This window comes from Artibeus jamaicensis, unplaced genomic scaffold, assembly GCF_021234435.1.
Source record: "Artibeus jamaicensis isolate MK-2021 breed Jamaican fruit bat unplaced genomic scaffold, CSHL_Jam_final scaffold_537, whole genome shotgun sequence".
Taxonomy (NCBI): domain Eukaryota; kingdom Metazoa; phylum Chordata; class Mammalia; order Chiroptera; family Phyllostomidae; genus Artibeus; species Artibeus jamaicensis.
Window position 1 is genome coordinate 40,918,435 of NW_026522047.1, and position 60,329 is coordinate 40,978,763.

The following is a 60,329-nucleotide window of genomic DNA, read 5'->3' on the forward strand; positions in this document are numbered from 1 at the left end:
TCTTCCCTTTTTGTTTGCATTTAACGGACACAGCCTTGGGAGCATTACAAAATAAAAGCCCAGGCATCTTCAGTACTTTGGTGATAGATGCACATCAGCAAATCTGTATCTTGTCCTGATTCACTGCTGTAGAGATGAGCAGAGCCTGGGGGTGTCATCTGGATTGTTGCAAATGTTTAAAAGCTGTGGCCCTCTCTGCTTTGTTCATTTCCCCTGTCGTGGTTTAAGTATAAAGCACTGTGGATGAAGGGCTTGTCAGGGTTAGCTGCAGGGGTGTGAGTGTTTTTCTTTACCATTTTTTGAGGGGGGTAGTTTAATTTTGGGGGGCTCCTTTCCCCCTCTTTATGGTGATCTAATTGCATTGGTTAAAAGCAGCTAACCAGTTCCTTAGAATGCGCTCACTGGCTATAGCTTTATTTAGACACTGTAGGTGGACAAGCTTGATTGCTCAAACCGAAATGGGAACTTCAGATGGACATCACGGCCTCCCCGATAACGCTGCGACTTGGCTGCCAAACATGGAACCCCCTTCAAGGAAAAGCTCGTGACCATTTTGTGTGGCCTGTCTGGAAACCTCTGTAAACCTTGTGTTAGTAATGTATTTTCTGTTATACTACTTTGCCCTTGTAGAGTTTCTTTTGCTGTGTTTATTTCATTTTCCCAAGGTGACGATCATATTTAAAAATGAAAACTGATGAAACCTTCTGTTTTGGTCTTGACAGTCTGACAAGTTGAATGGCAAGAGGCAGATTATGCCAGTTTTCCACTGATGCAAATTTTTGTTAAGACCGAATGAAGTGTTTTTTTTTTAATTTATTGATTTTAGAGAGAGAGAGAGGAAGGGGGAAGGAGGGGGAGAGAAGGAGGGGGAGAGAGAGAGAGATTTGTTGTCCCACTTGGCGCATTGGCTGGTTGCTGCTGTTTGTGCCCCGGCTGGGGACGGCACCTGCTCCCTCAGAGGGATCCGGATGACACTATGACCAACTGACCTACTCGGCCAGGGCTGAGTGGAGTGTTTTAAGTCTGGCCCTGAGCAGCATAAAGCATCCCCACATTTTTTTACTTCCGAGAAATTTGAAATAAATGTGTTTGTGCTGCCCGATTAGCTAGATGATCACTGGTGTCTTGCCCCAATGTCTGAAAATGACCATATGTGAAAATCCCAGCAAAGCAGCAGTTGTGACTTTGTCTGTAGGACTTTCACGTTATACCACGTTTGTGAAAGGTATTGGATTATGACCCTTTCCTTAGTTGTTGTCTGAAGACTTCATGTGTGACCACTGGTGGTGCTATTAGGAAACGCCTGCCTGATAATCACCAGGGTTTGCTGAGGCAGGTTTGAGTCTTCCTTACAGACCCGATGAGAAAATCTCAAGCTACCACCCTAAATATCATCAGAAAGACTTCTTCATTTGAGAGCCGCACATCCTCAATTACTGAGTCTTATTTTCATTCGTCTAGTATTTGCTATGGGAGCTCCTTTTATTCTTTAATTTGATATTCATTAATTTTCCTCCGCATTGGCAGAGTTCTCCTCCACCCCCACACAAAACTGCTCTTTCCCACCCCTCTCCATACCAAAGTCCTGATTGGTGTTGTTTTTAAGTCATCAATGTAGCCCATCCCAAGTGTGTAAATGTGGACACACGGGTCGGAACCCCATCTCTCGCAGCTTCAAGGCGACAGATATTGGAGCCCATGTGAATGCCCCTGCTCTCGATCTTGGAACGTTTAGAGTTTCTGCAGAATGTGGTGTATTTTATTGTACTCCTAGGTAAGATGAAGGGCTATCTATTAAAATTATATTTTTAACACACAAAATAATGCTAAACTCTCCTATGTTATATTGTATGGAATTTCTAAAAATCTGATATGTCCCGGTATGTTATCAGTCAAAATGTAAAAGTGTATGTCACCGAAGTAACCAAATTTCCTTGTCAGCCACATTCTAACAGCCGCATCTTGGCCATCCCTGAGTCTTTTTTATCTGCAGTTACTCTTTCACTCCGGCGTGAGGCGAAGGCGCTCCTGCAGCAGTGCTTCATCTTCAGGGAGGGTCAGGGAGACCGTGACAGGGACCGTGACAGGACCGGGTTCTGACAACTAAGGTCAACTTGCCTGCACGTGGGCGGGACAATCATGCGCCTTTCAGGTGATTCCAAGGCTCCTGGTACAGCCCCACAGTGTGGCCTGGGGTGGTAGCCCCGGCCCGCCCTGATCTTGCCCACATCACTACACTGGGCCGGGAATATGGAAGAGCTCATATTAATACTGAAGACAGGCCTCTGCCGCAGGATGCTACTCACTCTGCTAAAACACCTGGGAGGAAGAAGGGCCATGAACCTACAGGCAATTCGAGGCCCAGGCACCGCCCTGAGGTTTGGGAGTCCTTGGGCAGGTGAGATGCATGTGGCCCCAGATGTGCTTGATAAAGTGGGAGCCTATGAAGTCCCTGAGAACGTGAGAGGTGCAAGCCTTTAGAGATCCGGAGCTTGGGAGGGCTTTTGTTCCCCACCAGGCACAGTGCCTCTGTCCCTTATGCCGCCCTGTAAAAAAAGAGCACACGTGGAACCAGGGATCAAAGCAGCAAGCCGCCCTTGAGAAGGAAAGCAACGCTGGCGAGGCTGACGAGCGCTCTGGGCGTCTGGCAGGCAGGGCTGCCGCTCCACTTGTCTATGGCAGAGACCACAGGAGACAGCAGCCCTAGGACAGGTCCAAGCCCTGGAGGGGACAGAACTCTGACACATGCCCACAAAGGGAGAACTCCTAGTAGTGTCCCCCGTGCTCCTCCAGGTGGAGCCTCTCACCAAGGGACAAGCCCCAGCATTCGATGGGCAGAGAGCAGGCTGTCTGACTGGTGATTCACAGGCTCTGGAAACTCACCCTTTGCTTTAGGGATCAATCCAGTGGTTTGCACAGCAGGAAGCTGAGGGGTGGGTGGTCATGAGTGTGACTCGTGGGACCAGGATGTTTGGGGACACTCTGGGTTCCCCTGCAAGAGCCTGAGGCCGTCATCTCTCTTCCACGTCCAGACTCATACATAAGACGCTGGTGCTCCACAGCTGTCAGGAAGCAGATGCCCTGGCCCAGGCGCGAGCCGTACCAGCTGACCCTTCAGTAGCTACAGCAGATTGGGTCATAGAAAAGGTGGCCATGGAGGTGCCCAGGTGGGACAGTGTATTGCCGTGGATGCTGACCACCTTTGAACTACAGTGACTTGCCTGACGTAGTAACACCATTTACTGTGTGTCCGTGACACCACCTATACCAGTAATTTTTAACCAGTGTACCACAAAAGCCTCACTGGTGTGCCACAGGAATTTTTAAAACATGTAATACCTGACTATTTAGTCAGGAGCACTTGCCTCTTTTCCCCTAGATTGTCAAATAAACAAATGACAACAACCAACACGACAGCCATCTGGTGTGAGTGAAGCAAAATCATTCCTACTTTTGGTCTGATCAGCAAAAATATATATTTTTGGTGTGCCATAGACGTTTAGGAATCGGTTTGTGTGTGCCATGAGATGAAAAAGGTTGAAACCGCTGCTCTAGGCAACTGCCAAGCAATTTTGGTACATGACCCAGAGTTCCCAGCTGGTGAGGGGTGGGCAAACGGCATATCAGGCCCCACCCTGCAAGTGGGGGTTCCTAATATGCCTGGGCTTGTGTGGGTACTGTGTCTGGTCCAAGCCACACAAACCAGGATGCCTCCAGTAGGGGCTGGAGAAGCTGGACACCATGTACAAATATCCTTGTTAATAGACAGTCACTAGGGGTCACATTTCAAAGGTGATGACACACAAGACCAGGAAAAGAACATGACACTGAACGGAGGTTCCACCCTCTAGTTCCCGAGCAGTCCGGGCCGACTAAAGTACTGCCCTACGCTTAATGCACCTGACTGATCAAGCAGTAGGGCCTCCAACTGCGGCGCCCTGATGGGCACCAAACAGCAATGGTGTGGACCTGAGAATCGAAGAGGGCCCATGACGGGGGACCCTGGGAACAGTCTATGGAATCTTCTGCCTAAGAGGAAACCAATGTCAAAGGTGTTCGCTTGGGGTGGGGCTGTTCCAGACAGGGCAGAGCAAGATGTCAGAAGAATGCGCTGTATCTCAGGCCCACTAGGTTCCCACACGTCTGTCTGCTGATGGTACAGAAGATCTGAGGGTCACGGCTTCTTCACGTCTGCCTTCCAAACCCCATACATCTTCCTCTGCTCATGACCTTTAGCTCAGAACCATAAAGAGGATGATGGAATATGGTTCCCACCTCAGCCAAGATGACCACACCATTCAGTGGCACCACCTGGACACCAGCTTTTATCTTCCTGCCACAAGGTCTCTTTTAACTCAATGCATTGACTCCAACTCCCAACCAAGACCAAAGACAACGAGCAGAGGTCAAATTGTGAACATAAGCAGATGGGACTGTGCTCTTCCAAGATCTTCCCACAATCACTAACTGCTGTGAAGAACACGGGTGTGGTATCCACTAGGAACAAATGTGAAAGAGGCATCTTTTAGAATCGTAATAAAGACTGAGGGGAGCACAGACCTGGAGTCAGCTGCAGCGCCAGGACCCACGGCAGGGCGCACCAGAGAGGGAATTTCAACACCACAGACCGCATATCCTGATCGCACACTAGGAACACAGTGGAAAGTGAGCATCAAAAAAATTTTCATCTAAGATATATCAAGTCACACACGAAAAAGGAAGAAAAACCACTATCACTCCTGAGTCAAAAGACATTATAATGGAAGTGAGACAAGTTTTATATAACTTACAATTCATTAACGTCGAAGATAGCAAAATGTATGTAGTACAGATGAGGCAGACATAGAGGAGTATTGTCTTAAGTGCTCATATAGTAATGTAAACTAGAAATTAACACACAGGGACCCCTCTTCAGGGTGAGGCACTTATAAGGAAAACCGTATTTCAACAAAAGGTTTCTGTATAGCCCTGAGTTTTCACGCACGACATGAGTGAAGATCTAAAAATTTCCCACCTACTTTCCACTCATCCGGTCTCTCTCCAGTGTTTCCTCATAGAGCTTTAAGGAAAAATAAATACAGTCCCTATATTCAGAGTTTCTACCCAGTGTGAGTCCCTCTGTGTCTTCGCAGGGACGCGTGATGCCGGAAGGCTTCGCCACACTTCTGACACTCGTAGGGTTTCTCCCCGGTGTGCATCCGCGCGTGCCTCTGCAGGGATGAGGAACACCGGAACGCCTTCCCACACTCCACACACTCGTAGGGCTTCTCTTCACTGTGCGTTCTCACATGCTCCCGAAGGGACGAGGAGTAATCGAAGGCTTTCCCACACTCCGCACACTCATGGCGTTTCCTCCCACTGTGCGTTTTCACGTGCTTTCTAAAGTACTTGGGACAACGGAAACTCCTCCCACATTCGTTACACTCATAGGGTTTCTCCCCAGTGTGCGTCCTCACGTGCGACTGCAGTGAGGACAGGTGCCGGAAGGCTTTGCCACACTGCTGACATTCATAAGGTCTGTCTCCGGTGTGTGTCCTCCCATGTTCTCGAAGGTAGGAGTAAAATCGAAAGGCTTTCCCGCAGTGCTCACATGCATAGGGTTTCTCCCCCGTATGCGTCCTCATGTGTTCTCGTAGGTAGGAGTTACAGCTGAAGCCTTTCCCACATTCCTTACACTCATAGGGCTTCTCGCCAGTGTGCGTTCTTACATGCCGTCTAAGGTGGCACTTGAACATAAAGGCTTTCCCACACACTTTGCATGAGTGGATTTTCTGTCTATAGTGACCTCTCACGTGTCCCCGAAAGGAGGAGAGGCGAGTGAAGGCTTTTCCACATTTCTGACACTTGATGGAGTTTGTACTACTGAGGCTCTTCACGTGTCTCTCAGACGCTCTCCCAGTGTCCTGACAGTGACAGGGTTTGTCCGCACACTCTGGTTCCACGTGAGGGCCTGCACACGAGACACATGTGCAGGCTCGTCCACATTCCTCACAGGGATGAGGTTCATGTCCAGTGGGAGACCTTGGCTGACTCGAGCGGGCTTTTCCACACTTAGCAAACTCATGAGGCTTAACTCCAGGCAGGTGTCCCTCCTCCACAGGAAGATCTGTGACGGGGTGCAGGGTGTCTCCGCATGGATGAGCTTCACCCCTCTCACAGGGAGCCTCCAGCACGTGACTACTGTTCGAAAGAAATAGCACATTACCAGGAATATAATTGTAAGGATTTCTCTATTCATAATTTACAGATGGTTGTTAATAATTACTGCGAATATATTTTGAACAAATGGGTTTGCTCTCTGTACTGCCTGCACTGTTGCAATGTGGAGCAAGCTTGATGTCTGGCTGAGCTCGAAAGCAGCAGTAACATTAGTTCAGTGCTTCTGACAAGTGCAGTTTCCTGATCATTGTTTGCAACCAAATTCTGCACAGACACCCAGCATCTCCAACATGTTTATGAAAATGTTGTCAGGTGGTCATTATCTGAGTGCATGATTGTTCAGCTACAGCTATGCTCCTTCTTTAACTTCAAGTTAGTCTAACGCTCTGCGGAGCCCCCTCCTCCCGTGGAAGTGCTGCTCACCTCAAACGCCTCCCCTGGGTTTGGGGCTGGTCTCCAATGTTGTGAAATGTCCAGTGTTCTCCAGAAAGAGAGCAGGAATCGTTTCCTGTGAATCTGACTATGTTGTCTCCACTAGATATTTCACTCTCCAGGGTTTCCCACTCAGGGCTTGATCCACTGGTTATGGCTTGAGTGCAAGAAGCTGCAACACAGGGTGGCACACAGGTATGTCACAAGGTGCTGCACTTTATTTGATTGTGCTGTGCAGATACCACCTTTTCTACAAACTGAAGGGAAGCCCCTCCACCAGCAAAAAGACTGTGACTTGCTGAAGGCTCAGATAAGAGTTAGCGTTTAGTAGCAATAAAGTATTTCTGGCTGAGGCATGCAGGTTTTTATAAGATATAATGCCATTGCACACTTAACAGATTACAGTATAGTACAAATTTACCTTTTCTAGATATTGTGAAACCAAAATATTTGTAGGATACTGGATTTCTTGCAGGGGTCTGGAACCAAACCTGCAATCTCTCTGAAGTATGTAATTTAATTTACTTAGGAGATAAGAAAATAGACCCTATGTAAATGTATTTCCATGTGCTGATCCCACAATGTGTAAACAAGTTCTATAAGGAAGAATGGGTATGTAAATAAAGAAATAACCTGAGACCTCAGCTATTTGAGACTTTGGCAATATTAGGGAAAATGGGTCAAAATGGCAACTTGTTCACTAAGTACTTCAAGAGAAATGGAAACTGATTTTTTTAATCCTCACCTGAGAATATGTTTTTACTAATTTTAAAGAGAGAGAAGGTAGGGGGAGAGAGAAAGAAACACTGAAGTGAGAGACAAGCATTAACTGGTTGACTCGGTGTGCACCCCAACCGGGGATTCAACCCGCAACCTACGTATCAAACAGCCTTTTGGTGTATGGGACAACACTCCAACCAACTGAGCCACTTGGCCAGGGCCATGAAGACTGAATTTGAGGTAAGTATCACTGAAGCAACACTGGAAGGAAATGGGCAAAATGCATGTGCCCAAATGCTCCCCTTACAAGAGGAGATACAAAAAGTCTTACCAAGTAAGTAAGGATGAATGAAAAGTCCAAGAGGAAGGACAGGTAAGTGATAAATGTCACCCTTTTCAAACACAGATTGAGTCGTGTTTCTAATGGATATGTCCCAGTATCAGTCCCTTGTCTGGAACCTGTTCCCCCTGGGGGTTGGTGCTCTCCAGGTGCTCACGGGCCCCGAGGCCCCGGAGGGAGCAGTCCTCAGTCCCGGTGCTGCCGGGAGAGCAGAGAGCCTGTGGTGCTGCCCTGCTCCTGGAGAAAAGCTCATCATGGGCGAGGATGGAGGGCAACAAACATTCCATGAGATGGGCTAATACTATGATTTTCAAGGCTCTTAATGAGGGGTAAGTATGGGTTTATTTTGCAGCAAGATTCCCATGTTAAACGTGTACTAACCGCAGCATAATGTTCTCCAGGTGAAAACCGTAAGGCTGCTCCTACTGCCCCACAACAAACTGGAGAAACTATGGCCACACCTATAAAATTAACAAACCTCAAACTTTTATTCAAGAGAACTTTTATTTATGTTTAATACATGAAACTTTATCATGGAAAAGCCATTTGACTCTAGGTAGCGTCCACAAATCCTTGAATTGTGTCTGTCCTTTTTTTCAACATATTGCATTCCTTGGCTCCAATGAGAAACAAAAATTGTAAGAAATACATCTTCCCTAAAATCTAACGGAAGGGATGAATGATCCTTACCCACTGAGGCCAGGTTCCTGAAGGTGTCCAGCATCACATCTCTGTAGAGCTTCCTCTGAGCACCATCCAGCAAAGCCCACTCCTCCTGAGTGAAGTTCACAGCCACATCCGCAAAGACCACTGAGTTCTGAAACATCCCACATATTGTTTCAACAAGGCACCACTTCACCAGCACGTGGGGGAGGATGGGGCAGGCTGACAGTCAGGGACCTGGACTCAATTCCTAGGACACCTGAGCTCACGTTCCCATGGGAAATGACAATAAGCAAGCGGACCAAATGCAGCACACTCAGTGATGGCAAGGGCTTGGAACCTGGAAGCAAAGTGCGACAACAAGCGATACACATTTGCATACACACAATTAAAAAGAATGAGTTCTAATGAGCTAGAGCAGATTCTGCGGTAAGCTAAAGACTGAAAAATAAAACTATGGTTTGGATACCGTGGAAATGGATACCGGTTTGCTCAGAGGTTATTTCAAGACCTGAAACCAGGACGTCAGCCCGTCGTGAACACTGTGAGTTCTAGTGCTGTTTGCCCTCACAGATCTCACCTCCAGTGCCAACAGAGTCTGGGAGCCTGGTCTAGTCCTCTTCTATCTGACAAAGATCGACATGTGACCCCTTCCAAGATGAGGTGAACGCTGTGGTCACTGACATAAGCCAGGGCCCAGAGCTTGGCACACCTGTTGGGTAAGAGGAGGGCCAAGTTCCTGAAGATTTGGACAAGCCAGCAGAGCCTCTCTGGCGAACAATGGAGGGCCTGCATTTAAGGACAATGGCCACTCAAAAAAGAATCACTGGGGGGTCCCAAGGTAAGTGAGCCAACTGCCACTTTAAAGGAGAGAAAATAACGAGTAACCTAATTGCTACCTCTGATGCAGTGTCAAATGACAATAAATTCATGAAATAAACAGCCAGCAATTATAAAAAAAATCAGAGATGGTTGAAGATAAAATATATTCTAAAAATTTAAAGGGAAAAAAACCCAAAACATCAATTACAGCAAAAACGATGCCACCTCAACTGAGGCTGCAACTCGGCTTTGCTAACCACACACCTGGTATGAGCTTTCTATTCTAAATATATTCACAAAAACTCATATAAGAGCAATAAAAAATAAAAATAAAAAATAAAGACAAATAATACAACTGAAAAATGGACAAAGAATGTGAGCAGGTATCTTTCCAAAGAAGAAATACAAATGGCCAATCAGCACATGGAAGATGCTAGACTTTAGTCACCAGGAAAACGAAAATCACTGCAGCAGATAGCCCTGGCTGGTGGTGTGGCTCAGTGGACTGAGTGCTGGCCTGCGAACCAAAGGGTAGCCGGTTTGATTCCCAGTTAGGGCACATGCCTGGGTTGCAGGCCAGTTCCCAGCAGGGGACCCTCGAGAGGCAACCGTACACTGATGTTTCCCTCTCTCCTTCCCTTCCCCTGTAAAGATAAATTAAAAAAAAAAAAAAATTTAAATCCTACAGGGGATAGCCACTCACCCCACTAGGGGCGCTGTGGAGCCAGACAAGTGCTGGCCTGGATATGCGGAACCCTCGTGCATGGCTTACGGGAAGTAAAGTGTTAAAGCCACTTCAGAAGACAGCCTGGCAGGTTCTTAAAATGCGGAGCATGGTTCTCACCTAACACAGTACCTCTACTTTTAGGTGTCTACGTGCTCAGGACATCAACACAAAAACTAACACACGTGATTCGCAATAGCCAAAAACTGGAAAGAATGCCACAGTCTGTCAGGTGACTAGGATAAGCGAAATGTGGGACTATTCATGCAATGGAATATGTTTGGCAATAAGAGGAATGAAGTTCTGATTCATGGCACAAAATCAAGGACCCCTAAATACATTATTACCAGACAGACGTCACAAAGACCACAGATAGTGTAGTATCACGTACAGGAGCCAACCTACAGAGACAGAAAATAGATGGAGCATCGCTGGGCGGGGGACAGACTGGATGCCGAGTGACGACCAGTAGACACATGGTTTCTTTTTAGGGCAATAAAAATGTTTCAAATGAGAATATGGGGATAGCGGTACCATTCTGTAAATGAACGAGAAACACTTATGTCAAACAGGTAAACTTTATGGTATTTAAATTCTATCTCAACCAATGCTGTTGAAAAAATAGGTTTGACAAGCTAAAAATATATTCTTCCTAAATTAATGGCGATTTTCTTCAAAAACAATAGAACTTGAGACTATAAAAGAAAGTCTGAAAAGAAGAAATTCAATTCTAGTAACATTAAGAGTTCGTTCACCAGCCCTGACCGGAGTGGCTCGGTTGGTTGGGCGTTGTCCCCCAAAGGGAAATGTCTCCGATTGATGCCGGGTCAGGGCTCATGCCTGGGTTGTAGGTTCGGTCACCAGCTGAGGCATATGAGAGGCAACCAACTGATGTTTCTCACATCATTGTTTCTTTCCCTCTCTTTCTCCCTCCTTCCCTCCCTCTCCCCCTCTCTAAAAAAGATAAAGAAATATTTTTTAAAAAAGAGTTCATTCACCAGGACAGAATAAAGACAGTTGAAAGATAAACCACGCTTTTCAAAATGTGTACAGTATCCGCACACGACAGGGGATTCCTGCCCAGAGTGTCTAGAAAACATCAGACATAGAAAATAATAAAATGTGACCAAATGACTGAAAACAGTTTCACAGAAGGTGAAACACTACATGCTCAGCCTCAATGGTGATCGGTAAGAAACACATGTCACCAGGAGATGCTGGGTCATACATTTTTGATAAACAAAAATGAACTTAGGTAACATAAGTTGTGGACACAAGAACAAAAGGTATGGCGGGGATGGGGGGTTGTCAATTCATACGCTCCGCCATCACTTCCTGGGAAATTTAAACTTATCCATAAGTATGACCCCACGATTTGTCTCCGAAACGTAGAAACTGCAGTTGCAATGTCCATTTGGAGATGACACCCAGAATGCCTGCGGTAAATTTGCTGACTAGCCAAAAATGCCCTTAGAAAAACTCCGACTGCAGTGGAATGGATGAGAAAACTGGGGACCAAGCCTGACACAAGGGCATGTTAAACAGACGAGGGCTAGGCATCACAGAGAAGCCTCTGTGTGACAGTGACAGTGAACTAATTTTAACATTCACTAATTGGAAATCTAAGGGGCAAAAATCAAACAACACACTACTTGGCGATGAATAAGAACTGGTAAAGGTATAAAGAATGACACTGACTCAGGAGGGCAGTCACCCTGGCAGCCGGAGCAAGATGAGACACAGCAGCAGCACGCAGAGGCTGGGGGTGCCAGCAGCTGCCCAGGGCCTGGCTCCTCACCTAAGCAGTGAGTGCACGGCTGTTTGCCTCATTGTTCATCTCATCGCGAGATTCAAGCCAACATTTTACATATAGCCCCAGGGCATCCACAGTACACCTCAGGGCAAACCGCTCCAGCCCACGTGCAGGGGGGGGTCTCCCCAGGTTCCGTGGCTTCTCTGGGCACCAACTGCTCCTTTCGGGTGGTTCTGGGAGCTGGATGCCACTTCTAGCGGGAGGCACCCAGCAGGGGCCCGCTGCACTTTCCCTCATCTCCTCCACAGGACCAGCTTTGGGAGCAGCTTGTTCCCACCCAGGTGAAACACCCGATTCAAGCTCCGTGGTCATTTGAATGAGAGAAGGACCCCTGTCCCAGAGTGTGAATGAGACCCCACACAATCACTGCCTCCACCTGTGTTCCAGGTTAAACTAGGGAGGGAAACGCTAGGTCACTATTACGGATTCAAGTAACTGGAAACTGAGCATCTCTTTCAGAAAACAAGTGTTGGTTTATTATTATCATCATGTTTCAGAGAACAATCAGAATTGACCACATCTGCTGAAAACTGAGGCTGGAAAAAGGGAAAGCTCCGTGCTGAGCTGGGCACAGAAGGGGCTGGGATGCTCACGGTGTCCGATAACAATCCCGTACCCTCCTTGAGCCCTGTGCTCCTAGAAACATTGCTGCAGGTGAAAGGAACTCTCCATACGTTTGTTCTGGAGAAAGGCACACTACAGGAACCCTCCCCCCTTTTTACTCATGATAAGGCTGGACCCAGACCCCACAAAATCCCGGTTCTGTGTCTCATCATTGACCAGGTGAACTGCTCATTGCCACTGACCAAGCATAGCAAATGATTGTTGGCCAGACTTGGTTCAGCCTCCCCAATCCTGCCAGACAGCTGAACTTTGACCCACCTTCATCCAGCCAGGGGACACCCCTTACCAACCTGGGGACACTAACCTGGGGACCTGCCATCCCCACCTCACATGGTACATCCTAGCTTTGCGGACTCCTCTCTGTAAAAGCAAAACAACTCCTTTTTCGGTACTTGGAGACCCTGTGATGACAGCATCCTCCGTGCTGCACAGCTCCTGTCCTGCGTGCAATGGCCCCTCCTCCCCATCCTTTCAAGGACTCTTTTAAATGAAAGTCTCTCCTTCCAGAGCTTGGATGTTTCCTATTTCACAGCCTTGTCTGAGTAATCACAAATTCCCATTTTTTAAATCCAAGATTTAGCCAGCCTTCTGTCCTCCCCACAGCACCTTGAGTTTGGACCCCTTCCTCCACGTGTTCCAGCTGGCGCCCTCAGAACAAGCATTAAGTTGCAGAACAAGCCCCTGCTGACCCGAGCTGGGAGTTCACTCAGTATGTGGAGGACAGTCCCATCCCACAGTTCCCAGAAAAAAACCGAGCCCAGAGCATGTCTGTCCCAGGCCAGAATATAGTGTGTGGTGTCTTTTTTAATTTTTATTTATTGATTGATTTTAGAGCAATAGGAAGGGAGAGAGAGAAACATCAACCTGTTCCACCCATTTATGCACTCACTGGTTGATTCTTATGTGTGCCCTGACTGGCGATTGAACCTGCAACCTTGATGTATCAGGACTACACTCCAAGCCACTGACCCACCAGGCCAGGGCAGTACGCAGGAAAGATTTCACAACATGAGCCCAGGTGATTTTGAGAGTACATTTTTAAAGGTGGGGACAGTGAAACAAGGACTTAGGATAAAACCAGTGACAGGAGAGACCCTAGGTGGGGCTGCTTTGGCTCTCTAGAAATGTTATAGGCAAGGAATGGGATTCGGGTCTGGATTTCCCAGGGAAGTAATAGGACACCGGGAACCCACTCCCTGCGGAGGAAAGAGATTCGGGTCTGGATTTCCCGGGGTGGGGGAAGACGGAGGAGAGGGATGTGGGATGTCAGACCCACAGTCATTTCCAGTCGGTTCCGGCCAGTGGAACCAGCCCCTCCAGGTCTCAAGGTGGACCCCAAGCATTCACCATCCGGAGGCTCCGGTGTACATTCCTGGGTCCTTCCGGCATCTAATTCTCCAGGGCTGCGGACAGGATGAGCCAGACAAGTGGGGCCACGACCGAACAAGCGCTAGGGGTCCCCAAAACAACGATCACGTGGGCTGCGAAAGCACCGTCTCCGAGCCTGATTGAGTGGCACTCAAAGGTCCCGCGTTCTGACTGGACCATGAACTCTAATTGGCTAGATCTGAGGCACACATAAGACCCTGGTTTGACAGAAGGCGGGATCCTCCAGAGTTCCCTAGCCCCGCCCAGTAACACGATTACATTCCGGCCCCACACCGTCTCCTCTGATTGGACAGTTATGGTCCCTGGGGGCCAAGGACGCGCAGAGACAGAGGTCACGTGGAGAAATCCCGCAGGAATTTCTGATTCCGCAGGAACGCTGATTCAGCGCGTCACCTCTTCCCTGCAACAGCTTTAGAGACCGCACAGGCGGATGTTAGAAAAGTGCAGAAAAAAACCCACTCAGGGTGCTGGTGACTCCGCATCAACCCACAGGACAGTAGCTTCTCCGGATTTGAGAAGTTCTAACTCACTTCTCCCTCAGATGGCACCTAGTCCAGAACGAGACAGGGAAGGGGTGGGCCAGGTGGCATGATCACCACGAATCTGTTCCCTTCATAAATTCTCACCAGTGATGCAGGATACAGCAAGGGAAAACATTCTAAGGCACCTTTTATTTTTTTAAATAATTGGAAACTGCTTCTCTCTTTCAGAGAACATCGGTTCACTATTAAACTCATGATAAATTGCAAATAAGTAAATCAGAATAGAACATGTCAGGCCTTTATAGGTCACGTATTTGGAGAATGTGCATAATTCCGACTATTAGGTTTTAACATGAAGCAGAGTGTCGCCAACTCTGCACCTCCGTACGGAAGAATCACTATTATTTTAATGACTTCATCAATCCATCTCTTCTCACTTTAACGCGTGAAAGTTTCTGCATTTTCCCCACAACAGCAGGGGGACGTTCCTAAGACACTTCCCCTGGAGGCATTCGCAGGGCGCCAGCACTACACGACTCCCCGCTGAGGACGGACACTGAGGTCGGGACCCAGAGGACGCTTTCAGGGGACCTCCTTGGACAGGAGGCCAAGATCACACCCCTCGGCTGAGGGCCGAAACTACAGTCTGGAAGTCGGGGAGAGGGAGGCCCGATGCGCGTTCACGGCCCATTCCAGCCGAATAGAACCAGCCCTTCCCGCCGCTCTCCAGTCGCACCGCGCACTCACCATCTCCACGCTACTCGGGGAAACGACGCCCAGCAGCTCCGCAACCGCCGCAGGGGAGAGCGACGGTGACGGGACCCCTGAGGTCACGCGTGGAACACGCACTGTAGCGCAACTGCGGATGAGAGCGAAGACGGGTGACTGCTGAGCGGAAGCAGGGGTCACGTGGCTGAGGAAGGCGGAAGTGCGTGTCTTTGACCGTGGTACGTGTCTGCCACCGTTCTCCCCAGAGCTGACCATCCGGAAGGTCACTTAAGAGTCGCGAGTGCTCCTGAACTGGCGAGCGACTGTCCGCCCAACCTCCTCGGCACTTTCTTGGCCTTTTGCTGGACCAGGAAGTCCTGAGTCAATTTCCCAGCGGAGCACCACTTTTCCGGACCCACAACAAGCGATCTCTGCGGTCAGTCAGCCTGTGGGGCTACAAGAGCAATGTGGATATTAGACCCTTGCTCAAGAATGAAGAATTTGAAGTGTGACCTTTGACATCAGCAGGTCCGCCCTCCTTCCCACCCCCACATTAAGGCTTGAGGTCAGCAACAAGAGGTCCGGGATCCTTCATCCATGGCAAGGGGAGCCCGCCGCTTGCCATCCATTACACAAGCACAAGGTGTGCGATGTTAGAATTCAGGTGTGCATTTGCACTGAAAGGAAATTTATGTCAAATCAGGTTTCCAGTCAGTCCCTGTGAATTTTGAAATGTAAAAGGCTGTATTTACTTAAGATTGCTTAGTGACGTTGCACAGCTTTGTGAGACTACCAAAAACCACTGAGTTTTACACTCAAAAGTATGCGTGTGATGGTATGTGAATTGAGTCTCCAATTTTAAGAAAATCGTAAAGTCGTTAATAGCCAAGGTAAACACTGTGTTCTGGCCACCACTAACATACTTTCTGTCTCTAGAGTTGCCTGAATATCTTCTATGGAATCATACACCGTGTGGCCTGTTGTGTCTGGCTTCTTTCACTGAGCATCAGCCTTTCAAAGTTCATTCATGTTGTAGCGAGTGTCAGTGCTTTATTCCTTTTTGTGGCCAATTAGCATTGTATTCTATGCATATGCTATGTTTATTCTATGTATATATTTATTCCTTCAGCCACTGATGGACATTTGGAACATGCACACTTTTGAATAGTGCTACAGTGAACATCCACATACACAAGTTTGAGTATCTGTTTCAGTACAGGGAGGAGTGGTAGCTTTGAATCATAGGTACCTCTAAGTGTAACTATGAGGAGCCATCAAGCTCTTTTCCGCCGTGGCAGCACCATTTCACGTCCGCACCAACTATGGACAAGGGTTCCAAAATTCTCCACATCTGGGACAACACTTGTTTCTGATGTTCAGACTGTAGCCATCCTATTGGGTGTAAAGTGGTACCTCCTTGTAGTTTTGATTCATATTTTCCTGATGGTTAGTGATATTTTTGTGTGTTTCTTGTTCATGGATATTTCACCTTGGAAGGATGTCTGTTTCAACCCTTTGCCCATTTTTTAATTGGGTTGTTTTATTTTTGCTATTGAGATGTAAAGATTCTTTGTGTATTCTGGGTAGTAAACCTTATCATGATTTACAAATATGTTCATTTATACTCTGGTTTCTCTTCAGACCATATAAATCTTGTGCGTTTTACAAATATGTTCATTCATAGTGGGTGTCTTTTTACTCTTTACAAAACTTTTTTTATAAAGACCAACTTTAAGAAGCATTTACCAAACTGAAGTTCACGCTGTGTTTCCTTCATTGCTGGGTTATCCAGGGCAGCCTGGTGCTGGTGGGGGTGAGAATTCTAGCAGAGCCACTTTCAAGTCCCAGAACTGGGAAGAAGCCTGATAAAACACATGTCCCTAGACAGTTTTTTAATGTGAAAAGCCATAATGTTCAAGGTAACAAAGCTTCCACTTTAAGTTATAATGGTCCAATATGCCAATGTACTTGTATTATACTTCTGTACTTTCATAGTTTTGTTACCAATGTAAAAGTTATTTTTTTAAGATTTTATTTATTTCTAGAGAGAGGGGAAGAGAGGGAGAAAAACATCGATGTGAGAGACTGATTACCTTTAATACCAGCCCCTGGCTGGGGACTGAAAGAACCGGCAACCGTTTGCTTTGTGGGATGATGCCCAAGCGACAGAGCCATGCTACTCAGGGTCATTAATATTTTGATCAGGTGAAGAAAAGCCCCTTCACCTCATTATTTAGAAAAGCATGGCTATTACTGAACATTTGTTCTGTTTGTAAAATTTAGAAGTGGGGATCCAGAAGTTCTAAGGAAAACTGGGTAGTAGTATTAAAAGAATTTTATGAAAATGATGCATCTGTTGGCTAAGTATTGACATTGTGCTGCCACCGCCCTCTCCTTTGTTTCAATATGCCCCATCTCTACGCGTATTGTAGTCAGCGGGGACGTTACTCAGTATAATTTTACGGTTTTTACATTAGGTTTCATTACACTTATTTTGATACTTGAATCATTTCAGTTTTACTTTTGTACATGTTATGTTTTAAATCGTTCAACTCCTTTCTATACATACTAATTAGAAAAATTTTTAGTCCTGGCTGGTGTAGCTCAGTGGATTGAGCGGCGGGCCTGCAAACCAGAGTATCGCTGTTCGATTCCCAGTCAGGACACATGTCTGGGTTGCAGGCCAGTTCCCAACAGGGGATGCACAAGAGGCAACCATATATTGATATTTCTCTCCCTCTCTCCTTCCCTTCCCCTCTAAAGATAAATAAATAAAATATTTTTTTTAAAAAGGAAAATTTTTATATTAAGTTGATATCCTAAAAACCTGTTAAGTCATTTTTTTCCTGCTGGTTACCCTTATATGCTTTCAAGGTTCTATAGGGTTCTATGCATACAACTGTTTCGGCTCTGAAACAAGTCACCTTCTTCTTCCTTTCCTAACTGATACCTCTTTCTCATGGCGCTGACGCACATACCTAGTCAACCAACGACTGCAGGGGGACTGGAGCGATGTGTATTGTTTTGTGCATAATTTTATTGAACAAGAGAGTATTGAATATTCTATTTCAATATTATCTTCTTCCATAAACATTTTTTTAAAGAGGGCCTTCAGAAAATTTTGAATGTTTTCATCAATCCCTAAATTACCAATAAATTTGTCACCGATGAGTACTGAATAGTATAAAATGATTTTTATCCATCTATTGAGATAATTAGAGATAGATTTTTAAAATATGGTACCACAACATTTTACTGTAAAATATACATGCAGAAAAATGCATGAAACTCTATCTTTAATCCTCACCTAAAAACATGTTTATTGATTTCAGAGAGTGAGGAAGGGGGAGAGAGGGGGTGGGGAGGGAGCATCAACAAGAGAAAGAAACGCCGATTGGCTGCCTTCCACACGTGCCCCAGGCAGGCCGAACCCCCAACACAGGTGTGTGCCCTGTCTGGGGATTGAACCTGCAACTTTTTTGGTGCACAGGACAATGCTCTCATCAACTGAGCCACCTGGCCAGGGTCATAAGACGTCTATAGGACAAAACTATTACAAAATAAACATCCATGACATCATACCCAAACAAGGCAGCAAGGCCACCCCCACCCCACATCCCACTGGCTGATGCCCTGTCAGAAGCCCCACCCTGCCCTCTCAAAGTCACCAACATCCCAAACTAATTCAAGATAATTTCCTTTTCCCCTGGGTGGTGTGGCTCAGTGGATTGAGTTCTGGCCTGCAAACCAAAAGGTTACTGGTTGGATTCCCAGTCAGGGCATGTACCTGGGTTGTGGGCCAGGTCCCCAGCTGGGGACATGCAAGAGGCAACCACACATTGATGTTTCTCTCCCTCTTTCTCCCTCCTTTCCCCTCTGTCTAAAAATTGATAAATAAAATCTGTTTTAAAAGAAGATAATTTCCTTTTGTTTCTGTTTACTTTTGTCACCTGTATAGGCAATACTTTCCATTTTATATTGCATGTAAATAGAATCACACAGAATGTACTATTTTATATCAAATGTCTTTTGTTCAGAAATGTTTAGTCTTCCAGAGCTTCGCCCTTTATTCACGTTTATTCATCTATTTTTACCCTTGGAGGATTTTACCTTTTTCGTGTATTGATTCAACTGCCAATGTACGGTGGCTCCTATTTTGGCAGTTTTACAGTTCTGCTATTAGAATAATGTTTCTAATAATAATAAAATTCTTTTTAAATGTTTTTTTTAAATTGTAGTAAAATCCAGTAACATTCTTACACCTGTATCTTCTGCTTCGGTTTGTCCAATCTCATCCCCACTCCACATACTGCAGGCCGGACCCACACGCTGCACCCAGCGTGGCTCCAGGGGCTTACATCTCAGTGGACAGCAACTCCGCCCGGCCCTTCGTTCCTGTACAAAAGAATGGGGTCACCCTTGACTCCTCCTCTCCCCCTACCTCCAGTCCATCAAGAAATTCTGATGGCTCTGAACTTAAAATTAGATCCACGAGAATAGCATCCATCCTCAAGGTAACTGAGGGGTCTTGGGGAGCTGCCCCACCAGGTTGCGTTCGGGCTCCATGTCTCTCACCACCAAAGCCAGTCTACCATGGCCACCACTGCTTCACAACTTGACCTGCTCCCCCACCCGCCCCAGCGCCATCCTGCCACCTCTGTGGCCCTCGCTCCCCTTGCACTCTGCTCCAGGCACACTGGCCTCTGGCTGTCCTTCCCAAATATCCTTGGGAAATGGATTAGATTGCTTGGGGTGTCATGACAAAGTGCCACCAACTGGGTGGCCGAAACAATGGAAATTTATTTTCTCACCATTTAGAAACACAGAAGTTCGAAATCAAGCTGGTGGCAGAATCGGTTCCTGCTAGAGGCTGTTGGGGGAGAATCTGACCCAGGCGTCTCTCTCCATCACCGCCATCACTACAGTCCTTTGCATTCCTGGGCTTGTAGACAGAGCGCACGAACCTCTGCTTATGTCTTCACATGGGGTGAACATGTCTGTCTTCTCTGGGTCCAAATTTTCTCTTTTATAAGGAAACCCATTACTGGATTAAGATGGAGTCTAAATCAGTATGACTTTATCTTGATTACATCTGCAAGCCTTTTTTTCCAAATAAGGTCATATTCTGATGTTCCAAGTAGATATGAAATTTGGGGGAACACCACTGAACCCAGTATATACATATATGTGTACTTCTATATATTACATAATTGACTTCAGTATCAGCTTTCAGTGTAATCTGAAATAATCATTTTACTATTCTGCTTAACTATTGTTTGGACCCAGATATATATATGAAATATATAAAATCTGTATATCCATATCCTTCTCATCTTTCAAAGTGCTGCGTATTTCTGTGCTACTGTGAAAGTCAATGAGATCTACAGGTAGATATGGTTATTCATTGTGGGTAAGGCTGGAAGCACTCTTTCCCTGAGTCCCCGTCATTATCACCTAGGTTAGAATTCAGCAACAGCCTCCCTTGCATGATGTTGGGAAGGTACTGAGGAGGAAGCCGCTACTCTCAGGGTTTGGACCCACCATACAGACCACCAGAACGATGCATCAGGCTTCTTGGGCACCAGCCCGTAGCTTGCTTTCCTGATAACCAGCCTGGGCAGTCAAGCATGCACCCAATCCAACTTTTTAATTTTTTTGGAGGCCTTGGCTTCCACACGTGAGCTCCCTGAGCTCCCCATTGTGGACCAGAGTCTATAGTCCTGAGTACATAGAGGTTCGGGTTTTCCGGCAAGCCCAAATGTGCCCACCAGGCCAGGATTTGGGCTGTCATGGTTGTGGACTCTCTGATGCTTTGACCCTCCTCTTCTCTAGGTCTTGCCATGTTTATATAAGCCTCATTTCTGTAGTGAACACCCACTCTGTTGACAGTCTCATAGGGTCTGGGATCCTGGCTCCGTCTCGGCTGATATGATGCTGTGGACGACAGTCTGTAGGACTTGGTTTCTCTGCAGCAGCATCGAGTGGCCACACTGTCCACCCTTCCACATGAGGAGTAAACCCTGTCCCCCTCTCGCAGACTGTGGGAGTTTTTGTTACTGAACACAAGCCCTCAGGATGTGTTCAGCTGTTATACTTATGTGTGCTTAAAAATGATATGCATTTTACTCAGTGATGAGCATGTTTCAGAAAAATCCCATTAACTGTTTTCAAATCAGTTGAATATTAACAAATGTTACTTTTCAATGGCTGAGAGGCTGTATTAAAATGTCCCTTTGCACTTATGGGTTGTCAAATTAGCCTCACTAAATTTCCTCAATTTAAGAGAATCGATCTATATTTTAATGCATTCCTGGTCAACAGGTCCAGGTGCCTACAAGTTTTAAATGTCTGTTCTTATATATTTAAAATTCTTATTAAAATAATAAGAGTAAAATAATGACTTTGTCAATGTTATCTACCCGAAGACAATGAGGATCACACTGTAGTTGACAGTAAGTCAGGACACTGGCTAACAGCACCAGGGACACACACCTCATGCAGGACTGTACGATGTGTCAGGGTGACATAACATTTGTGACAGCACATTTGACATACGTTAGATGACTTGAGTGTTCTAGGAAGTGATCCTTTACCCTGGATTAGATGCTGTTGGGAGGTCAATATAACTTTGTGATTGGATATCTTAGTTGTTCTTATCACAAAAGCAGAGAGAACAATGTGCAGCTAAAATTAGCAAGGAGGCACCAGTCACATAGCCAGAAGCAGGAGTGTGGTGAGTTTTGTGGTTTGGATGTGTTCCATTTTTAGCCTTTTTACAGACATGCACTCTCCATCTTGCCTCTGAGCTTCCTGCTCTGGGCTGGCTCTCTGCCGGCCTGCAGGTGCAAAGATAGGAACTGGACTCTAGAATCATGCTGGGCAGGTACCCACAAGTGCTGCAGCTACTGGGAGAGCAATGTTCGGGTGAGCTATAAGCACTCCTGCCCCTGGCCCTGGTTGGAGGGTGCTCCTGGAATCCCTCCCCATGGGACCATATCCTGAGTGACAGGCCTTTGGGAGATGAGATACTAACCTGCCAACCCAGGAAGCTGGCTGCAGCAGGACCTGCACCTAACTTCTCAGACCTGATGGAGGACTGCAGCTGTGGGAGGGGATCACTCCCTGTCCTCCTCTTCGACAGATGAGTCCACAGTTTCCCCAGAGCATCCCTTGTACGGAGCTGGGACAGGAGAGTACAAAAGCACCTATTCATTTCCTGGGTCAGCAGTCAGCTGGGGTTGTATTCCATGAACCCCTGCTCTTTGTTTAACAACAAAGACTCAAAATGGCATTACCTTGTGCAAGGCAGGGTCCCACTTGACATTAACCTATAACTTTAAGGGAGGTCCTGCCATCCGTTCCCGCCCCCACCTCTGGGGTTTGAAGTCAGCACCCAGAGTCCTGTCAACTGGTGTTGGAACCCCACTGTGAGGATCTGATCCACATGTCCCATGCTGTCACAGGTTGGTGCAACTATGGAAAGCCTTATTATTGGGTCAATGTCCCCTTGAGAAGTATTGATGAATCGATGATACTGGAGAGTAAAATGCATTCTAATAGTTGTTGAAATTGATTAGGTACAAGCTTCTTCTCCGAACAGGTATCTTCGCTGACCATTTCCTTTCTCAAGTCCCTCATGGCCTAGCCACCTTACACACCATCCAAGACATACAGCCACAGACAGGTAAATGACAACATGACAGTACTTCCAGACTGCATGTGGCCAGAGAAGTACCACCAGAGGTCATCTGACACAGAGACAGAAACTAAGCTTTGTCTTCTGGGGGCAGATCGATAGAACCATAAGTGAGCTAAATGGAAAGAGAAAAGCATGGCCCATTTTCTCATTAGTGGAAATAATACAAGGGACCATTCCCGGGCAGTAGTATTAACAATTAACTGTCATCCATCACAGGAAGAATCATCCTGTGGATATTCAGAAAAATTACTACCAACAAGATAGATGCAAGACAGGAACATGCTTCCATTAATCCTCTAAGGGCTGTCTGAAAACAAACAGAAGCAGCATTTCCAGAAATAGAGTTTATTCAAGGCACTTAGGCCTATAAGCTGAAGCTCTGGCATAACTCATTTCCACCACAACGAAAGTGCTCACTTCACCTAGAACACAGTTCAGGTTCTCCACGGACAACAGGGAAGATGCACACTTCCGCTTCCCCTCCCACACTGTTGGGCTGTAGGAGCAGGACTCCTGGCTGGAGACCACTGACAGGACAATAGCTAGGTTTTCAATGTTAGCAAGAATAAGTAATTTTTAATTTACAAAGATGGTAGCTGCATAAAAATGAAGGAGAAACAAGAAAATAATTTCAAAAGGTGTATGTATTTAGTATTACTACCCCAGAATATGTATGAAAAAATGGTCACAATGGAACAATAAATTATTCCTTAGAATGAGTTCATAATTAAACATAAAACAGAGGACTTCCGCCAAGATGGAGGCGTAGGTGGAAGCACTGCGCCTCCTCTCACAACCAAGTTTAAAAACAACAAAGTTTTAGCAACAAAAACACAGCCAAAACCACAGAAAATTGAACTTCAAAGAAGTCTGACAACAACGAACCCTTCAGCCAAACTGGTAAGAGGGAAAGAGCCAGCTGCAGAGCAGGGTCGGGCAGGAAAGATCCACCGGACCGACCCTGGTGCACGACTCAGGTGCACCAGCAGACGTGGGTGGATCCCAGGTGTGGAGAAGCGGGCAGACCCACTGAGGGTGCAAGGTGGTGGACTCACTGAAGGCGTGGGGCGGTGGACTCACTGAAGGCTGACCACGGTCACACATTTGCGTGCAGATAAACCGGTGAAGGAGGGAGCAGTGAGATAGACCGTGCAGGGCCCAGTGGCAGGAAGCGGCAGAGGGAACCGCCATTGTCCCTCTCTGACCCCACCCCCATCTACAGGGTCACAAACCAGCAACCTGGGGCGGGGGGGCCCACCCTGGTGAACAACTAAGGCTTTGCTCCTCATACCTAGCAGGCATGAACAGATCAAAACATGGCTCAAGAACAATTCAGAGCCCCAGAGCCCAAAAATCTAAGCGACCAAGAAATAGCCAAACTTTCAGATGCACAGTTCGAAACACTAGTGATCAGGATGCTCACAGAACTGGTTGATTTTAGTCACATATTAAAGGAACATATGAAGGCTAAACTAATTGAAATGAATGGAAATGCACAGGAAACCAATAGTAATGAAAAGGAAACTGGAACTCAAATCAAAGGAGTGGACCAGAAAGAGGAAAAAAATGACCAAACAGAAAAGAATGTAGAAACAAGAATTCGAAAAAATGAGGAGAGGCTTAGGAACCTCCAGGACATCTTTAAATGCTCCAACATCCGAATTATAGGGGTACCAGAAGGGGGAAAGGAACAGCCACCAGTGGAAAACTTATTTGAACAAATAATGAAGGAGAATTTCCCCAATCTGACAAAGGCAATAGACTTCCAGGAAATCCAGGAAGCTCAGAGAGTCCCAAAGAAATTGGACCCAAGAAGGAACACACCAAGGCACATCATCATTATATTAGCCAAGATTAAAATGAAGGAGAGAACCCTAGAGGGAGCAAGAGCTAAGGGGACAGTTACCTACAAAGGAGTTCCCATCAGACTGTCAGCGGATTTCTCAAAAGAGACCTTACAGGCAAGAAGGGGCTGCAAAGAAGTATTCCAAGTCATGAAATCCAAAGATCTACATCCAAGATTGCTCTACCCAGCAAAGCTTTCATTTAGAATGGAAGGGCAGATAAAGTGCTTCTCAGATAAGGTCAAATTCAAGGAGTTCATCATCACCAAGCCCTTATTATATGAAATGTTAAAGGAACTTATCTAAGAAAAAGAAGATAAAAAAGATGAACAGTGAAAGGACAGCAAACTCACAGTTATTAAGAACCACACCTAAAACAAAAGCAAACTAAGAGGATAGCTAGATCAGGAGCAGAACCATAGAAATGAAGATCACATGGAGGGTTAGCAACAAGGGAGTGGGAGGAGGAGAAGGTACAGAAAATAAGTAGCATAGATGGTAGGTAGAAAATAGATAAGGGGGAGGGCAAGAATAGTAGGGGAGATATAGAATCTAAAGAACTTGAAACACGTGGTCATAAACTAAAGGGGGGAATGGTGGGGGAGGGGGTGTGCAGGGTGGAGGGGAATGAAGGGGGAATAGAACAACTGTAATGGCATAATCAATAAAATATATTTCAAAAAATTAAAAAAAACATAAAACATAAAAACATCAGTATACAACAGATTTGAAAACCTAAATAATAGCTAAGAAACAATGTAGAAAACTACATTTGAAAAAAATGCAGTTTGAATCACATATTTTTTTAAAAAATGAGAATTAGCCCTGATGGTTCAGTGGCTGAACAATCTTCCCAGAAAAAGAAAGGTTACTGGTTTGATTCCTGGTCAGGTCACTTACCTGGTTTGCAGGCCAGGTCCCAGGTCAGGACACGTGCTAGCAGCAACCAATCAATGTTTCTCTCATGTATTGATGTTTCTCTTCCTCTCTTTCTCCCTCACTTCCCCCACCTCTACAAATAAATAAATAAAATATTTTTTAAATGAGAATCAAACATTTGGTAATCACATATAAAAATTGAGCATAATTAAACATACTGGGCTTATAATTTAGAGAGCATTCAGCTAAAAGAGAAAACTTCCACAAACTGCCAAATGTAGTCACAAAGGCACATTTCCACCACCGAAGTATTCAGAAACAAGAAACGCAAGGTCAGTGCAGCCTCTCAACAATGCAACCTGGGAGGTAAGTTTCCTGTATTGTGGCTCCAGTGTTAAATATGTCAGGGTGGAGGCAGGAAAAAGATCTACCAGTAGAGAAACAAGATGCTTCCTACAAAAATCACATAATTAGGAGAGGCATTAAAGATAAAGGAAATGACAAGATGAGAGAAGACTGCTACACTCCATAGCCTGAAGAAGTGGCCTGTTGTACATCAAAGAGCTACGGGAAGAATCTGTGTGAATCTGAAGACCTAAGAGGGCCCATGATGGGAGAGCTCCTGGAAATGTCTGTGGAATCCGCTGCCTGAAAGAAAACTAACATCAAACCTGTGTTTGGTTGGGACCGTTCTTAGACAGACAGAGGCAGAAGACAGGAGAATGTGCTGTGTCTTGGGCCCACTAGGTTCCCACATCTCTATCTGCTGATGGCAGAGAATATATGAGGGTCATGGCACCTTCATTTCCAAACCTCATGCATCTTTCCCTTCTCGTGACCTAAGGAGAAGGATGATGGGATATAGCTTCCCAGCTTACCTGCTGACAACACAATACATGGAATCATCTAGACACCAGCTTTCATTTTCACACTGGATCTCTCTTTGTAACTCAATGCATTGTGTCCAATTTCTAAATAAGATCAGGGACATTAAGCAAAGATCAAATTAAGAACATAATCAGAGGAGATCTTGCCATAATTACTAACTTCTGTGAGAAACATAGATGTGGTATCCACTAGCAACAAACAAATGTGAAAGCAACACATTTCTGTGATAAGGACTAAAGTGAAGGGTAGATGTCTGCAGCAGCGAACCAGAAAAGCAACAATACAGGTCTCATGTCATGATCACATACTGGGAACAAAATGGAAAGAGTCAAAACACTTTTCATCTAAAATTATTATCATTTCACATGAAAATAAAAATAACCACTTAATCTAATCACTATGCTGTCAAACCAGAAACTAATACAAAAAATATTGAATGTAAATCATAACTGAAAAAGATAAAATATAAAAGTAGTATGTCTACCACTCCAAATTTACAAATATAAATGAAGTTTTGCCATTACAAAAAAAGAGAGAGAAGCCCCAGCAACTCTTAACTGTTGTATGATATTGGGCAAGTCACTTTGGCTCTTTGAGCCTTAGTTTCCCCAACTGTAAATTTTACACAATAAAAATCACTAAATTATGAAAAAAACCCAACTAAATACCCCTAAGTCCAAAAGTAATAATAATGGCAACAAGACAAGTGTTATACAACTATACAATTATTAAAGTCCAAGATAATAAAATGTGTAGTGCAGATGAAGGAACATAGAGAAATATTTCTTATCTCAAGTTTTTATATCAGAAACATAACCAGAAATTAATACACTAGAAATTGCTATTAAGGATGAGCTATTTACAAAGGCAATACCATACGTATAATAATTAAAAGATTTCAGCCTGCTCTGAATTTTAATGTACAAAATGAGAGAAGTGCTACATCGGAATTTTTTTCCATCCATACAGTTTCTCTCCAGTGTGTTTGCTCACATTTACAACACAATTTTCAGGAATAATAAAGGTATCCCAGTCCTCGTGTTCAGAGTTTCTGTCCATCATGTGTCCTCACGTGCTTGCAGGTATTTGCCACCTGTGAAGGCTTTCTCACATTGCCGACATTCACGTATCCTTTTCACTGTGTGTTCTCACATGTTTGCGCAGGGATGTGGGATACCGGAAGGCTTTCCCACAGTGCTGACACTCATCAGGTCTCTCCCCAGTGTGTGTCCTCACATGTACTCGCAGGTTATCAGGATACCTGAAGCATTTCCCACACTCCTTACACTCATAGGGTTTCACCCCAGTGTGTGACCTCATATGTCCTTGAAGTGAGCAGAGACGACTGAAGGCTTTCCCACACTGCTGACACTTGAAGGGTCTCTCCCCACTATGCATTCTTACGTGTATTCGAAGGGATGAGAGAAAACTGTAGGATTTCCCGCACTCTTTACATTCATAAGGTTTCACCCCACTGTGTAGTCTCATGTGACCTTGAAAATGTTGCAGCTGCCTGAAAGCTTTCCCACACTCCTTACATTTGTAGGATTTCTCCCCACTGTGTGTTCGCACGTGTTTCTGAAGGTAAGAGTGGCTGGTGAAGGCTTTGCCACACTGCTGGCATTCATAGGGCCTCTCCCCAGTGTGTGTCCTCACATGTACTCGCAGCGAGGCGGCATACCTAAATGCTTTCCCGCAGTGCTGACACTCGCAGGGCCTCTCCCCAGTGTGTGTCCTCACGTGTACTTGCAGGTTTGCAGGAAACCTGAACGCCTTCCCACACTGCTGACACTCATAGGGCTTCACTCCACTGTGCGTTCTTACGTGCCCACGCAGGGAGGAGTGGCGACTGAAGGCTTTCCCACAGTGCTGACATACATAGGGCCTCTCCCCACTGTGCGTCCTTGCGTGTTCTTGCAGATTTGTGAGATACCTGTAGACTTTCCCACACTCCTTACATACATAGGGTTTCACTCCACTGTGTGTCCTCACATGTCTTCTAAAGTATTTCAGACTACCGAAACCCTTCCCGCATGCCTTGCACTCATAGGGCTTCTCTCCAGTGTGAGTTCTCGCATGTCCTGTAAGGTAGAAGTAATACATAAAGGCTTTCCCACATACTTTGCATACATGGATTTTCTGTCCACAGTGACCTCTCAAATGTCCCCGAAAGGAGGAGTGGCAAGTGAAGGCTTTTCCACATTTCTGACACTCGATGGAGTTTGTATTACTGAGGCTCTTCACGTATCTCCCAGTGTCCCGACAGTGACAGGGTTTGTCCACACGCTCTGGTTCCACGTGAGGGCCTGCACACAAGACACACATGTAGGCTTGTCCACATTCCTCACAGGGATGAGGTTCATGTCCAGTGGGAGACCTTGGCTGACTCGAGCAGGCTTTTCCACACTTAGCACATTCATGGGATTTAGCTCCGAGTGGGTGTCCCTCCTCCACAGGAAGATCTGTGACGGGGTTCAGGGTGTCTCCGCATGGATGAGCTTCACCCCTCTCACAGGGAGCCTCCAGCACATGACTTCTGTTCGAAAGAGGAAGCACACTATTATGAATGATCATAAGTGATTTTTTTTTCTTTTTTAAATTTTATTTAGGTATTTTTCAAGTACAGTTTTTTGTCTATTTTTCCCATCCCAGCCTCCCCCACCCTTGCTCCCCACCTCCCTCCCATTTCCACCCCCCCTTAGTTCTCGTCCCTGTGTCCTTCCTATTTGTTCCTCCAAATCCCTCCCCCTTTTCCCCCTTAACTTCCCTTCCTTCTCCCCTCTGGTCACTATCCCCTTGTTCTCTATTTAAGTGTCTTTGTTTTTTGTTTTTTTAAGTGATTTTTCATTAATGATTAAGTGTTAATAATTGTTTTAACCACATACTTACCATTTTTAATGCATGAGTATATTTTTGGCACTGTCTACATGGTTCTATCACGAAACAAGCTTACTGCTTTGGCTGAGCTAAAACAGGGCCACAACTTTCACTGTTTCTTACATCTGGGGGGGGGCTCCTCATCATCGTTTCTATCTGGACTCTGTTTCAGACACTGAATATCTACATCACATTTATGAAAATAGTGTCACATGAAAATCCCAAGTACGCTACTGCTTAGTTAGGTTCATACTTTTTCTTTAACTCCAAGGTGGTCTAACCCTCTGCTGAGGCACCGATTCCACTGTGCCACTCACCTCAGATGCCTCTCCTGGGGCTGGTGCTGCTCTGCAATGTTATGGTCTGTACAGTTTCCTCTAAAACCAGGCCAGGAATCATTTCTTGTGACCCTTAGTATTTTCTCTTCACTGGGTATTTTATTCTCCAAAGTATCCTGCCCAGGACGTGAGGCACGGGTTTTAACTTGAGTGAAACAATCTGTAACAACTGATAGGATAATTCAATTAAATTTCCTTGGAAGGAAATGGTGAAATAAAGAAAATAAAATAAGAACGTGTGAATTAATTTTCATATTCTGATAGAAAAGAGTAAACAAATTTTATGAGGAAGAATGAATTTTTTTTAAGGTTTATTTTATTCTCATCCGAGAGAGGGGAAGAGAGAGAGAAGGAAACATTGCTGTGAGAGAGACCCACCACCCGGCTGCCTCCTGCACGCGCCCCAACCTGGGATCGAGCCGGCAACCTTTTGGTTCCTGGGCAATGCCCAACCAACTGAGCCATGCCAGCCAGGGCAGGAAGAATAAATTTGCAAAGAAGGGACCTTTGGTTTTTAGATCTTTGGCAATAATAAAAAAAAAAAAAAGACTCAAAATGGCAGCCTGGTCACTAAGAAATACTACGAAAAAGATAGAGACCAAATAAAGATAAATATTATCAAATACGTGAAGTTGGGAGGACAAACTGCTCATGACCGAGTGCTCCGTTTACAAGAGGAGATACAGGGAGTCTTCCCACGTGAGTGAGCATGCATAAAAGGTCCAACAGGGAGGCCAGTAAATATAAAACGTCACCCTTCTCAAACACAGACTGAGTTGTGTTTCTAATGGGTTTGTCTAAAGATCAATCCCTTATCCAGAATCGACTCCTCCTGTGGTGTCGCTCTCTGGAGTTCTCGGACGCAGAAGCGCTAGGTGAAGCCTTTCTTCACAGTCCCCGCTGCCATTAGAAAACAGGTGGTGTGTCTGGCCGATGCCCTGTGCTCCGAGAAAAGGTCCGCAGGATGGAGGATGGAAGGCAACAAATAACCTGTGAGAAGGACCCAGAGTTGGGCTCCATGGCCAGTGACGATGTGTAGTGTGGATTGCACTGTAGCGTGACCATGCTGAATTTATATTAATTACTGCGGAACTGTCTCAGGGGTGAAAACTGTAAGCTGTTCTCACTGCCCTAGAGCAAACCGGAAATCCATGCTCACACTTATAAAAACCCAGGGAACCTCAGTCTTTTATTTAAAAGAAATAAAAAGTCAACTTAATACATAAAACTGTGTTATCATGAAAAACACAGACTCTAGATGGGTTCCATGAAGGCTTGGATTGCATCCAGGGTTTCTGGTTTGGTTTGGTTTTTTTGACATCTTGCCCTTCCTTGGATCCAATAAATAAGGACAACTGTAAGAAATGCTTTTTCTATAAAAGGCAGTGAGGGATGAAGCCATCCTTACCCACGGTGGCCAAGTTCCTGAAGGTCTCCAGCATCACTTCTCTGTAGAGCTTCCTCTGAGCACCATCCAGCAAAGCCCACTCCTCCTGAGTGAAGTTCACAGCCACATCCGCAAAGACCACAGTGTCCTGAAACATCCCACATATTCTGTTTCAACAAGGCACCACTTTACCAGCACGTGGGGGAGTATGGGGGAGGCCAACAAAGAATGAAACTCAATTTCTAGAAGTGCCGAGCTCATGCTCTTTTGGGAAATGACAGTGAGCAAGCAAACCAAACGCAGGACACTCAACAGTGGTAAGAGCTTGGAACTTAAAATCCAAGTGCAAGAACAAGTGATATAAACTTACTCACATTTAATTTTAAAAAAGTGATTTTTAATGAGATAAAGCAGATTCTGAGTATGTTAAAGACTAAAAATGAAATCATCATTCAGATAATGTGGAACCAAATACTTGGCTTGCTCAAAAGTTCTTTCTTTGTCAATAACTCCCAAATGTCAGAAATTCACCAACACAGATTTCCAGTGCTGCTTGATCTAAACGGCTCTCACTTTGGAATTTGAGAGTGCTGAGAAGCCTGGTCTAGTCCCCTCACATCAGACAGAGACAGAGACCCAACCCCTCCCAGCATGAGGCGGACCCTGTGGGCATAGGTACAGGCCAGGGCCGGGGACTGGCGCACCTGCTGGGTGAGAGGAGAACCTGGTCCCTGAAGGAATTTTCAAGCCAGCAGGGCCTCTCAAATAAACCACTGAGTGCCCGAATTTGAGAAAAATGGTCCCGCAAAGAAGAATCCCAGAGAGACCTAATGGTAATAAGCCAAAGGCAACTTTAATAGAGAGAAAAAACTACCATACGCACAGTTTAGAGCAACATTGGATGACATCATACCAGTAAAGAACAAACTATTATTTTTAAAAATTCAATGCCTGCAGTGATGCTGCTATAAACAACCCTACTGGGCCACCAGTCACGTACACGTACAGCACCTACAATGATTTATGTATCACTTGACAACAAGAACAAAGGACCATGTCATTTATGTATTCCCACAGTGCCAAGAGACCAAGGACAGAGGCTGACAACGCCAGCATTAAACCGAGTTTGTAAAGGAAACTTACGGACAGAAGCAGAGTCTTTGGCAGCAGGGCCGGCATGTCTCTGTGGCAAAAGGGGGACGTGGGTGTGATTTGTAGAGTGAAAAGGCAAATGCTAACACACGTGACTGGCAGCCAGGTGGCACATGCTTGTTACACTGTATAATGCAAAGCGGTAAACAACTTAACAGGCCCACTTCTCTATGTAGGAACATTCCTTTTAGATGACAGGGATCCACTCATCCAGAGATGAATTAATGCTCAGCTAGCTTCATGAGACTGCACTGGCTACGTTAAGTAATGGGAAACACGTTGCCTAACAAGTATACTTTTTGTTATGTTAGACTATACTTTTTTTAAGAATCTTTTTTTAAGGTTTTATTTATTTTAGTTTTGAGAAAGAGGGAAAGGGAAGGAAAAGGAGAGGGAGAGAAACAAAACCTCTCACATGGCCCCCACTGGGGACCTGGCCTGCAACCCAGGCATGTGCTCTGACTGGGAACTGAACCAGTGACTCTTTGGTTTACAGCCCGTGCTCAAGCCATCAAGCTACACCAGCCAGGGCTAGACTGTACTTTTTCTACTTACATAAGAAGCTGTAAAAGCAGGGTGCTGTGTTACTGTGCAACAGCCTCCTACATCTCAGGCTTACCATGTCTCTTTATTGCAGCATTTTTTGTGTGCTTAGTTAAATCTCACATTGTTTTGTACGGTAACATGATGTCAGGCCTATGGCCTGGGTGTGCAGCAGGCTACACCATCTAGGTTGGTGTAAGTGCACTCTGTGATGTTCGCACACAGACAAAATCACCTATGGATGCATTTCTCAGAATGTATCCATCACTAAGTGGCATATGACTGTATATACATATTTACAGTAGAATGATTCAAAATAGCTCCAAAGCGGAAACAACTCAAAAATCCATGAACTGAAATGGAAAGCAAAATGTAGACTATTCATGCAATGGAACATCACTGGCAATAAAGAAGTAAAGTATAGATGATCCATAGCACAAAATCAATAAACCTTAAACACACTACCAGGCTTCACGAAGAACACACATGGTATTAAATCACTTACCCTGGCTGGTGTAGCTCAGTGGATTGAGCGCGGGCCTGCGAACCAGACAATCGCGGTTCGATTCCCAGTCAGGGCACATGCCTGGGTTGCAGGCTGGTTCCCTGCAGGCCAGTTCCCAGCAGGGGACGCACAAAAAAGGCAACCATACATTGATGTTTCTCTCCCTCTCTCCTTCCCCCCCTTCCCCTCTAAAGATAAATAAATAATAAAATATTTTTTAAAAAAATCACTTACATCAGGGGTCCCCAACCTCTGGGCCTCGGACCAGTACTGGTCCGGGCCTATCAGAAACCAGGCCACACAGAAGGAGGTAAGCTTGACTGTAATGCACTTAAATCATCCCGAACCAACCCCCCACCCCTGGTCTGTGGAAAAACTGTTTTCCACGGAAATGGTCCCTCGTGCCAAAAAGGTTGGGGACTGCTGATCTATATGAAATGTACAGAAGAAGCAAATCTGCAGAGTCAGAAAGTGGCTGAATCAACCGCCAGCAACCAGGCTTTGGGTGTGGGGCACGTGACTGAGGGTGACAGCCAGGAGACACAAGTTTTCTTTTAGGAGTGAAAAAAAGTCTATTATGGGGGCAGTTGCATGATTCTGTACATACACCAGATACCACTGACTTTTATACTTTAAACAGGTAGGCTTTACAGTATATAAACCATATCTCATATACAGCTGTTGTTAAAAAAAGTCAGACAAACTAAAAATACTGGATGGGGCAAAAGTAGGTTTACAGTTGTGAGTACACAAAACACAGGGATTATTCTTGTATCATTATATATTAATTTCTTATTTTCCATAAGGACAACTGTAACCCTATTTGGGCTCCACACTGTATACCCATCTAAACTTAATGGCATTTTAATTTAAATACAACAGAACTTGAGCAAATGAAGTACGGAAGTGGAGCAAAATTTCAGATGTTTCAGAGATTAAGCACCTTGAGGAGATTTTACAAACCACTTGTGGGAAGAGGTTTTTTTTATATCAGATGTAATGGGATAAGTGAGAAATTAGAAAACAGAAATTTGGAAATTAGGAAACACACCTAATTTCCAAAAATTAGGAAATTTTTGGAAATGATGCAAAAAAGAGAACATCTGAAAACATCCATGGTCATTAAAGAAAAACCAGCTGATCTCACCGTCCCCACACACCAAATGTGATTCTCAAATGGTTCCTAAGCCAGGTATCAAATATTAAAAATCAGTGATTCTGAATTGTAGAAAAAAAAAAAGAGTATTACCAAGGCCAGAAAGGAACAATTCAAAACATATTCAAAGGCACCAACGTTCACAACTATAAAGGCAAAAGGCTTTTAAAAAGGCATCTAGACCTGGCTGGTGTAGCTCAGTGGATTGAGCGCGGGCCTGCGAGCCAGATAATCGCGGTTCAATTCCCAGTCAGGGCACATGCCTGGGTTGCAGGCAGGTTCCCTGCAGGCCAGTTCCCAGCAGGGGACGCACGAAGGCAACCATACATTGATGTTTCTCTCCCTCTCTCCTTCCCCCCTTCCCCTGTAAAGATAAATAAATAAAATTAAAAAAAAAAAAAAAGCAAAAGCCTGTGGTGGAAAACAGGGCTTATTTAAAAAAAAAAAAAGGCATCTAATATGTAAATGTATAAAAAGCATAACTCAAAACCAAGTTCATTTTATTCCAGAAAGGCAAGATGGACTAAATATGAATTGTTTGATAATTATAATTTATCTCATTGATAGAAAAAAAAACGGGGAAAAAAAAAGACACACAAACTATAGGCTTCCAGTTCATAGAGGCTGAGGACATGCTGGCCTCATGTCACACTGCTCATGGATGACAACACAACTTAAAGACAAGAAGGGAACACACTCAGTCAGAAAGAAAAGGCGTCTACACAAAGCCCAGAGCCAACATCCCACGTGACGTTACAACTGTTCCCTCTGACATCTGGAACAAGAAGGAAAGGATGGGCGTATACACAGTTGCGCACCTGTGAAGGCCAAGTCAGCGTGGCCACATAAACAAGAGAGTGGGAAAAGATTTACAAAGTGAAAACACTAAATTTGACTAATATTAGATAATAAGGTTTAGTACTTAGAAATCCCCCCACCCTACAGACAAATCATTAAATTTATAACTCATCATAGCAGGGGTGCTGGTTAAAGTATAACATTCGAAAATTAATTTCATCACCAATAATACATCTGATAAGGGGTTAATATCCAAAGTTTATAGAGAACTCACATAACTTAACACCAAAAAGAGCAAATAATCCAATTTAAAAATGGGCAAAGGATCTAAATAGACAGTTCTCCACAAGAGGACATACAGATGACCAACAGACATGAAAAGACGCCCAATGTCATCAGATAAATGCAAATTAAAACCACAAGGAGATGTCACCTCACCCCTGTCAGAAAGGCCGTCATCAGTAAATCCATAAGAAACAAGCGCTGGTGAGGATGTGCAGAGAAGGGGAACCTCTGTACACTGTTGGTGAGAATGCAGACTGGTGCAGCCAAGGTGGAAAAAAGCGTGAAAGTTCCTTGAAACTTAAAAATGAAATGCCTTAGAGCCCATTAATTCCACTTCTGGGGATATATCCAAAGGAACCCAAAACACACATTCAAGAGAATATATGCACCCCTGTGTTCACCGCAGTGCGATTTACAATAGCTAAGCTATGGATGCAAGGCAAGTGCCAGTCACTAGACTAGTGAATAAAAAAGCTGCAATACACACACACACACACACACACACACACACAATGGAATATTACTCAACCATTAAAAAAGAACAAAATCCTACTGGAAAAGAGGCCTCTGCTTCTAGAAACCTCAGCAGATCTTCAGCTCTCAACCCAGAGAAAATGTGATGGTTAGTTTTATGCATCGACATGGCCGAGTTATTGTACCCAGTTCAATTAAACACTAATCACAGAGCTGCTGTGAAAGTATTTTGTAGATGCAGTTAACGTCTCCAATCAGTTGACTCTAACTAAGTTCAGGGGACTAAGTTCAGACTCTGGACAATGTGCGTGGGCCTCATCCAATCAGCTGTAAGGCTCTAAAAGCAAACACTGAAAGGCCTTAAAAACAAATACTGATGTACCCCTCTGTTCACTGCAGCATTATTTACAATAGCCAAGCTATGCAAGTAACTCAAGGACCCATCAATAGGAGTGGATAAAAAAGCTATAGTACATATATATATATAAAACAGAATATTACTCAACCATAAAAAAGAATAAAATCTTACCATGTGCAACAGCATAGATGGACCTAGAGGATATTATGCTAAGTGAATAAGTCAGTAAGAGAAAGACAAATACCACATGAATTCACTTACATTTGGAGTCTAAAGAACAATATAAATGAACAAACAAAACAGAAACAGACTCATAAATACAAAGAACAGACTGATGTTTGCCAGAGGAGAGGGGACAGGGATTGAGGGAAAAAGGTGGAGGGAATGAAATTGTGGGATATATAGAGCAGCATAAGGTACACAGTCAATAATATTGTAATAACTATGTATGGTGCCAGGTGGGTAGTAGAAATATTAGGGGAACAGTTTGTAAACTATGATTGTCTAACTACTATGGTGAAAATAATACAAAAGTAATACAAAAAAATATATATAAACTGTAATTAAAATTTTATTTTTTCAAAAAACAATTTCAGTCCCATGTATAGAGACAGGAAGAAATTGGCACATTAAAAGATACCACTTAGTGAGTCTCCTTCTCCCCAGATGCCTGGATGCCCCGCCTGCCTCAGTCGCAAATTGTCAAGGACTGGGTGAGTGGCAACAAGGACCCAGAGATGGAACTGGAAGCCCTGGGTTGTATTTCTAGAGCAGATTAAAGTTTCTGGAAGTTCCCTGGTTTCCTTTCAATACAGAGTGAAAATGGTGATCCCAAAGTCACCTTAATAGAAATTTCTATCCTTTTCAGGAAAAAAAAAGGGAAGAGTGGCCCAGTGTGAGCCAGCTCAGATTTCCAGCCTCCATCCCACAGCACAAAAGGGAACCCAAGTCAGAAGGTCAAGGACTTTCTGAGCTGGGGGCCAGACTCACCCTGCTGACAAGTAGTCCAGGGTGGACCCACCCAAGGAAGGAGTAAGGGGACCCTGAGCCCCCTGAAAAACCTAACTCTGGATCCCCACACATCCAGCTTTCCCTCCTGAGTGTGGGAACAATGTCCCCCTCTAAGGCCTCAACTCTCACCAAGGAGGTAAGCATAAGATCTGACCCAAATTAACTCAAATTCATCAGCTTCCCTCCAGCCGTAAAATCCAAAGGTTCACTCTCTAAGGCCGATCTTCAGTCTTACCCAGTTTGCACAAATTACACTTAACTCCAGGACCTCTGTGGATGATGTGAAACCAACCATCATAGGTCACAATTCACGAAATTTGCATTAATCTTTGACATCAGCTATTCACAGGAAGTGGAATATGATCACACTGGGTCTCACAAACTGCACCATGAATGGAAGGGTCACTACGATTTTTATGAATCTTTTAAATCTATATCTCCGCTGACCTTGCATGAAGGTCTGAAACTGTGTGCACTTTCTCCGCAATTCTAATAAAAGAGGCCATTTTCTGTATTTGAGATATTCTTCCCCAGAGACATCTCTAGTTAAGTGCTGGAATAACATGAGTTGGCAGGACAAAAGACCTGAGACACAACTACCTTCACAAACATGAAGAAACAAGGCAAAAGGGATTCGATCATTTCACATCTGCTGAAACCTGAGGCTGCAATAAGGGAAAGCTCTTGGTGCTGAACTGGACACAGAGGAGGCTGCTCATAGGTGTCAGGTGACAATGCTGAATCCTCCCTGATCCTGTTCTCCTGGAAACATGCCTGGAAGGTGAAAGGAACCACTGCAACCATTTGTTCTAGAAAAGGGCACGCTGCAAGAATCATTGACTTGATAAGACTCAGATGTCTCCTATGTTTACCTATGACAAAGCCAGAGGCAAACATCCCACATCCCAATTCTCTGAGTCCTAAATTGGCTGTACTGTTCGTCCACACAGAACAAATGCTTGTTGGCCAGACTTTAGTTCGCCTTCTCTCCTAAACCCAGGCCCTGGACGTAGGTCTGTCCTCAGCTTTCTTAGCCCACAAACATTCCCTCCTGAAAACAAACTGGGATGATGATCTGCCATCCCAACCATACCTGGTCCTTCCACCTTTTGTCGACTCCCCTCGATAAAAGCAAAACTCATGAAGTCTAACTCTCGTGATACTTGAAGATGGCATGGTCTGAGAGCGCCCCCTACTGCTCAGTCCCGGTGCCCGTGCCCTTCTCCCCATCCGGAGAGGTAATTCTTTTGAACGAAAATCTCTCCTTACAAAGCTTAGATTTTTGAAATCTCACAGGCTTGACCAGATGATCACAATTTCCCATCCAAGATTTACTAGACTTCTGTCCTCCCGACAAGTCCAGCCATTGTCCCCACCGGAACAAGCACTGAGAAATGGACAAGGCCCCGCTGACCTGAGCTGAGAATTCGCTGACCAGAGAGACGGCGGCTGTCACACCTCCTTCTGCTCATCCTCCTGCCACAGAAAAGCCCGCTTCTGATTTGTGACGCGGGCACAGCTCTGAGACCCAAGCCTTGTCCCTACAACAGCAGTCTTTGAAGCAAGTCCGGATTTGATGGTATCTGTCAGAGTCAGATCAATTCCTCCCACTCCTCGTCCACCCCGCCCTCAGCCCCTGACCACTAGCGATGGTGGTCCTCTGGTCCTTCCTCGGACCCACCCCGAAACCGAGAAAGGAAACTCAGGTCGGGAGGGAAGGGGGGCGCGGAGACACGGACCACGCGCCTTTTCCAGGCGGATCCGACCTCTGCGAACCAACCCAGCCTGGTCTTGGCCCGCTCCTCGCCCTCACCATCTCGCCCCCGCGCGGCTAGTTCTCGGGTCGTCGTCTTCCCCGCAGCTCCGCAGCCCCGGAAGGTGCGAGAGACAGGACACCCAGGATCGCTCCGGACAGAAACGCAAGAGCGCCTCCGCCGGCGGAGAGAGATGTCAACGACGGGTGCCAAAGCGCCAGCCTCTAACGGCGATGAATGCCCAGTACCCCCGCCCCCCACAGATTGGACAATGCTGCAGGCACCCGGGACTTGACTGGACGGAACTCCAAGCTGTTCCTTTTTAAGGATACTGATTGGATATAACTACTATCACGCCACCAGGCCACGATTGGACAGTGTTTGAGAAACCTTCTTCCCTAGCCTAGTTTTGGCAGTTCTTCGGCCACGCCTCTATATTCCCAATCTTCTCTCTAGGCCACGCCTCCACCTTCCCTCATTGGACAGAGTCACTGTAATGGGCGGAGGCGGGATCACGTGGCTAAACTCAGCAGAAATATGGGTTGTGGGCCTCAGGCCTTCCTTTGCAGAGCTGCGTCCTTCGGCGCTCGACAGGGTCTGTGAGCCGAACCCGCTCCTACCCAGGCGGACCCCTCGTCCGTCCGCAGCTTAGGGGCACCACCTTGTCCTCCTGGACCGGACTCAGTTTCCTCGTGCCTGTTTTCTTGTCAGGAGCAGGGGCAGGTCCCGACTGAAGGCCTTGTGATCTCCAGGGTCAATGATCGCCATAGCGACGAGGCCAAATTTGTCCCCTTTGTTTAGATGGGACCGTGGGCAAGATAGGCTTTTGCTTGTAACCTTTGACACCGGGAGGCCCTGTCCCTACAAGGGGCTGAGGTCAGCAACCCGTAGCTCCAGGTACTTTATCTCCACTGACAGTGGACACCTATGGACCCAGCTGACTTACAGGCCTAGTCGCAGTACAACCACAGGTGTGCAATGTTGGAATTCTCCGGTGTGCATTCTACACTGCAAAGGAAATTTGGTCCGATCAGGATTTTAGTCCCCGTGAATTTTGAAATGTAAAGGATAGTATTTGGATGATCAGCAGACTTTATTTTTTACATTCTTTCACTACTTCTATGGAGGAAGGGAGAGAAATATCCGTGCAAGAGAGAATCATGAGAATCATTGACTGGCTGCCTTTCCTGCGCACCTGGACCGGCACAACCCAGGTATGTGCCCTGAGGAAATCAAACCCACCACCTTTAAGTTTACAAAAAGGCAATCCAACCAACTGAGCCACACCAGCCAGCGCAAGACTGACAGACTTTAAGTGAACATGATCAGTTGGGAGGATCCGTGGAGGGGATCATCCAGGAGACGGCACAGGGGAGGAGGTCTCACACGTTCTCACACACAATGGCACAGCCAAAACTGCAAAGAGAACTCTGCTTAAAATGAAGCTCTATCTATGGTTGTAACTGCCCTTTAGCTTCCTTTTTCTCCTCTATAAATACCTCTCTAACGTAGCACAGAGTTCAGTGTGGCCTGCATGTGGCCTGCTATGTCTGTGCACTGCATTGCAAATTTTTTTTCCAGAATAAATCGTTTTTGGTGGTGAAACACCTAGTCGATGTTGTTTAAATTTCCTTATTCAGATAGTGTAGTGGTGTTGCTCAGCTTTGTGAATATACAAAAAGCCACTGAGTTGCCCTAGCCATGTGGCTCAGTTGATTAGAGAATACTCCTGTACGCCAAAAAGCTGCGGGCTTGATTCGAGCTCAGGACACATTCCTAGGTTGTGGGTTCCATCCCCAGTTAGGGTTCGTTAGGGGAGCGGGGGAGGGGGGGTGGCAACCGACCAATGTCTCTCTCTCTCTCTCCCTTTCTCTCCCTCTCTCCCCCTCTTCCTTCTTCTTTAAAATTAATAAATATATCCTCAGGTAAGTATTAAAAGAGGAAAAAAGCCACCGAGTTTTATACTTAAAAGTATGAATAAGCCCTGACAACTGGTTCACCAGTTCGATCCCTGGACAGGGCCCATGACTTGGTTGCAGGTTGGGTCCCTGGGCATATACATTAAGCAACTGATCAGTGTTTCTCTCTCACATTGATGTTTCCCTCCCTCCCTTTCTCCCTCCCTTCCCCCCCTCTCTAAAAATAAATAAAATATTTAAAAGTAAATAGTCAAGACAACATAAATAATAATAGCATACAATGAGTAAAAGTCACAAGGTGTATAGCTTCTTAACCCTGCACATCAAGATAACTGAGTAACATGTGTTGAGATGTTTTTCAGCACACAAAGCAAACCGCTTACTGAAACCAAGGGTCTTGATTTAATGTATAATTTTGATTTAATAGATAGCCCCAGCCCTCTCTATTCACTTTCTTCCCAGCATGCCCTATAAGCCTTAGCCCTTGCCCTTACTACTCATTAACCTCCTAAGGCAGCCAGAAACAACGGCCATGCCTTCACTAAACGTCATAAAGTTTGGGTTTCTGTTAAGTCAAAGATAAAGTCATGGCCTAAATTGTGTTTCAGCTCCTGAGCCGAATGACCGCTGGCCAAGTTCCCATTAAACCAGACTGAGGGACACTGATGTTGACCTGAAGATCTAAAATGATGATGTACTGTCCTTGCCTCACTCAGCCAATCAACAAGACCCAGGACCCCAAACCCCTCACTTATTATGACTGGTGATTTGGCGCTATAAAACCCCTTCTCTGTGAAAATTCAAGGACTTAAGGCCTTTGAGCATGAGCTTTGTGTTCTGGGTGGCACCTTTCATAATAAAAACAGCCAGTCTTTCCCCCCTGCAATTCTTGTGGTGTTCAGTGTTTGGCTCTGCTAGTGCCAGGTGGACAAATTAGCTGTTCGGGAACATTCATCCCATTGATGGACATGTCCACTTTTTGGCTATTTTGAATAGTGTTACAAAGCACATTCACATGACCTATTTGAGCATCTGTTTCAATACAGGTGGGAGGGAAACAGCAGAGTCCTCTGTCATTCTTTTTTTTTTCTTTTTATTTTATTTTATTTTTAAATTAATTTTATTTAGTTATTTTTCAAGTACAGTTTTTTGTCTATTTTTCCCATCCCAGCCTCCCCCGCCCCTTGCTCCCCACCTCCCTCCCATTTCCACCCCCCTTAGTTCTCATCCCTGTGTCCTTCCTATTTGTTCCTCCAAATCCCTCCCCCTTTTTCCCCTTAACTTCCCTTCCTTCTCCCCTCTGGTCACTGTCCCCTTGTTCTCTATTTCAGTGTCTTTGTTTTTTTTTTTCTGCTTGCTTGTTTGTTTTGTTGTTTAGCTTCCTGTTAAAGGTGAGATCATATGGTATTTGTCTTTCAGCACCTGGCCTATTTCACTCAGCATAATGCTTTCCAGTTCCATCCATGTTGTTGCAAAAGGTAGCAGCTCCTTCTTTCTCTCTGCAGCATAGAATTCCATTGTGTATATGTACCACAATTTTTTGATCCATTCATTTACTGATGGGCACCTAGGTTGCTTCCAACTCTTGGCTATTGTAAATTGTGCTGCTATGAACATTGTGGTGCATAGGTTCTTTGATATTGATGTTTTAGGATTCTTAGGATATAATCCTAGCAGTGGAATTGCTGGGTCAAAAGGCAGGTCGATTTTTATTTTTCTGAGAAAATTCCATACTGTTTTCCATAATGGTTGTACCAGTCTGCAATCCCACCAACAGTGAACTAAGGACCCCTTTTCCCCACAACCTCTCCAACATTTGTTGTTTGTTGCTTTGTTTATGATAGCCATCCTGACTGGTGTAAAGTGGTATCTCATTGTGGTTTTAATTTGCATCCCTCTGATAGCTAACGATATTGAGCATCTCTTCATGTGTCTCTGGATATTCTGTATGTCCTCCTTGGAGAAGTGTTTGTTCAAGTCCTTAAAAATATGGAACGCTTCACGAATTTGCATGTCATCCTTGTGCAGGAGCCATGCTAATCTTCTCTGTATCGTTCCAATTTTAGTATATGTGCTGCCAAAGCGAGCACCTCTGGCAATTCTATGTTTAACTTTAGGAGGAACCACTGGCTCGTTCCCACAGCACCATTTCACATTCCCACTGGAAGTGGGCAAGGGTTTCTGTTTCTCCACATCTTTTTTACTGTTTTTTTCTAGCCATCTTAATGGGTAGAAGAGCATCACCTTGCGGGTTTAATGTGCCTTTCCCTGCCGATTAGTGGTGAGAATCTTCTCATGTGTTTATTGCCACTTGTATTTCATCTTTGGAGAAATATCTATTCAAGTCCTTTGCCCAGTTTTTTAACTGGGTTGTTTGCACTTTTGTTGAGATGAAAGGGTTATTTAGGTATTCTGAATAATAAAACCTTATCAACTATAGACTTTACTAGTATGTTCAGTCTGGGAGATGTCATTTCACCCTCTTGATGCCATCCTTTGATGCACATTTAAATTTTACTGAAGTCCAATTTCTAAACTTTTCCTTGCATTGCTTGTGCTTTTGCTGTGATATTGAAGAAGTCATTGCCAAATCTCATTTTGTAAACACTTTACTCTGTTTCCTTCATCTGTAGGTTACCCAGGACAACCTGCCGGTGGGGTAGGGATTCTCAGAAGAGCTGCTTTCCTGTCCTGGGACAAGGAAGAAGCTCCTGGTAAGACTCATGACCCAAGAAAACGTTTTAATGTGAAAAGCATGTAGTTTAAGGTAACAAAGTTTCCACTTTGTATTAAACTAGAAAGAAATAATCCTAAGAAGCTGTTAATAACCATTTCTCTATGGTTACCCACATATAGTTTTGAGGTTTTATATACACAATTGTGGCAACTCTGAAAAAAATGTGACCTTTGCCTGGCTGGTGTGGCTCAGTGGATTGAGTGCTGACCTGTGAACCAAAGGGTCACTGGTTCAATTCCCAGTCAGGGCACACGCCAGGGTTGTGGGCCAGATCCCCAGTGGGGGGTGTGAGATGCATCAACCACACATTGATGTTTCTCTCCCTCCCTTTCTCTAAAAATAAATACAATGTTTTTTTTAAACGTGACCTTTTTTTCCCTTTATAAACTCACACCTATTTCTCATGACACTGGCTAGGCTATCTAGTCTACCAATGAGGGAATTTAAGTACTGAGTATTCCTATTTGTATACAATTTTGTTGAACAAGTGAACTTTAGCCACCTACATATGTGTCCTTTCACAAACATTACCTTTAACGATGCCCTTCAACAAGTTGTGAGTTCTCATCTATTCCTTGACTCCTAATAAATTTGTCATGGATGAATGTTGAATAGTGTAAAACACATTTTCTGTGTTCACTGAAATAATTTGAGATAGTTTATTTTTCAATGTGGTATGGTGATGAGTTATCTAAATTGGTAATATCAATCTTAGATATAAAATAATTGACACAATTACAAGAGAAAGTTAATCATCTAGAATGTGACATTTTTACATATCTCCTTAGTTGATGAAACATAAAATATGATGGTTTATATAAAACATTTTATGTTTTAATATAATCTAATATTGTTAGCATGCAGCTGATTTGAAAACCTAGGTAATAATAGTTTCATAAGAAACAATGTTGAAAACTATATTTGACAAAAATGCACGTTGTTTTGAATCACATATAAAAAAATGAAAAAATTGGTAGCCATAAATAACTATGGAAAGTAATTAGACAAACTGGGCTTATCATTTAGAGAAAATTCAGCTGTAAAAGAAAACACAAAAACTACCAAATATGTTCACAAATATTTATTTCAACCCTGGAAGTCTCCAGAAAAAGGGACGCAGTCTCTCAACAGCGTAAGGAAGGCAAGTGTCTAGCATCTGCACCTACGGTGTTAACAGTGTCAGGTGGAGGCAGGAAACAGGCTTTCTGTTAGAAGAACAAGATACTTCCTGCAGAAATCATATTAGCAAAAATAAAGAAGGGGGTTTGAAAATGAGAAAAGATCACTGAGAGTGGTCATTTGAGAAAGAAGCCTGACAAAAAACCAAAGAGCTATGGGAAAATGCAAGGATCTGTGTGAACCTCACACCCCCACATATCTGTGATGGGAAGTTTGTGCACAGGATCTGTTGCTTCAGGGGGAAGTAACACCAAACGTGTGTTTGGTTGCAACAGTTCCAGCTGGGCAGAGCCAGAAATGAGAAGAATGCACTGTAAGTCAGGCCCACTGGGTTCCCACATCTCTGTCTGCTGACAGTACAGAACATCTGAGGGTCATGGCTTCTTCACATCTGCCTTCCAAACCCCACACATCTTCCTCTTCCCAGGAACTTGAGCTCAGAGCCATAAGCCAAAGGACAATGAAACAGTTTCCCACGTCCCCCATGCTGACAACACGATTCAGTAGAATGACTGGAACACAGCTTTCACCTTTACATCACAAGGTCTCTCTTTGTAAACTCAATGCTTCACGTTGGATTTCCAACCAAGATCAAGGGCAGTGAGCAGAGGCCAAAGTATGAGCATAATCAGATGAGACTGTCTTCTTCCAAAATTTTTCAACAAGTACTAATTTCTGTGCAAAACACATGTGTGGCATCCACCAACAACAAATGTGGAAGATGCATCTTTCAGTAAATCAGACTAAAGGGCAGGGCGGGGGGGGGGGGGGGGGCTGGATATCAGGTCAAAAAACTCCCGTGTCTGTAGCACTGGACCAGAAAAGAAATTTTAACAATACAAGTGATCACATGCTAGGAACATAATGGAAAGTAGGGAATCTACATTTTTTTAATTAATTTTATTTAGTTATTTTTCAAGTACAGTTTTTTGTCTATTTCTCCCACCCCAGCCTCCCCCGCCCCTTGCTCCTCACCTCCCTCCCATTTCCACCCCCCTTAGTTCTCGTCCCTGTGTCCTTCCTATTTGTTCCTCCAAATCCCTCCCCCTTTTTCCCCTTAACTTCCCTTCCTTCTCCCCTCTGGTCACTGTCCCCTTGTTCTCTATTTCAGTGTCTTTGTGGTTTTTTTTTTCTGCTTGCTTGTTTGTTTTGTTGTTTAGCTTCCTTTTAAAGGTGAGATCATATGGTATTTGTCTTTCAGCACCTGGCCTATTTCACTCAGCATAATGCTTCTAAAATTTTTTTATCTGAAATTGTATTAAGTTGCACAGAAAACAAACAAACCAAAAAACAACCCATGATCACCCCAGGTCCAAAAGAAATTATAATAAAAATGAGACAGGCAAGACTGCATTTGAACATCAAGAAGACAAAAATTATAACTACAGAAGAAATAACTTTAACATAGACAGTGAACACAGAGAAATTGTTAAAGATTTTGCTTACCTTTGCTTCAATCATCAATTCAAATAAAGGCTGCAGCAAAGAAATCTAGAGAAGGCTGAGACTCAGCAATGGGCAGCAGAAGGGCAGCAATGGAAGAATTAGGAAAGATCCCCGAGAGCAAAGCTGGGTCAGTACAGACCAACACCAAGCTGCCCACAACCTAGTATTCCCAATGACTACATGTGAATGCAAAAGCTGGAGAGTGAAGAAGGCTGATGGGGAAAAAAATCAACTCCCCTGAAATAAAGTGTTGGGGGAGACCTCTAGTTACTCTGAATCATCACTAACAGAAACAAGCAGGTCCCAGAGCAAATGAAGCCTGAAACATCGCTGGAGGCAAAAATGACAAAACTGAAGCTCTCTTACTTCGGGCACATCATGAGAAGGCAGGGTTCCTTGGAAAGCACAGTAATGCTAGGAAAACACAATAATGCAGCAGGAAAACAGAGGACCAAATGTGAAATGAATTGACTCCATAAAAGAAGGCGCAGACATGAGTCTACAGCGCTGAGCAGGGCTGTCAAAGATGGGTCGCCGTGGGCTCATTCATGCGATCACCAGAGTTAAAGCCAACTCAACGGCATGTCACACACACACTTACAAAGTGAAAATCATCTCTACAAATACAATAAATAAAAGATTTCTGTCCTGCCCTGGGTTTGCATGTACAAAATAAGTGATGGGCTACTTCTAAAGGCTTCTCCACATTCCTTCCATTCATCAGGTTCCTCTCCAGTGTGTTTGCTCGCATTTACAAGGTTTTAAGGAAGAACGAAGGCTTTCCACAGTCCTCGAGTTCGGGTTTTCACCCCACTGTGCATCCTCACGTGAGCTTGCAGGTTGGTGGGGTGCCAGAAGGCTCTGCCACACTGCTGGCACTCATAGGGTTTCTCTTCATAGTGCATCTTCGCGTGTTTCTGTAAGGATGGGGACCAGCGGAAGACTTTTCCACACCGGATACACTCATATTTCTCCCCGGTGTGTGTTCTCACGTGGCCTCGGAGGGAGGAGTGACGACTGAAGGCTTTCCCACAGGGCTCACATTCAAAGGGTCTTTCCCCACTGTGTGTTCTCGCATGTTCTTGAAGGGAGGAGCAGCACCTGTAAGCTTTCCCACAACCTTTACATTTATACGCTTTCACTCCACTATGCATTCTCACGTGTCTTTGGAAATATTGAGAATGCCTAAAAGCTTTCCCACATGCTTGGCATTCGTAGGGTTTCTCTTCATTGTGTGTTCTCGCATGTTCTCGAAGGGAAGAGGAACAACTGTAGGCTTTCCCACATTCCAGACATTCACAGGGTTTCACTCCACTATGCATTTTCACATGTCTCTGAAGTATTTGGGACCAGCAAAGGCTTTCCCACACTTCTTACACTCGTGCGGTTTCTCCCCAGTGTGCGTGCTCACGTGTTCCTGCAGGTAGGAGTAACAGCTGAAAGCTTTTCCACAACACTCACAGTCACAGGGCCCCTCTCCAGTGTGCGTTCTCACGTGTCATGTAAGGTAGGAACAATACATAAAGGCTTTCCCACATACTTTACAAGCGTGAGTTTTCTGTCCACAGTGACCCCTCACGTGTCCCCAAAAGGAGGAAAGGCGAGTGAAGGCTTTTCCACATTTCTGACACTTGATGGAGTTTGTACTACTGAGGCTCTTCACGTGTCTCTCAGACGCTCTCCCAGTGTCCCAACGGTGACAGGGTTTGTCCACACGCTCTGGTTCCACGTGAGGGCCTGCACACAAGACATACATGTAGGCTTGTCCACATTCCTCACAGGGATGAGGTTCATGTCCAGTGGGAGACCTCGGCTGACTCAAGCAGGCTCTTCCACACTTCACACATTCATGGGGCTTAACTCCGGGCAGGTGTCCCTCCTCCACAGGAAGATCTGTGACGGGGTTCAGGGTGTCTCCGCATGGATGAGCTTCACCCCTTTCACAGGGAGCTCCAACACGTGATTTCTGTTTAAAAGAGGAAGTGCACTATTAGATTATAGATGATATCTTTTTTAAAAATATTTTATTCATTTATCTTTAGAGGGGAAGGGAAGGAGAGAGGGAGAGAAATATCAGTGTATGGTTGCCTCTTGTGTGTCCCCTTCTGGGAACTGGCCTGCAACCCAGGCATGTGCCCTGACTGGGAATGGAACCCAATCCTTTGGTTCCCAGGCCCGTGCTCAATCCACTGAGCTACACCAGCCAGGGTAGATTATAGATGATATCTTGATTAATGATTCATTCATGGTTGGTCATGACTATACATACTGACTACGCATTTGCCATTTTCAACAAGTGGCTGTTTTTGGCACTGTTGCACCGTTGCAATGTAGAATAATCTTACCTCTCTGGCTGAGCTCAAATAAGGCCATAACTCTCCTTGTTTCTGACAAGTGGGGTTTCCAGATCGTTGTTTCCAACCGAATTCTGCACAGACACCCAGCATCTCCAACACGTTTATGAAAATGTTGTCAGGTGGTCATTATCTGAGTGCACGATTGTTCAGCTACAGCTATGCTCCTTCTTTAACTTCAAGTTAGTCTAACGCTCTGCGGAGCCCCCTCCTCCCGTGGGAGTGCTGCTCACCTCAAACGCCTCCCCTGGGTTTGGGGCTGGTCTCCAATGTTGTGAAATGTCCAGTGTTCTCCAGAAAGAGAGCAGGAATCGTTTCCTGTGAATCTGACTATGTTGTCTTCGCTGGATATTTCAGTCTCCAGAATATTCCACCAAGAACATGATCTACTGGTTTTGTGCATGGAACATTCTGCAATAATAGGTAGCATAAAATTTCTAGGGATCAAAATGATGTGTTAGAGGAAGTAAATAGTTCATGTGTGGATTTTTTTCATATATGATTCTAAAATATAAACAAATTTTATAAGAAGGTGTGGACATGTGAACACAGAAAAACTCCAAGGACCTTGGCTATCTGAAACTTTGGCAATAATAGCAAAAAAAAAGTCAAAATGGAAGTCTTTTCACTAAGAAATACCTGAGAGATGAAGACTGATACTGAGGTAAATATTATCAGAAGAGCAAAGCAGGAAGGCCCTGGGCAAGATGCGTGTGCCCGAGGGCCCCCTGCAGCAGAGGAGATACAGAGTCTTCCCATGTGAGTGCAACGGATGGAAAGTGCAGCAGGGAGGCCAGAAACCGACAACCGTCACCGTCCCAAACAGACTGTTGCTTCTGCGGGCCGCGCCTGATTGTCATGCCCTTATTCAGAGCCTATTCCTCCCGAGGGCGGTGGTTTTCCTGCTGTTTGCAGAAACAGAGGCCTGGATGAAGCCTTTCTCCACGGTCCCCAGCTGCCACTGGGAGATCGGATGGCGTGTGGCCACTGCCTTGCTCCTGGACTAAAGCTCATCATGGGGGAGGATGGAGAACAACGAACATTCTGTGAAAAGGGCTGACTCTACGGCCTTAAAGGCCGCTGACGTTGGGTAAGTGTAGATTTAATCACAGCAAGATGACCATGTCAAATGTGTACTACCCACAGTGCAGCTGTCTCAAGGGTGAAAAGCACAAAGCTGCTCTCACTTCCCCAAAGTGAACTGGACACTGTGCTCACACTTACAGAAACAGGGACCCTCAGACGTTTCATGAACAGTAATAAACAGATTGATATATATGAATCTTTGTTTTCATGGAAAAGCTATTTGATTCTCAGTAGGTTCCATGGAGGCTTGGACTGTGTCCCCCAAAGGAAGGGACAACTGTAAAAGTATTTCTTCCCTAGAATCTAAGTGAAGGGGTGAAGCCGTCCTTACCCACGGAGGCCAGGCTCCTGCAGGTCTCCAGCATCACATCTCTGTAGAGCTTCCTCTCAGAATGATCCAGCAAAGCCCACTCTTCGGGGCTGGAGTTCGCAGCCACATCCGCAAAGACCACCACGTCCTGAAATTCCCCACATACCCTCTTTCAACAACCTCTTCTCATGTGGGAAATGGGGAGGGCCTTCAGTCAGGAAACTGGGCTCAATTCCTAGGACTCCTGAGCACATCTTCTCATGGGAAATAGCAATAAGCAGGCAGACCAAATGTAGCACACTCAGTGATGGCAAGTGCTTGGAACCTGGAAGCAAAGTGCAACAACAGTGGAGACAGACTTATCCGCAGATAATTATAAGGATGATTTTTACTGAGGTAAAGCAGCTACTGAGTAAGACAAAGATTAAAGAATTAAATCGTCATTCAGATAACATGGAAATGGATACTTGGCTGCCCAAAAGTTATTTCTCCATCAGCTAGAAGGCCTGCAACCAGACCGTCAGGGTGTCGTGAGCCCTGAAGTTTCCAGGGCAGCGTGACGTGAACAGCTCTCGCCTTGGAAGGCAACAGCACTGGGGAGCCTGGTCTAGCCCCGCATGTCTGACAGCGGCAGACACAACCCTCCCGGGAGCAGGTGAGCACTGCAGGCGCGGGCGCAGCCACGAGCCTGGGCCCAGCACGTCTGCCAGATGGGAGGAATGGCTGGTTCCCGAAGAATCGGTCAAGCCAGGAGGGCCCCTCAAATGACCAACCAAGACCAAGTACTGAGAATTTGAGAAAAATGGCAATTTTAATTTAAAAAATACATATTTTCTTTTTCTTTTTTTAAAGATTTTATTTACTTTTATAGAGATAGGAAGGGAAGGAGAAAGAAAAGGAGAGAAACATCAACGGGCAGTTGCCTCTTGAACACCCCCTCCTGGGGACCTGGCCTGAAACCCAGGACTGTGCCCTACCTGGGAATCAAACTGGCAACCCTTTGGTTCGCAGCCTGGCACTCAATCCACTGAGCCATACCAGCCAGGGCTAAGAAAGTATTTTTTAAAAGGAACAAAATTACAGATGTTTCACAGATGAAGCAGATTGTGGAGATTTACAAACCACTTGTGGGAAGAGATTTTTTTAGATTACATGTAATGGGATAAATGTATAGACATCAGTAAATGGAGCTGAGATGATGCAAGTGAACAGAACATCTGTGCATGTCCATGGTCACTAAAGAAACAAAATTGGACCCTGGCCCAGTAGCTCAGTCGGTTAGAGCGTCATCCCAACACGCCAAGGTTGTGGGTTAGATCCCAGGTCAGGGCACGTACAAGAATTAACCAATGAACACATAAATAAGCGGAACAAGAAATCAACTCTCTCAAATCAATAAATAAAAATTGGAAAAAAAAAGCTCTGGCTGGTGTAGCTCAGTGGATTGAGCGCAGGCCTGTGAACCAAAGGGTCGGGTCTGATTCCCAGTCAGGGCACATGCCTGGGTTGCAGGCCAGTTCCCAGCAGGGGACCCATGAGAGGCAACCATACATTGATATTTCCCTCCTTCTCTCCTTCCCTTCCCCTCTAAAGTTAAATAAATAAATTTTTAAAACATTGGAATAAAAGAAAGGAGCCTTAGCCAGTGTAGCTCAGTTTGTTGGGAGCCATCCCACAAAGCAAAAGGTGGCTGGTTTGATTCCCAGGCAGGGCACGTGCTGGGGTTGCCAGGCCCAGCCCCAGGTTGGGGCATGTGCGAGAGGCAACCAATCAATGTTTCTCTCACACATCCATGTTTCTCTCCTTCTTTTTCTCCCACTCTTCCCCCCTCTTTAAGAATAAATAAACAAAATATTTAAAGGAAAAAAAGAAAATTGGTCTATTCAAATATGTCCCACACATTAAATGCAATCTTCAAACACTTCCTAGGCCAGGTATCACATATTCAAAAATCAGTGATTTCTAATTGTAGAAAGAAATTGTACAGTATTACCAAGACCAAAAAAGGACCATCAAGAAATATTCAAAGGACAGTGAGCAGGGGCCCTGGGATGACGCTGCAGCACTTCCTGGACCCAGCACTTCCCCTCTGGCTCAGGCCCCGCCCCGCCCATCCCTCCCCTTGTCCTGGGGGCTGCAGTGCCATCCTCTGGCGCCTGTAGAGTGGGACTCTGGGACACAGGAAGACAGTAGTCCTGGGGAGAGCTGCACCTCAGCAATAACAGGAACGGGAGCAGTGTCCCAGCCTGTTTCTACTTATAATGGTGACATGGGAAAAATCCTGCTGCATCAGCTCCACGAATGGTCACTGTGAGAGCCCACGTGGTTCACAGACCCAACAAGACACTCATAGCACCAGACACCCAAAGTACTGGAGGGAAAAAACTCTCAGTCTGAGGATTATATTGAGAGAAGAAAAGAAGTCAAAAGCATCTTAAAAAAAAATTCAGGCCCTGGCTGGTGTAGCTCAGTGGATTGAGCGCGGGCTGTGAACCAAAGGGTCGAGGTTCAATTCCCAGTCAGGGCATATGCCTGGGTTGCAGGCCAGGTCCCCAGTGGGAGCCATGTGAGAGGCAACTCCTGTTGTTGTTTCTCTCCCTCTCTTTCTCCTTCCCTTCCCCTCTAAATAAATAAATAAATAAAATAAGAAAAACTCAGACTGTATATGAAATTGGTCGTCAGCCAGAAATATCCCCCCAGGGAGTTCCTCTCCAAGCTCCCTGAAGCACACAAGTATCCATGAAGAAGGGGGCGTCGTCTTCTCCAGGGAGTTTCCTCAAGTCTTCTTTCTGCCTCTGCTGCTTTGTCATCTGCTGGGGACTGGGACTGGATGGTGTCTGACAACCTCATCAACACCTTTGGATGAAGAATTGGAATTGGCTTTTTCGTGGAGCAGGATTTATACTAGAGCTCACAACACAGCTAACTGCTTGGGATGACGAACAGATTGAAGCTGCAAAGAGTAACAAGAACCAGGACTGTGGTCGCCATGAGGCCACACCCTGAGCAGTGTTAACAGTGGAGAAAATGAAAATCTCATACACTGAAATAATGGGACAGCACTCTTAAGCGGTGGTGCAATCTGGGGTCACGTGGCAGCAGGGTCCTCCCCAGGAAACAAAGGGGAAGAGCAGCCCGCAGTGAGCTGGCTCAGATCCGCAGCCTGCTTCCCGCAGTGCACAAGGGAACCCCAGGCAGAAGGTCCAGGCCCTCCCGAGCTGAGGGGGTGGGTGCTGGGCTCTCCCAGCTGACAGGTAGCCCAGGGCGGTCCCCTCCCCTGGAAACCAGACTCTGGATCACCACACACTCTGCTCTCTCTCCTCCATGTGGGAACTCCCCTCCTCCAGGCCCTCAATTCTCACCGAGGAGGAAATGCTCAGCTGGAATCAGTTTAAGTTCTGGCCGAAATGAACGCCCAAAGTCACCAATTTCCATCCAGCAGTGAAATCCAAAGGTTCACTCCCTAAGTCTGACTGACCTTCCCAGACTTACTTGGTTTGCACAAATCCCAGCTAACTGCACCAGCTCTGTGCAGGATGCCAAAACGAAGCTTCAGGAAGCAACCCCGGGCAGCCACAAGCCGTCCCAGCCCATCTGCAGGCGGGTCTTCCTCTCTCCGGCTCTGTGGCTTCTCTAAGAACCCAACACGTTCTGGGTGGTTCTGGAGCCTGCAGGCCACCTGCAGGGGAAAGCGCCCAGCAAGACCCCACTGCACCTTCCTTCACCTCCTACACAGGCCCAACTTTGGGTGCAGCTTGTTCCTAAACAGGTGTGATGCATCTCTTCAAGCACCGAGGGTCATTTAGATGAGACAAAGGCCCTGCCTGTCCCAGTGTGTAAATGAGATCCCACGGAATCCCTGCTTCCACCCAGGTTCAAGGAAAGAGTCGGGGAAAAAAATTCTGGGGCACGTCTATGGTTTTTAATAACTGGAAACTACTTATATCTTTCAGAAAACAGACATTAGTTTACTAACATCGTCATTATCATCATCATCACCACTATAACAGCAGATTGTAAATGAACTCATCAGAATTGAATGCATCCCAGTTTCACAGGTCACATTTCACAGGATTTACATTAATCTTTTACAACCAGCTATTAACATCAAGTAGGACAGGATCACAGTATCACACTTAGTACCCTGAATCAAGGAGTCACTATGATTTTTATGAATATGTTAATCCAAATCTACACCCACCTCTCATGAAGGTGTGGAACTTCATGCATTCCCTCCCCCCCACCCCCAGCAATTCCACCGGTAGAGAGGACATTTTCTGTATCTGACACTTACCCAGTGGCTTCTCTGGTTCAGGAGTCTGCAGGACAGAACAAACAGATCTGAGACACTAATTCACTACCATGGAGAAAAAAAGGCAAAAGGAATTCAGTCATTTTACATCTGTTGACATCTGAGGCTGGAATAAGGGAAAGAAAGCTCTTAGTGCTGAGCTGGACACAGGTTGCTCATAGGTATCAGGTGACAATGTGGAATCTTCCCTGAGTCCTGTGCTCCTGGAAGCCTCCAAGGAAGATAGAAAGATCTCCTTCATCGGCTTGTGCTGGAAAAGGGCACGCTGATGAATGCCCTCCCCTCGTTTATCCAAGGCCAATACAGATGCTCCCCAATCCCCATCATGCTTATGGTCATTGATTGGGCTGAGCTGCTGATCTCCACTGACCAAGCCGAGGAAATGCTTGTTGGCCAGGTCCCGTTCAGCTACTGTTTTCCCCTAGACCCCTAAACTTTGCCCCCCACCCTCAGCCTGAGCCCTCAGACAACCTTTCTGAGGAAGGGCTGGCCTGGGAACTTGCCATCCCAACTGAGTCCCTCCTACTTTTATTGACTCCTGTCTCCAAAAGCAAAACTCAGAAAGCCCAGCTCTTGAGACACTTGCAGATGGTAAGGTCAGCGCTTTCTCCCTACAGCACAGTCCCTGCCCCCAGTGTACAGTCCCTTCTCCCTGCCCCTTGCAGTAATAATCATTTTGAATGAAAGTCTCCCCTTACTAAGTTTGGATTTTTTATTTGCCATAGCCTGGACCAACTGATCACAATTGCCCATTTCTTACCCAAACTTCAGTCAGTCTTCTGTCCTCTGCACAGGTCCAGGACACTGTCCCACACTAGGTCTGAGCAAACACTGAGACTGCAGAACAAGGTTCTGCTGTCCTGAGCAGAGGACGTGCTCAGCACACTGGGAATGCTTCCTGTCACACCACCTTCCTGTTCCCATTCCTTCCATTGAAAAAAGCCCTCTGAGATGTAAGCCCCATTCCTGTTGCAACAGTCTAGGAAGTTAAAAATAAAACATCCCCCCATGAGGTCATTTATGCTAAGCCACACTCACCAAACTTAGTTTCAGCCTATCCCTTGAATGGAATCTTAAACCTGCCAATCAGGAATTACTGGTCAGCACTAGTGAGGTCATCTGCCCGAGAGATCTCACCTTCCCTTAAAGGAAAGTGACCTTGCCACAATCAGCTAGTATAACTTCCTAGTTCCCTCTCTAACTGTAAAAATCTACAGCTTCTAGGAACTCCTTTCTAGCTGCTACATAGGATGCCCTTCATTTATGAATCGTTAAATAAAGCCAATTAGATCTTTACTCAGTTCGATTTTGTTTTAACAGAAATAATGTCTCTCCTTAATCAAAACTCGGTTTGACTTTATCTGGTCTAGGGAGGTTCCCCGGACCTAGCCGCCCTCCAACCTGACCACCAGCGCCCATGGTTGTCAAGTCCCTCGGACCTCACCCAGCCAAAGGACTAGGATCTGGGCTTGGGGCGGGTGTGAAGGTGAGGGGCGGGGGGAGGGAAAACCCAAAACACCTGGCACGGCCGAGGGCGGACACCCGGGCCTCCTCAATGGGGACAGGACAGGACACGATGCTGGTACCCCACCCCCTGGCAGAGGGCAGACACTCCAGTCCGGACTCAAGGGGCACGCCCCCACGGGTTGGCAGGGACAGAACGCCAGGACCCCACTCCTCGGCACAGGAAGAAGACTCTGATCCGGACCCTGGAGGTTAGTGGTGGTGCGAGGGAACCCAGGCCTGCAGCTGCTTCCAACTAGTTACGCGGGTTCGAACCAGCCCCTCCCGGTTTCGGCTTCAGCCCCAGCCCCACGCGCTCACCATCTCCCAGTGGTTTAACAATACACATCCCGGGTATCCCCTGCAGCCCTATACTCTGGTATCGCTGAGCGATTTACATACTACCTGTGTGCCTGCCCCGGGTCCTGACTGGACAATTGTCGAAGCCCCCTCACCCTGATTGGACAGTTCTCTGAAACCCGCCCCGCACCTTTATTGGACAAGGCTTCCAAGCATTCTCCTTCTCTATGACACTGATTGGATAGTCCAATCACTGCTTCTAGTTACGCGGCTTCCATAGCGTTCTCTGTTAGAATCAGAAACCCCTGACTCAGTCTCTCTCTGCGGAGCGCCCCTTATCTGGAACCTGGACAGGACAGAAGGGCTTGGTGACTTGCGAGGTCAGGGGTCGTCGGGTGACAAAGTCACCATTGGTCTATGCCCCACTTTCAAGAACAAAAACACTAACTGTGACGTCACCTCCTGTGGGGCAGAGGCGGCTCATGTTTGACGTTTGACCTTTGACACTGGAGTCCTTGAATCCGCCCCCAATTAAAGTCTATGGTTGAGATCAGCAACCCAGAACCCACGGTCCTTTGTCCCCGTGGAAAGTGGAACTCTGTGGCCCTTTGGTTCACAGCCTATGCTCAATCCACTGAGCTACATCATCCAGGGCAAAATTTTTTTTTTCAGAAAAGTGATTCCACTTTGGCTCCCTGATACACTGCTGGTGGGAACAGAAGATGACGTGGTGATTTTGGGAAACAGCCCAGGAGCTTCTGAAAAAGTTAAACAGACAATGCCAGGTCCCCAGTAGGGGGTGGGTGAGAAGCAACCAGACATTGATGTTTCTCTCCCTCTGTCTACCTCCTTCCCCGTATATCTAAAAATAAATATATAAAATCTTTTTAAAAAATTCTTGCATATAATACCCCTCCTAACGATTCATCTTGTAGGCATTTAACCTAGTGAAATGAAAGCAAATCCCAACACACAGAGCTGTACACAGATGTTCGTTACGACTTCATTCACGATCATCCCAAACTAGGCACGACTCAAATGTCCATCGGAAGGAATGAAATGGAATACTAGTCGGCAATAAAATGGAGCGAAGTACTGACACACGCAAAAACATAGATGAATCTCAAAAAAATGATGAAAGCAACCAGACACAAAAGACCATATATTTTGTGAGTCCATTCATACAATGTTTCCAGAAAAGGCACAGAGACAGAAAGCTAGAGATGGGAGGAAAGGATTAATTCAAAACAGACAATAAGGATATTTCTGAGAAGGTGTAAATTTTCTAAAATCAGATTCTGGTGATGGTTGTACAATTGGACAAATGTACTTAAAATCATCAAACAGTATGCTTAAAATGGATGACCTCATTGTTATGTAATTATACTTGAATAAATCTGTAATAAAAAGTTCCACCAGAAGAGGGTGCCAGAGACCGCATGTTCAACTCAGAATCAGCCAAAAGTGGTGATTTTCAACCTTTGTCATTCCATGGCACCTAGAAGCTAATTATTAAAATTTGGCAGCACACCAAAAATATATTTTTTGGTGATCTGATGAAAAATAGATATAAGTTTTTAATTCATTCACATCAGATGGCTATTGTTATGTTGGCTGTTGTCATTTTTTTTTTTAAATTTGATCATCTAAACGAAAAGAGTTCAGTGCCCCTGACTAAATAATCAGGTATTGCATGTTTTAAAAATTCTTTCAGGCCCTGGCTGGTGTAACTCAGTGGATTGAGTGTGGGCCTGGGAACCAGAAGGTCACCAGTTCAATTCCTAGCCAGGGCACATGCCTGGGTTGCAGGCCAGGTCCCCAGTAGGGGGTGGGTGAGAAGCAACCACACATTGATGTTTCTCTCCCTCTGTCTACCTCCTTCCCCATATATCTAAAAATAAATATATAAGATCTTTTTTAAAAATTCTTGCAGCCCACCAGTGCGCCATGGTACACCATTTCAAAAGTGCGGGCCTAGGGAATTATGTTTAATTTGCACAGACTACCTTCTATCCTCCCCCTCATGGAGGGAATGAACTGGACCCTCAAGAAGGTGTTCTGCAGCCTTTCCTGCAGCCTCTCTATGGCCCATGGGGTCTCGTTGGTATAGAGCCACTGCCTTTGTTCACAGGCGTCATTGGGAATGGCACACTGAAAAACTGCTGGAAAGCCTTCAACAGCCTAAAACAGCCTCAACTTGACAATCAAAAGACAACCTCAGCACACCCACCCTGTCCAGCCTTAATGGGGGACAGTGTCAGAAGCATGCAGGGGTGCCTGAAAGGCACGAAGTCACCTTGGATCCCCAGCTGAGACACAGGCATTTGAGGAAAATAAGCACCTACATGCGAAATGCACATGTATGGACACAGGTGTCTTCCGTTCAGCCACCCTTCCAGCAATGTACAAACATGACAAGCAAAGAAAAATTAAATAAAAAAAAAACCCACAGGGTGGTGAGTAGGATTAGGGAGCACATGAGAAAGTGATGGAGCCTTCCGGATAAGAGATTTTTCAATTGGATGGCAGAAGTTGTTTTCTATGAAAAGGGGAAAAGAAAAGCTAGAACTTGGATTATTGCTCATCGGTGACCCAACGTTGAACCAGTAGAGCCACCTCCAGATTCCTGCCCATCAGAACCTTTGAGATGATAAATGTTTATTGTTTCATGTCACCAAGTTTGAGGGCAATTTGATCTGTGGATCTGGCTGGATTTCTTCAGAAGTGAGAACTGAGTCCAAAGATAAGTGGATCCAAAATCCACTTCTGGAATGGATGTGCCTTCCCGCAAGCTCAGGTCCATGTGGTAGTCCAACCTAATGCCACTACGTGGGCAGTTCAATAGCAGAAACCTAATTTAGGAATGTGCATTATGGTGTAAGGGTTATTAGGCTAAATCCCAGAGCAAGATGGCCTGGGTTCAGATTTTACCTTAGACATTTAGTAACAGTGTGACCTTGGGCAGGTTAGGTAACCTCTCTGGGCCTCAGTAGACTCCTCTGCAAAATGGGGATTATCAGGCTTCATGGGAGATTGAGTAGGTTGCTATAGTTACTTCATTTCTCTCTTGAGCCTTGTAGAGGGCAGAATTTTGTCTCCCCAAAAAAATATATTCAAGTCCTAACCCATTATCTTCCTTCGTTCCCCTCATCTATCCCCCCACACCCTGGGAATGTGACCTCATTCGGAAATGGGTTTTTGCAGATGTTAAGATGAGGTCATACTGAAATAGGCTGGGCCCTAATCGAATTACTGATGTCCTTATAAGAAGAGGGAAATTTGGACACAGACATGTAGAGGAGATGGCCACGTGAAGATGGACGTAACAATTAAAATGATGTGTCTCCAAGCCAAGGAAGGCCAAGGACTGCCCGCCACCCCCAGAAGCTGGAAGAGGCAGGAAGGCCCCTCCTTGCAGCCTTCAGAGGAAGCTTGGCTCTGCCAATGCCTTGATTTTGGACTTTAGGCTTCCAGAATATGAGAATAGATTCCTGTTGTTTTAAGCCACCCATTTTGTGGTTATTTGTTACAGCTGCCCAGAGAAAAGGACTACGAACCTCTTTCCACCAGGTGGCAGAAAGCAAACCTCAATTAATGTCAGGTAATTCAATAAACTCACATTTCCTGGGGCCAGGTCTAAGTTCATGGGTGGTGGGTAATGTGGCATCTGAGAGTGGGGGCATCTGGGAAGCATCCTGCCCTTGAGCATCTCCCAGCCTGACCAGCATCTTCAGAGGGTCCTCGTCCCACTTCTCTTGGTCATTCATTGGCTGGTTGGACACCAAGGTCCTTCTACCTACGGGCTTTCTGCAGCTTCTCCCTCGCTTCTGACATGTCTCTCGCTCCTATGGGGCCACTGGGAAGTTCTGGGGTTCAGAGAGAGAATGGGGCAGTTGAAGCCTGTCACCACCTTCCTGCTGTCACTTTCCCGTGGTCACTCTACAGCCTCCTCTCCACCCTGAGGTTTCTCTTGACCCTTCTGTCTGGTCCACATCCAACTCCCGTGACTCTGGGGTCCCTGAGGTACCAGGTCTGAGGTCTTCAAGAGAGGCCCAGGGAATTCCAAAGCTTTGGAAATGCGAACCTATTTTTTCTCAAACTTTTATCCAGACCTTGGATTTCCACCAAGTAAAGCACAACTCAGGAGCCAAGAAGGAAATCTGTGCTTCCTCCTTTCGTCTCCGTTGTGTCATCTGTCCCCTTCCCCGGGGCTCAGGAAGCTGCATCCCTGCTGGCCAGGCCGCGGCAGGCAGGGATTGGTAAAAGAAAGAGCCGGCGGGAGCACACACCAGCAAAAGTTCCAAATGTTATCTAACCCCGCACACAGGGCTTTTCACAAGCGAGAATGTGGAATGGCTG

At 45.5% G+C, this 60,329-nt stretch overlaps 2 protein-coding genes, 2 long non-coding RNA genes, 1 other non-coding gene and 1 pseudogene across 13 annotated transcripts; 1 reads left to right on the forward strand and 5 right to left on the reverse strand.

The window, feature by feature from the left end:
- Positions 1–4,739: 4,739 nt before the first annotated feature.
- Positions 4,740–15,178, reverse strand: LOC119063733 (zinc finger protein 77-like). 4 transcript variants are annotated; one of them, XM_053658373.1, is made up of 5 exons: positions 14,916–14,990; positions 10,266–10,398; positions 8,342–8,654; positions 6,583–6,763; positions 4,740–6,180 (listed from the first exon to the last, which is right to left on the reverse strand). In XM_053658373.1, the coding sequence occupies exons 3-5, from the start codon at positions 8,475–8,477 to the stop codon at positions 5,100–5,102; spliced, it is 1,398 nt and encodes a 465-aa protein (XP_053514348.1). In that variant the 5' UTR covers positions 8,478–8,654; positions 10,266–10,398; positions 14,916–14,990; the 3' UTR covers positions 4,740–5,099. The 4 variants fall into 4 exon arrangements, with proteins under 4 accessions (XP_053514348.1, XP_037021099.2, XP_053514346.1 ...); XM_037165204.2 differs by lacking the exon at positions 10,266–10,398 and having other exon boundaries at positions 4,740–6,177; positions 8,342–8,468; positions 14,916–15,178; XM_053658371.1 differs by lacking the exon at positions 10,266–10,398 and having other exon boundaries at positions 8,342–8,468; positions 14,916–15,178.
- On the forward strand, positions 15,056–19,772 carry LOC128626342 (uncharacterized). Its single transcript, XR_008390273.1, has 3 exons — positions 15,056–15,519; positions 19,192–19,390; positions 19,695–19,772. It is a non-coding gene; the product is annotated as an uncharacterized LOC128626342 (long non-coding RNA).
- On the reverse strand, positions 19,109–39,062 carry LOC119063731 (zinc finger protein 763-like). 6 transcript variants are annotated; one of them, XR_008390269.1, is made up of 6 exons: positions 38,884–39,062; positions 30,810–30,936; positions 29,381–29,570; positions 26,177–28,722; positions 25,320–25,431; positions 19,859–19,920 (listed from the first exon to the last, which is right to left on the reverse strand). XR_008390269.1 is itself a non-coding variant. In XM_053658370.1 (3 exons), exons 1-3 carry the CDS (start codon positions 38,884–38,886, stop codon positions 30,273–30,275), a joined length of 249 nt encoding a protein of 82 aa, XP_053514345.1. In that variant the 5' UTR covers positions 38,887–39,062; the 3' UTR covers positions 29,583–30,272. The 6 variants fall into 6 exon arrangements, 1 of the variants encoding a protein (XP_053514345.1); XR_008390271.1 differs by lacking the exon at positions 19,859–19,920 and adding an exon at positions 19,109–19,271 and having other exon boundaries at positions 25,320–28,722; XR_008390268.1 differs by having other exon boundaries at positions 25,320–28,722.
- A 3,664-nt stretch (positions 39,063–42,726) lies between these two features.
- Positions 42,727–42,833, reverse strand: LOC128626405 (U6 spliceosomal RNA). Its single transcript, XR_008390349.1, has one exon. It is a non-coding gene; the product is annotated as a U6 spliceosomal RNA (small nuclear RNA).
- Positions 42,834–45,667: 2,834 nt separating this feature from the next.
- On the reverse strand, positions 45,668–48,812 carry LOC119063714 (zinc finger protein 77-like; annotated as a pseudogene).
- A 3,703-nt stretch (positions 48,813–52,515) lies between these two features.
- LOC119063804 (uncharacterized) lies at positions 52,516–55,658 on the reverse strand. The gene is made up of 4 exons (XR_008390309.1): positions 54,928–55,658; positions 54,150–54,212; positions 53,348–53,534; positions 52,516–52,711 (listed from the first exon to the last, which is right to left on the reverse strand). It is a non-coding gene; the product is annotated as an uncharacterized LOC119063804 (long non-coding RNA).
- Positions 55,659–60,329: the final 4,671 nt, after the last annotated feature.

Bases quoted from the DNA above. Each gene is read 5' to 3' on its own strand.
- LOC119063733 (XM_053658371.1), bottom strand. From the start codon at position 15,152: ATGGTCAGCTCTGGGGAGAACGGTGGCAGACACGTACCACGGTCAAAG. The intron at 8,469-14,915 runs GTGAGTGCGCGG...GGGATGTTTCAG, and splicing joins CCCCGAGTAGCGTGGAGATG to AACTCAGTGGTCTTTGCGGA. The intron at 6,764-8,341 runs GTAAGGATCATT...CCTGTGTTGCAG, and splicing joins CAGGAACCTGGCCTCAGTGG to CTTCTTGCACTCAAGCCATA.
- LOC119063731 (XM_053658370.1), bottom strand. The intron at 30,392-30,809 runs GTAAGGATGGCT...TCCTTCTCACAG, and splicing joins CAGGAACTTGGCCACCGTGG to GTTATTTGTTGCCTTCCATC.